A 72089-nucleotide genomic window follows, 5' to 3' on the forward strand; every position below is an offset into this window, starting at 1 on the left:
AATGAAAACCTTAGTAAGTCATTATCTCTGCATACTTCTTCACAGCCTAGTCTACTGCTGTTTACAGCTGCTTGAGGTCATTTAATCAAATATACTCTCTAGAACATTTTCTAGAACCCTTCTAGTTAATCTTGGCAGTGGTCTGGGGAGGGCAGCAGTGTTGAAAAGCAGCAGTTCCCAGCTATAGCTTTGACTTTCTAGAACCAAAAGGGTCATAAGAGAGAGTGAGCAGAAAGAAGCCTGCAAATGCGTGTCCTGCAGGGCTTCTACAACACTCCCCCTCCTTGTCCTCAGGTGGGTCTACAGAGCAGGGATTATTTGAGGGCTGCTACAGGGTAGGCTCATTGCTTGGTTCTGGAGATCCACTGTTAAGTCAGATATACACTGTGATCTGGTGCAGGCGGAGCTTAAAGTCAAGTCAGTAGAGGTGAAAGGAAAAGGAAAGGGACCTAGAATGGTTTCCAGTTACTGTCATACCTCCCCATACCCCCTGCTTTGGGCTTGGGGGTGGAGGAAGGGAAAGAGGGAAGAGGAAAAGAAGAGACCTTTCAAGGAGAAAGGTTGGAAAGAACAGAGATGCGAAAAATGAAATAAACACACCTCAGAAATACTAATGGCTAACGCATTTTGAGAACTTACATTGCCACCATGGCCAATTTCAAGCTACCAATCTGATGTCACTGAACGTAGGGCTTGGGCAGAAATTCAAAGTAGTTCACCATTATATGCTATTTGCACCATATAGATTCAACAGATGTAAATAATCTCAGAACCATAGATAATAGTAAAATGTAGTCAAATAATTAGGAAGTGATGAGTTTTGATTATTTATTACCTGATTTAATATAACCTATTATTAAATTATATAATTTAATTTTTAATAGGGGCTATATTTAACAATGATGTGCAAAATTCCTGAAAATTTAACAGTTGGCTTTTGCAGATACAAACCCTCACACCACTGCTTATGAAGCAAGTACTCTTATTATCCCCATTTTACGTTAATAGGAAAATGAGGAAAAGAGAAGTTTAGTAATTTGACCAAGTTTCCATAATTTGTGAATGCCTGAGCTGAGGTAACAAACTGAGGCTCCAAAGTTTTTCTGCTTCTCTTCTGGGGAAGTGTAGACAAAACAGCCCCCAGTGACCCCAAATTCATCTCTATCTACATGCTAATTACTGGCTGTGGGAAAAACTATTTTGTAGGTCTCTAGTGGGGAGAGTAGCTTTAGGAAGGGATAGATGACTCTAGCCTGGATGGCTGAAGGCTGGTGAGAGGGAATCCCCACCAAGCTAAAAAGACTGCTGCTTCCTCCCTCTGCCCCCAGAAGGAGGCTGCATCTGAACTCAAGCTAATATGCAGAATCTTGTTGAATGTTCTTTGAGGACAATATCAGAACTTTTCTTCTTAAATTAACATAAACATGAGATGTCATTTCTGGCTAAGATGAATGAATTTATAGAATTATAACAGCCATTTGGGCTAAATCCATATTCTCTCCAGAATCCTCGCAGAGATTTCTGAGAGGGTCGTAACTCTCAGTGAGAAAGACACAATTATTTAGGGGTGAGGGAGGAAATGTTACCATTCAAGCAAAGAGTTTGTTATGAGAGTTAGGTAAATACTGCTGGTCATAACCATTACTAACACTAAACTGACAGCAGCAAATTACTTTCGCTCATGACTTTTGGTAATTCCAATTTTATGCATATATTTTGAAATAATAATTATTATTCCAAAATTTAGAACAGAAAATATATATCCTATAGAATACTAGATACTTTAGAATAGAGTATTAATGTTAAGCTTGATATTATGTATAAGATTTTCTTTTCATTATAATTGTGCATTTTAATGATCTGTAGTTGATAAAAGCAATTTATATCATTAAACTGCTTTTTTGCTATGGCATTTTGTGATGAACTAATTAATAACTTAGACTCATAAAGTGGGTATCTCAGTGAATTAATTTTATATTCATAACCTATGATCCTAGACTGCATATTTATGAAACTCAAGAAAGTAAAAAAAATCCATATTCATTTTTGACATAAATGTAAATCACTTCAAACATTATTTGAAGTGAATAAATGTATACAAACATTCATTACTTGGAGGCTAATTCATCTGCATTATGAATTTATGAAGATTGTGCCTCTTGTGGTCTCCATGGTAACAAAAATAAAACAAGTTAATGGGAAGAGGTTTCTCTTAATCTCTATAAAAGGGGTTAAGGCCCTTTTATGACATATTCAAATTTAAACCATCAAATCAAATTTACATTCAGTCAGCTTCAAAGATTAAAAAGGTGATCAATACACTTGAATGTCATTTTCAATAACCAACAACCCAATTACCAAATTCAGTGCTGGGCACAAGTGTCCTTCATAGCATAAGGATAAAAACAACATTGTAATCTAGTTCAGATATCACTAAACTATTCACTAATACATTTGCTTAATGAGCCCATAGCCTCATTAATTTTCTTATTCAGGTTTTCAGTTTTCATTCTACTAATGAATATTGGCCACATTGATTGATTATGAGTTCTCTGGCTGACAGAGGTGGAGGCCAGGTCATGCTAAAGGCAATGGAAAGTGAATTCAAAGGAGAGCTGGAAAGATGGCAGTAGACCTCTCATTGTGGCATCTGGGAAGTGCCCTCAGAGGACACAGGTAAATCTGAGTCTGGCTTCAGCTGCTGCATGTCCATTTTTCCTCTTTCATGCCCATCCATAACCACTGTCTGCTTTCAAGCCTTCCAGAGCCATGTAACATTTGAGACTTCTCAGTAACAGAATTCACTAGCTAGGCAAGGACCACTACATGTTCAACAAAAGCTTTTCCTTTACCTCCTGGTCACACGGCTAAATCACAGTTCCCTGACTCCCTTGCACATGAGTGAGTTATGGTCAACGAAACAAGGGCAAACCATATTGACCATTTCCAGGCCTGTCATGCAAACTTCCTATGTGATTCTCTGTATCTTTTCAGTCCCTATTTGCCAGTTGGAGGCAGAGGATCCAACAGAGAAGTCTGAGATCCTAGCAAAATTAGAGCCATATGGGGGAAGGAGACCCTGAATGACCACACTGAAAGCTGTCCTCCAGCCCTGAACACCCTCATCAGACTTGACAGGAGAGCAAAAATAAACTTTTATTGTGTTAAGCCACTGACATTTTGAGATTTGACTGTCACAGCAGCTAGCCTTATTTACTCTAGTACAATGGGGTAGGGGAGGCAGTTTTATACAATATGAAATTGTTTCTCCTTGATGCCTTTGTCAAGGCTGCCCCCTTTTTGTTAAAACTACACTACCATTTTCAGTGGAGTGATGACCCTTGATGCTTAGATACCAAAAAGTAGCTATTTTTAGTAGGAAAACAAAAAGTGTTACAAAGGCTCAGGGAAGGGGAGAAAGGTACAAATATATAAAACATCTGACTTTTAGTGGTTTTATTACATGACAATACATATACAAATCATGCAAAACATAAAAATACAGGCAGTAATCTCTTCTTAAACAATGAACGGATAAATAGAATATTACCCAACAGCTAGAAGAAATAAGTAGGCTAAAATAATATTATACAGGATAATCACATTCTAAATGTACAGCATTTTAAATTGTAAAGTTATAAGAGAGATCTCTTTTGACAAGAAGTCTCTCAAAATTGTTATAGGTAAATATAACTTCTTTACAAAACAACAGAAAAAAAGGAGCTAGTAAACCATTTACGAAAAAATCAATTAATTATTAAAGTGACACTTAACAGCTTTAAATTGCTAATCCCTAACATACTTTGTTTATTTCTTTAGCCTAAGGAAATAATAATATTAAAAACTGCTTGTCAGTAAAATTTACGATCAGTGTGATAGCAACTGTTACTCCCAAATTTTTAAGAAATTGGATTCTTGAAAGTTTTACCTATTTTGTTTTTAGAAAAGTTTTAAATTATATACATGCACAACTTATTGGCACATTAAAAATGTACGGCCATACAAAAACAGACATAGTGGTCAGTGGAACAGAACAGAGAGCCCAGAAATAAACCCACACACCTATGGACAATTAATCTTCAACAAAGAAGGCAAGAATATACAATGGGGAAAAGACAGTCTCTTCAGCAAGTGGTGTTGGGAAAGCTGGATGGCCATATGTTAATCAGTGAAGTTAGAACACACCCTCAAACCATACACAAAAATAAACTCAAAATGACTTAAAGACTTAACTATAAGACAAGGCACCATAAAACTCCTAGAAGAGAACACAGGCAAAACATTCTCAGACATAAACTGTACCAGTGTTTTCTAAGGTCAGTCTCCCAAGGCAATAGAAATAAAAGCAAAAATAAACAAATGGGACCTAAGCCAAACTTATAAACTTTTGCACAGCAAAGGAAACCATAAACAAAATGAAAAGACAACCTACAGACTGGGAGAAAATATTTGCAAATGATGCAACTAACAAGGGCTTTATTTCCAAAATATACAAACAGCGAATAAAACTCAACAACAACAAAACAAACAAATCAATCAGAAAAAGGGCAGAAGACCTAAACAGACATTTCTCCGAAGAAGACATACAGATGGCCAAGAGGCACATGAAAAAATGCTCAATGTTGCTAATTATTAGAGAAATGCAAATCAAAATTACAATGAGGTACCACCTCACACCAGTCAGAACGGCCATCATCAAAAAGTCTACAGATAGCAAATGCTGGAGAGGGTGTGGAGAAAAGGGGACCCTCCTACACAGTTGGTGGGAATGTAAACTGGTGCAGCCACTATGGAAAACAGTATGGAGATTCCTCAAAAAGATAAAAAGAGAGGGACTTCACTGGTGGTACAGTGTTTAAGACTCTGCGCTCACAATGCAGGTGGCCCAGGTTCGATCCCTGGTCAGGGAACTAGATCCCACATGCCACAACTAAGAGCCCACATGCCACAACTAAAGGAGCCCACATGTGGGCAACAAAGATCTCTCCTCCTGAAACTAAGACCCAGCGCAGCCAAATAAATAAATATTAAAAAAACCCCAAAACTAAAAATAGAGTTGCTATATGATCCAGCAATTCCATTCCTGGGTATATACCCAGACAAAACTATAATTTGAAAAGATACATGCACCCCTATGTTCATAGCAGCGCTATTTACAATAGCCAAGACATGGAAACAAGCTAAATGTCCATCGACATATGAATGGATAAAGAAGATGTGGCACATATATACAATGGAATATTACTCAGCCATAAAAAAGAGTGAAATAATGCCATTTGCAGCACCATGGATGGACTCAGAGACTATCATACTAAGCGAAGTAAGTCAGAAAGAGAAAGACAAATACCATATGAAATCATTTATATGTGGAATCTAAAATATGACATAAATGAACTGATCTAAGAAATAGAAACAGGGCTTCCCTGCTGGCGCAGTGGTTGGGAGTCCGCCTGCCTATGCAGGGGACGTGGGTTCGTGCCCCGGTCCGAGAGGATCCCACATGCCATGGAGCCATGGCCGCTGAGCCTGAGCGTCCGGAGCCTGTGCTCCGCAACGGGAGAGGCTGCAACAGTGAGAGGCCCACATACCGCAAAAAAAAAAAAAAAAGAAAAGAAAAAGAAACAGATTCACAGACATAGAGAACAGACTTGTGGTTGCCAAGGAGGGGAGGGTAGAGGAGGGAGTTTGGGATTGGGAGTTTGGGATTAGCAGAGGCAAATTATTATGTATAGGATCGATAAACAACAAGGTCCTACTGTACATCACAGGGAACTATATTCAATATCCTGTGACAGGGCTTCCCTGGTGGTGCAGTGGTTAAGAATCCGCCTGCCAATGCAGGGGACACGGGTTCAAGCCCTGGTCCAGGAAGATCCCACATGCATGGAGCAACTAAGCCCATGTGCCACAACTACTGAGCCTGTGCTCTAGAGTCCGCAAGCCACAACTACTGAGCCCACATGCCTAGAGCCTGTGCTCCACAGCAAGAGAAGCCACCACAATGAGAAGCCTGCACACCACAACGAAGAGTAGCCCCTGCTCGCCACAACTAGAGAAAGCTCACACGCAGCAACAAAGACCCAACTCAGCCAAAAATAAATAAATAAATTTATATGTTAAAAAAATATATCCTGTGACAAACCATAATGGAAAAGAATATGAAAAAGAATATATATATATGTATAACTGAGTCCCTATGCTGTACAGCAGAAATTAACACAACATTGTAAATCAACCATACTTCAATAATATTTTAAAAAATTAAAAAAGAAAAAAGAAAACTAAAAAAAAAACCTGCTGGAAAAAAAATGTACAGCCATATTAGACATTTAAGTTTGACCAAAATAAAGACTGAATATTTAAAAGGAAACCAAATAAAGGAGTATTTTTTAAAAATTTTGCCTACTATCATTTGATCTTCAAAACAAAAATAAAAACACTACAATCTAGTTTAAATAATAATACAAATAAGCATCACATTTAACATCCAACAAACTATCAACATCTAATGAACTACCCATCGCCATTCTAATCTGTGCACTTCTCTCCTCTCTTTATTTCAAAGGATAAGCTGATGTTTTTGAAAGCACCTTCTCAACTATAAAGCATAATATGAAGTTAGTGTAAGGTATCATTCAATCTAGATGATTTGAGGACAATGTCATAACAAGTAAAGACATGAGATTTAAGCTTCCTTCTATTAGCCTACACTCCCACCTTCACATCCAGGAACATGAACATTTGGAGACACTCTCTTATTCAATTAACATCTATGCAAGTATAGGTTATCACCTCACTCCCTCCACCCCTTTGCCTTATTTTTTTTCCCCAAAGTAAAAAAATAGAAAGGAAACACAAGTATAAAGACACTAAGGAAAACTTTATCAATTAGAAGAAGGACCAGCCCTATGAATCACGTAGCCCTGTGATATTTCTAAGTGATCGCTGCCCCATTTCAGATTTATAAAATAGTCACACACTGCCACAAAGCTTAACATTAACCAGTATTGTCTCCATAATCTCTCACTTTTCCCATTATACCTTTAAGGCTGTTATTCAGTGCTTTTAGGAAATAAAGAAAAATGCTTCTTTGCTATAATGGATGTCTTCTGTTACTTTGAGGCTTTAGAACATGGTATCATTTTCTGAAGATGAGCACACTGGATTGCAAAACCTAATTTTTTAATGATGTTTGATTTCACTTTACTATCTACATGTGTATATTGACACCATTATAATATTATTCTTGTCAATTACACCGTTGCAAGGAACTTAAAATTTTTTTGACTAGAGAAAGATCTTCAAAATACTGGGGAAAATTTGGCTTTCATTCATAAATTGCCTTTTTTTTGACATACAGGCACAATGGAAAGATTTTGAGGGAACGGATTAAACATGATGATTTGGAATTGGGTTCAAATGGTCACTAAATGGGGAAAGAGATAAGAGGTTGGGCCCACATACCTGATAAGGCCTTAATAAACTCTTTATCTGATAAGGCCTTTAAGGACTAAGCTCACAGATATTAACATGACTTCCAAAACATGATATCATACAGTGGTTAATCCTTCCAAAAACAATTAAATGTTCTCCCAGCTCTGAGAGTCTGTGAAGTTGTTAATCCCCCAGAGGCTCTAAAATCTGACAGACCTGGTTTGAATCTGGCTTCTGCTGCTTATCAATGTCCTGGGCATATTGTTTCTTCTCTTTTCAAGACTGATTTCTCATCTGCAAAAAGGTGATTAACAGCTTTTGCTTCCTCCGGATGCTGTGAAAATTAAACAGCATCATATCTGGACACCTCTTCATCTGGTGCCTCATACATAGTTATTGTACAATAAATACTGTGGTCTTGATATTATTATTGTTGTTATTGTTACTACGATATAGGCAATAGGCCAAAATTGCTAACTGCAGGGCCATGGGATACTAGTGCAACACGTTAACCTATGAAGTGATGCTTTTTTTTAAAAATAAATTTATTTTTTTAAATTTATTTATTATTTTTGGCTGTGTTGGGTCTTCGTTGCTGTGCACGGGCTTTCTCTAATTGTGGCGAGCAGACGCTATTCTGCTGTGGTGCGCAGGTGTTGCGGTGCGTGGACTTCTCATTGCAGTGGCTTCTCTTGTTGTGGAGCACAGGCTCTAGGCGCGCGGGCTCAGTAGTTGTGGCTCGCGGGCCCTAGAGCGCAGGCTCAGTAGTTGTGGCGCACAGGCTTAGGTGCTCTGCAGCACGTGGGATCTTCCCCGACTAGGGCTCTAACCCGTGTCCCCTGCATTGGCAAGCGGATTCTTAACCACTGCGCCACCAGGGAAGCCCTGAAGTGATGCTTTTTATGTTTTCCAAAACCTGTTTCCAGCTGAAAATATTTTCATGTTTTCTCACTGTAATCTAAAGACGTGTCCTCTGCCACCTAGTGGCTCCTTATGACCAGTCAAGGAAAACATAAAAAGACACCCTCAAATCCCCCCCAAAAGCCACCATATTTAACAAAGGAATCATGCTGTAGATTTTAAAAAGAAGTTATACATGGTAGCAAAAAACTGCTTAAATTTAACATATTATTTTTTCTTCATAATATTCTATTAATCAAATTGTATTTCAATATTTAATTGCTAACAGCATCTCTGCAGAGTGACTGGGAGGGAGCCTTTACGGCTTTTAGGCCACAAGTGAGTTCCCTGGTGTCTTCATGGTAGAGGTGGTACATAAACATAAGGATTTCATCTTCTCTGCTTTTAAAATACAAGTATCACAAGTGCTGATTTTTTTTAAAGTGTGGAGTGCTCAGGTGCCTTCTATTTCTATTTCTTAAACTGGGGGTAAGAACATGTTTATTTTTTATTATTCTTTAAACTAAATGTATCTGTTTTACACAAGAATGAAAGTTCACTGGCAAAAGAAGCAAGAAGGGTCATCTAGACAGAGGGGACCTTGGAAGAAGGCAGGGTATGTGTGACGGCAGGCTCTGTAACCTGTAAGTAGTTCCATGTGTTTGGGCTGTAAGGTTCATGGTGAAAGTAGAGTGTAGAAAGGTAGGTGTGGCCAGATTCCCAAAGGCCTGGAATGGGATGTATCTGGACTTTCACCTGTGGGATATTAGAAGCCATCACAGATATTTACAATGGAAATTAGGTGATTGATAAGGACAAAAGCTACCAGTGAATAATTATCTCCTGTGTACCAGACCCCTTTCGTTCTAAATATTATCTCAATCCTTACAGTGACCCTTGAAACTTTCCCCCCCTCATTTTACTTAGTGGAAAACTGAGGCTCGTGGAAGTTAAGTAACTTACTTGAGGTCACACAACCAATAAGTGAGGGAGCTTGAATTGAAAGATGATCTATCTCTAAAGCATGAGTCCATGCCGGTAAACCAGAATATGCCATGTTTCCTGATATGGTCACATTTGTTTTAGGACAGTAGTGTTCTCTTAGTTTGATTCACTTTTTGAGAATTAGGGAACATACTTTGAAGGTGGGGGTTATCTCTTTAAATGTGTTTGTCCACCACTGTGCACAGGAAGTGTTCAAATGCTTGCTGAATGACTCAACGCAATGCCAGTCTCTGACTCCAGAAAGGTTGAGTGGAAGGCATCAAAATGAAGCATTCTTAGATGTTACTATATTTTCATCCAGCTGCTCAAAAATGCACAAGGATGCACTATTTGAACAATGCTCCTAGGTTTTCTGGGCCACTCTATATCAATAAATAATGTGTATTGAGCATGCATTACATATATTAACTCACATGAGCCTCACAACAGCCCGAGACTGAGGCACAGAGAGATTGTATAACTTGCCTAAGTTCTCAGATCACTAATTGGTAGAGGCAGGATTCAAGGCCAGGAATCTGACTTTAGAACCCTGACTCTTAAGCACCTTGCTATACAGTCCCCACTGGACTAGACTCAGCCAAGACTTGTTCTACTCAGTAGGATTCAGCAGGATAGTCATCTCCTAGGATGACAGCGGAGATGGGCGGCCTGTGGGCAGCACAAAGGAAGCAGAGACTTCCACTGCCTGCCACTGTGCTCCAGGGCCTCCAGCCAAGGGGTAAGTGAGGCTCAAATTCACTGTCTGTAGACAGTGCCCTGTGCCCCAGCCGCTATCTCTGCCAAGTCAAGTCCCCTGCAGGAGGAAAGCTTTCCTTTCCTTAATTTATGTGAAGGCACCAGACTGGCAAGCAGGCCAGCTTGTGGAAGAAATGACTAACCTTCCAGGAGAATTCCAAAAGTTGAAAAGTCATAAGACATGATCCTCTGCTTCAGAGTTTGGCCTAGAAAGATCCAGGGCACTGCTCAACCATTAAAGACTCTTTTAAGAGTCAAGTCTTAAATGAACTTAAAATGACCAGTTTATAATACATTGATCTGTCCTCAGGAAAGCCTGCTCATTTGGTGGGAAAAGATCAATTTTCAGGCAGGGCCATTTGACAAAAAAAACCTGTTTATAGGAGACAAATCCTCCCCCTGCACTTTCCAGTTTCATTACTTGTCAGAGCATTTCAATTATAGCTACACAATTACAGCTTTGCTTTAAAGTATTACTACCTATTCTCTATAAACGACAAAAGAATTTGAGAACTGTAAAGCACCATATACATTTGAGATATTAGGGTGGTTGGGGAAGATGGGAAGGATGTAGATGACGATGAGGTTGAAGTCAGCTAAGATTTACTGAACGCCTCCTGATGCTGTGGGTCAAGCAATGCGCTGAGTAATTTGCATGCATTCTTTAATTTTCAAACAAATATTTATGAAACGTGTACTATAAGCCAGGCATACTTCTAAGCACTAAGGATAAGGTGGTGAAGGAGACATAGTATTCACGGAACTCACACACTAATAAAGGAGAGCCACAAAAATCAAAATAGGCAAACAAATATATAATAAAATGCCAAGTAGTGATAAGAGCGATAAACAGAAAAACAAAGAGGGTTAAAGGGATGAAAGGAATGGCCAGGGAAGGTCTCTGAGGAGGTAACATTCAGGCAGAGACCTGAATGAAGTGGGCAAATGATCCATGAAAACATACAGGGAAAGGATGTTCCAGGTACAGGGAACAGCAAGTGTAAAGGCTCTGAGGTAGGAGGGAACTTAGTATGGTTGAACAGAAAAGAGGCCAGTGGATAGAGTGGAGTGAGGAAGGGAGACAGTGAGGAGAAACCATATCAGAGCTGGTTAGGTAGTGGTGCTGGTTGTGGGGGTGGTAGTAGTAGTAGTAGTAGTGATAGTGGTAGCAGTAGCAGTAGTGTCTAAGTCAGTGAGTAGCTAGGTCTGGATCTGTCAGACCAGTTGAATTCTAAGTCTGATGGGAAGCAACTGGAGGCCTTTAAGTTACGAAATGACATGATCTCACAGAAAGGATTATTCTGTGTCCATTAACTCATTTAATGCTTACAGCAAACCTGTGAGATGGAGCTACCATTTCCATACAACAGATGAGGAAACAGAGGATTAGAAAGAGTAAGTAGGTAGTGCAATTAAAACTGGAATACTTGTCTACCTAACACCAGAACCAGGTTCTTGGCCACCAGACCTAAGCCATCATGACCATTAAAATGGAGCTACTAGGTATGGTAGCCAGACTCCACAATGGCCCCCAGTGATCCTTGTCTATGTGTATCACACTCTTGTATGATCCTCTACCACAATGAACAGGTCTGACCTTTAAGACCAGTAGGATATTGCAGAAGTGACTCATGGCGAGTGGCCTCTGAGACTAGGTCATAAAAGGCATCACTGCTTCTGGCTTGCTTTCTTGGAGTCATGAAGACCTCAAGCAGTCTATGGAGAGACGTACGTGGAAAGGTGCTGGAGTATCCCACCAGTCAGCACCAACTTGCCAGCACATGACAGACAGCCACTTGATAAGTGGATCCTCCAGTACCAGTTAAACCTTCAGATGACTGCACCATGATTAATGGTGCACCATTGATCAATAACCATTATCAATGGTTATTGAAGGTTACCTCCTGCACCATTATCAATAATCTCATGAAAGACTGAGCCAGAATCACCAGGAATTTAGCCACTTCTGAATTCCTGATACACAGAAACTGTGAGAGATCATGTTTATTGTTTTTAAGTTACTGAACTTGAAGTAATTTGAGGAAGCAATAGATAACTAATATATTAGGCTTTTGTAAAAACAGATACTCCTATGCTATTGGGTCCAAATATTATTTAGAATGGAAATATTAAAAAACAAAAGCAGGGACTTCCCTGGTGGTACAGTGGTTAAGAATCCGCCTGACAATGCAGGGGACACAGGTTCGAGCCCTGGTCTGGGAAGATCCCACATGCCGCGGAGCAACTAAGCCCGTGCGCCACAACTACTGAGCCTGTGCTCTAGAGGCCGCGAGCCACAGCTACTAAAGCCTGTGTGCCTAGAGCTCGTGCTCCGCAACAAGAAAAGCCACTGCAATGAGAACTGCAATGAAGAGTAGCCTCTGCTCACCGCAACTAGAGAAAGTCCACGTGCAGCAACGAAGACCCAACGCAGCCAAAAATAAATAAATTAATTAATTAAAACAAAAAAACAAAAAAACAAAGGCATACTGACTTGCTGCCTTTAATTTTTTTTAAATGACAGTCCTTGTCTGTTCAGGCTGCTGTAACAAAACACCACAGACTTAGTGGTTTAAATAATAGACATTTATTTCTCACAGTTCCAGAGGTTGGGAAGTCTAAGATCAAGGTGCCAGCAGTTTGGGTTCTTGGTGACGGTCCTCTTCCTGGTTTGCAGATGACTGCCTTCTTGCTGTTATCCTCACATGGCAGAGAAAAGAAGCTCTGGTCTCTCTTCCTCTTCTTATAAGGGTACTAATTCCATCAAGGGGGTTCCATCCCCATGACCTCATTTAAACCAAATTATTTCACAAAGGCCCCACCTCTTAATACCACTGCATGGAACAGGGAGGGGGTAGTGGTGCTTAGTGCTTTAACACGTGAACTTTGGGGAGACACACTCGGTCCATAACAACAATTAAGGGGTCATTTTCCATAATTATTGAATTTCAGAGACATATTTACATATAAGTATGGTATATCTGTTCATATATAAAATTTGATATTTAACCTACTATAATTAATATAATAGGTAAAAATAAGTTAAGATGCAATGTTGCTCTGTATTAACTGCCAACTCTCATGGGCAGGGAAACTGTGAGACCCATGGTGTGCTCAGATAACCATCTCTGTCCTGGTTCAGTTCAAGCATTTCTTGTTGTCCTGACTCTGCATCATTTATGATCTCTTCTATGCCTTGAGCCATCTGTGTGGGAAGAGCTGCTACTTGTGTCAGAGATTTTAATGCTAAGTGAACACACTTCTTCCTCCTCCTAAAATTGGCCAGACTTCCGAATTTAACTCTGGTGTCTATAGCTTTAGCTTTGCTTGTGCCTTTTGGACAACTGCAATAACATATATTAAGCTAACCTTGAGCTATAAATACTTTGCAACTTGCCAAGTAATTATGTCAGTGATTAGTAACCCTTCAGATGGCCAAATCTTCATTTATTAACTCTAATTTAGGGTTTCACATGATAGTATCCCTTTGAAAAGCTACATTTTTCTCTAGCTGGGTTTAAATATTTTATGCATGAACATTATAAAATATTTAATAAGCGTCTTTAAAGTTAAATTTTAAAGCCAACCTCATACATTTAGAATGATCCTTACTTTTGCCTTGCTGTATCCAAATAGGAGAGGAGAATAATTAATCTTCCTAATCTTGGCTTAAAGAGCTGTGAGACCATCTGAGGATGTTATCTTACTGTTACTGTAGTTCTCGGAGAGTTTAGCTAAGTTACTCTATAATATTGCTGCCTCAGCATACGTTTTGTGTGACCCAGCAGCCTGCAGGGGCGTTGAACTAACTCTAGCCCGTCCTGTGAGTGTATGCCCTAGGTAACAGCCCCGAGGGTCACAAGTAAATGTAGGTTACTGATATGACTCCCCCAGTGGCCCTTGTGATAAACTGTCCCCCTCATCCTCTCAGGGGCTTCACTCTGTGCACCCCTTAGATAAGACCCCTGAGAAGCTTACTAAAACCCTGCTCTTTTTGGTTTGAATTGCCCAGGAACCCCAAAGCACTCCACCCACTGACCCTAAGAGAGGCATGTGCCCCAAGTCCTGCTTCTCTCTGCCTGCACCCTGCCTCACCCTCCCTGTGTGGGCCCTCAAGGCATGCTGTATACTTCCTTCAGGACTTGTGAGTAATAAACTTCTCTATTCAATTTCCCTGGTGGTCTTTTGCCAGAAGGCAGCTATCCATCTGACACCCCAGGGCTCTAATAACAAGTGTTAATTCAATAAAATCAGAGCAAGTGGCTCTACTAATATCTGACAAAATAGACTGTAAAACAAAGAATGTTGCTAGATATAAAGAGGGAAGTTTTATAAGAGTCAATCCATCAGAAATATACAACAATTATTAAGATATATAAAACAGAGCCCCAAAATACATGAAATACAAACTATCAGAATTGAAGAGACAATAGTTGGAGACTTCTATACCCCACTTTCAATAATACAACACTTAGGCAGAAGGTCAGCAAGGAATTAAAAGACTTGAACAACATTATACACCACCTAGACCTAATAGACATCTATAGAGCACTCTGCCCAACAACAGAAAAATGCAAATTCTTCTCAAGGGTTGGAACATTCTCTGGAATAGACCATATGCTAGGCCATAAACCAAGTGTCAATAAATTAGAAAGAACTGAAATCACAGAAAGTGTGCTCTTTGATCACAATAGAGTGAAATTAGAAATTAATAACAAAGAAATTTGGGAAATTCACAAATATATGGAAATAAAGAACACACGTTATTTCTAAATAACCGACAAAGAGGATATCAAAAGAGAAATTAGTAAATACTATGACATGAATGAAATGAGGGCCACAACATAACAAACATAACAGAAGTTATGGGATGCAGCTGAAGAAGTGTTTAGAGGAAACTCAGCGGTTCAAAATCTACATTAAGAAAATCAATAACCTAGTCTTCTACTTTAAAATACTTTAGGGGGAGAGGGAAAGCACACTAAATCCAAATCATGCAAAAAGAAAAAGATAATGAAAGAGAGAATAAAAAAACAATAGAGAAAACCAACAAAAGTAAAAGTCTGTTCTTTGAAAAGATCAACAAAATTGACAAACCTTTAGCTAAACTGACCAAGAAAAAAGAGAGAAGACTCACATTGCTAAAATTAGGAATGAAAGAAGAGACATTAGGGCTTCCCTGGTGGCGCAGTGGTTGAGAGTCCACCTGCCGATGGAGGGGGCGTGGGTTCGTGCCCCGGTCTGGGAAGATCCCACATGCCGCGGAGTGGCTGGGCCCGTGAGCCATGGCCGCTGAGCCTGTGCATCCGGAGCCTGTGCTCCGCAACGGGAGAGGCCACAACAGTGAGAGGCCCACGTATCGCAAAAAAAAAAAAAAAAAAGAGACATTAATATTGACCTTACAAATATAAAAAGGATTATAAGGGAATACTATGACCACTTGTAGGCCAACAAATTAGATAACTTAGATAAAATAGACACATTCCTAGAAAGACACAAACTACCAAAACGGATTCAAGAAGAAATGGAAAATCTGAATAAATCTACAAGAGATTGGATATCCACAAAGAAAAGCCCAGCTCCAGATGACTGTACTGCAGAATTCTACCAAACATTTAAAGAAGACGACAAAAGAAATTCTTCACGAATACTTCCAATAATAGAAAAGGAGGGAACATTGCTCAACTCATTCTATGAAACTAGTATTATCCTGATAACAAAATGAGATAAAGACATCACAAGAAAACTATAGACCAGTATCTCTTATGAATACAGATATAAAAATCCTCAACAAAATACTAGCAAACTGAATCTAGCAATATACAAAAAAAACTAAACACCATAACTGTACTAGGCAATAACAGATCTGACTCCATATTGGGTCTGTTCCTTTTACTTTAACCTTCGTATTGTATTGCTTTTGCTATAATACAAGTTAATCACTAAAGGGATGTTGCCTATAGCTTAAAGTATACATAATGGCCCATTTCCAAGTACCCTGCCGCCCATGCCTGAACGTCAAGCAAAAATACCTTTGTTTAAGCTCACAGGAAACATCCTGACCAGGCTCACCTGTGAATTGCTGCAGGGAAGAAGAAATTACCGCATCTCCTCCAGAGTCTAGCTGTAACCAGGAAATATTGCAACAACTTATTGTGCATTACCTTTTTTACTTTACTTCCTCATCTCCCCCTCTTTGTTTATAAAAGAAACTAGCATCCAAACCCAGGCAAGATGGTTCTTTGGGGCACTAGTCCACCGTCTTCTCAGTCTGCTGGCTTTCCAAATAAAGTCACTATTCTGTGCCCCAACAATTCATCTCTAGGTTTACTGGCCTGTCATGTGGTGAGCAGTATGTAAGGTTGGTTTAACATTCAAAAGTCAATTAATAAATGATATCAATAGAATAAAGGACAGAGACTACTTGATCATCTTAATAAATGCAGAAAAAGCATGTGATAAAATTAAACATTCTTTCAGGATACACAACCACCTAGGAACAGAAGGAAACTTCCTCAACCTTATAAAGGGCATCTATGAAAAACCCACACTCACATCATACTAATAATAAAAGACTAAATGCTTCCCCCCTAAGAACAGCAACAAGACAAGGATATCTACTCTTGCCACTTCTATTCAACATTGGACTGGAGGTCTAGCCAGGGAAATTAGGTGAGAGAATTAAATAGAAGGCATCCAAATTGGAAACAAAGAAGTAAAACTATCTCTACTTGTAGATCAGATAATCTTGTATACAAAAAATCCTCAGGAATCCACTAAAAATTATCTAGTAATTTTTAGAACTAATAAACACATTCAGCAAAGCTGCAGGATACAGATAAATACCAAATTCGACTGTAATTCTATACAGCAGAAATGAACAAAACAAAAATGATATTAAGAAAACAATTCCAGGGCTTCCCTGGTGGCGCAGTGGTTGGGAGTCCGCCTGCCGATGCAGGAGACACGGGTTCGTGCCCCGATCCGGGAAGATCCCACATGCCGTGGAGCGGCTGGGCCCGTGAGCCATGATCGTTGAGCCTGCGTGCCCGGAGCCTGTGCTCCGCAACGGGAGAGGCCACAACAACAGTGAGAGGCCCGCGTACCGCAAAAAAAAAAAAAAAAAGAAAACAATTCCATTCACATTAGCATCAAAAAGAATAAATACTTAAGAATAAATTTAATAAAAGAGGTGCAAAACTTAGCCTTTGAAAACTATAAAACATTGCTGAAAAAAATTAAGAAGACCCAAATAAATGACAAGACTTCCCATGTTCATGGGCTGGAAGGCTTAATATTGTTAAAAGGGCAATACTCCCCAATTTGTTCTACAGATTTAACGCATTCTCTTGCAAAATCCCCACATACTTTTTAATAGAAATTGACAAGCTGATTTTAAAATTTATATGGAAAATCAAGGGTCCCGGAATAGGTAAAATAATCTTGAAACAGAACATAGTTGGAAGACTCATACTTCCCAATTTCAAAACTAAAGTAACAAAGAGAGTGTGCTATTGGTATCAAGAGAGACACACAGATCAATGGAATAGAACTGAAAAGTCAGGGGAAAAATAACCCCCCTCGAACATCTATGGCCAACTGATTTTTGACAAGGGTGCCAAGACCATTCAATGGTGAAAGAATAGTCTTTTCAACAAATGGTGTTGGGACAACTGGCTATCCACATGCTATGGAATGAAGTTGGACCCCCTATCCCACACCGTACATAAAAATTAATTCAAAATGGATCAAAGACACAAATGTATGAGATAAAACTCTTAGATAAAAAACATCGGTTACCCTGGATTGGGCAATAGTCAGTTTCTTAGATACTACACCACAAGCATTTCCATTTCAAGGTGTGTACCCAGGGGAAATGAGAACATTATGTTCCTGCAAAAACTTGTGAATGTTGATAGTAGCATTACTCATAAACAGCCAAAGAGCAGAACAAATGTCCATCAACTGATGAATGGATAAACAGATATATTCATAAAATGGAATGTGACTCAGCAATAAACAGAAATGAAGTACTGATACATGCTACAACATGTACAATCTTTGAATACATTATGCTAAATAAAAGAAGTTAGTCACAAAGGACCATGTATTAAAATATTCCATTTAAAATGGTCATGAAGAACCTAGGGGCAAGATGGGAATAAAGACACAGACCTACTAGAGAATGGACTTGAGGATATGGGGAGGGGGAAGGGTAAGCTGTGCTAAAGCAAGAGAGTGGCATGGACATATATACACTACCAAACGTAAAATAGATAGCTAGTGGGAAGCAGCCACATAGCACAGGGAGATCAGCTCGGTGCTTTGTGACCACCTAGAGGGGTGGGATAGGGAGGGTGGGAGGGAGGGAGACGCAAGAGGGAAGAGATATGGGAACATATGTATATGTATAACTGGTTCACTTTGTTATAAAGGAGAAAGTAACACAGTATTGTAAAGCAATTATACTCCAATAAAGATGTTAAAAAAATAATAATAAAGTACTGATGGTCTAGTGATATTAGAAAAAAAAATAAAGGAGTGATGTGAAGACTGGTGGGGAAGTAGTGTAGGCAGAGGGAACAGCTAATGCAAATTCTCTAGTGTGAGAATGAATTTGATTTATTCAGGGACCCCCTGGAGTGTAGCAGGGTAGGGAGGAGGAGAGCCAGTACTACACGAGGTAGCAGTTAGGCAGATGTCAGATCATGTAGGACTTTTTAAGCCATAGTAATGAGTTTAAGGAGTTTGGTTTTAATGTTTAGTGCAGTGGGAACTTCTTGGAGGGTTTTAAGGAGAAATTGCTAGATCTTATTTAGAGAAGCAAGAGAGAGGACACAGGGTTATCAGTTAGGAATCTACTATTGTCGAGGCAAGAGATGATAGAAACTTGGACTAGGGTATTGGCTGTGGAGATGGAAATTAGAGAAGGTAGAGTTCATGGGACTTGCTGATGGAGTACATGAAGAGGGGGTGAAAAGAGAGAACAATAATGAAGAATTAAAATGTAAATTTTTGTCTTGAGCAACCAGATGGACCTTGGGGCTCTTAACTAAGATGGAAAACCAGGAGAGGGAGAATCAAGAATTTTATTTTTTGATGCTGTTATGTTTAAGCTACCTATTAGATATCCAAGAGTTGTCCAGCCACGGGTTGAATATTGTTAAAAAAGAAATAACAGTCTTAAAATGGAGTAATTTGCCCCCCATGAGAGCAAATCCAGACTTAAAGAAGAGGCAATCTCATGATAAAACCCTTGCCAGTTCTCCTCTCCTAAAAAGGCCTAAAAAATAATTTTATTTTCTTTTGCTAATAACTCCCTTACCTCACCCTTCTTCCTATAAAAGCCTTCCATTCTGTATAACCTCTAGGAGAGCCCTTCTAGTTGCTAGATGGGATGCTGCCTGATTCATGAATCACCAAATAAAGACAATGAGATCTTTTTTTTAAGATTGTTTTTGATGTTGACCATTTTTAAAGTCTTTATTGAATTTGTTACAATATTGCTTCTGTTTTTTGTTTTGATATTTTCGCCACAAGCATGTGGGATCTTAGCTCCCCAACCAGGGATTGAACTTGCACCCCCTGCATTGGAAGGCGAAGTCTTAACCACTGGACCGCCATGGAAGTCCCAAGACAATCAGATCTTTAAATTTACTTGGTTGACTTTTGTTTTTAAACCACATACATGTCTGAAGTTCCCAGAAAGGTCAGGGCTGGAACGACAGGCATATTGATAGCTTTTAAAGCCAGAATTGAGGTTATCTGGAGGAGCATGTGGATATGAAGAGGAGGGGGGCCAGTACAGCATCCTGGGGAAAGCCAATGTCTGGAAGTCAAGTACGGGAGGACGGCCAAGAATTTCAGAAGGAGCAGCTAGTGAGGAGAAAAAAAAGCAAGTGAGGCACTACACTGTGCCTTTCAAGAAGGGTGTGGTGACAGAATGCTGCTGGCAGTCAAGTAAAAATAATGTTAACACGCAGATTACTAGTGTCCTAGAAAGGGCATTTCAGCGAAGGGGTGGGGAAATCAGCCAACTGGATTGAGTTTAGGAGAGAATGTGAAGTGAGGAGGTGTAATGGCAACTATTTTCATTTGACTGATTAATACTTTCTAAAGACTGCACATTTTGATTTGCATTTGTATTTACAAATGCTTGAGGAAAAAACCCCTTAAATATTCGTTACAAGCCTGCGTCTTGTTCCATTTTGAATTTCTGATTTAGCATCTCTGTAACTACTGCATTACAAAAAACTGAGGCATCATATACATCCTAAAGTGCATAATACACATCCTAAGTGCACTAAACACGTACAGCTCAATGCTTTTGTGTGTGTTATTTGATTAAATTAATTTTTATTGGAGTATAGTTGCTTTACAATGTTGTGTTAGTTTCTGCTGTACAGCAAAGTGAATCAGCTATAAGTATACATATATCCCCTCTTTTTTTGGATTTCCTTCCCATTTAAGTCACCACAGAGCACTGAGTTCCCTGAGCTATACAGTCTCAATGGTTTTTTAGGTATGACCTGTGTAAGCATTGTTCAGACCAAGATACAGAATACAAAGTGAACCCGTAAGGTTCTCTTGTACCCCTTTACAGTCTGTAATCCCCCAGAAGTAAACCAATATTCGGACTCATAAACATCCATTAGCTTCCCAACAAAAATTTTCAAAGGAAACAAAAGAAAACTCTGACGGGCATTTAACTGGAAACTGCTTTAGTGTAAACTTACCCACTGCCTTCGTTAAGTATAAATGCCAATCATTCGGCGCCAAAATCCTGAGGCAAATTTTTAAGCCGTTCCTCTCCGAAGTCCCGCCCCCCTTTCTATACCACGCCCTCCGTTCACTCTTCCTCCAAAATGGTTTAGAGCGTAGCAGAAGACAGGACGAGAGACCCCTTTTCTGTCATGCGCACTAGGGAACAGGAGCGCTCCCTTTTTTTCTGCTCCACCAACCCACTAGGACCTGGCTTCGTCATGCGCATTGAGAGTTCTTAAGGCGCGCGCGCGCGCGCGCGAGCGCCGCCGCGCTCATGCGCACGAGCCGATCAGCCCGCGCGGGCGGAAGTGCGGAGCAGCTTCGCGAAGTGAGGGCTGCCGCGCTCGTTGTGGGTGGGCGAGCGGCCGACATGGCGCCCTCCGGGAGTCTCAGGATCCCCGTGGCAGTGCTGCTGCTGTTGCTTTGGGGGGCTCCCTGGACCCACGGGCGGCGGAGCGACGTGCGGATCATCACGGACGAGAACTGGAGAGAGTTGCTGGAAGGAGAGTGGATGATAGAATTGTGAGTGCGGGGCGGTGGTCTCGGGGCCCCCTCGGTGGGCCGGGGTCCTAGTTCCAATTCTGGATCCCCGATTTCATCCCCGTTCGTCTCATGCGAGTCCCAGACTACCCGGGACTGCGACTCTGAGGCGCGGGGCGGGAGCCCCCGACTCCTCGCGATCCCCTAACTCCTCTTGGGATCCTCCGCAGCCGTGGTCCCACCCCCTCCTCGTTTCTGACCAGGGGATACTCTGTTAAGTTTCTTCTAAAGTGTGCACCCTAGTTCGGTTGCTAGGACTGAGGTGCGCCTGTGAGGTTACTTTCAGCTTTGAATTCTTTTGCTTCATGGCTTTGGGGTTGAGGGTGGTTGGTCTGTCTAGTTCCTATACAATTATTCATTTTGGAATGAGTCTTCACAGACTTAACAGACTTATTTCACCAAACTCTACAAAGGAGGAAACTGAGTGAACCTCTCCTCTCTTTTTGTCTCATTATCCTTAAAAAGTAGTCCACTTACAGTGTTAGAATTTGAGACTCTTTTAGTTTATTTTAAATGTTATTTTATGGATTAGGCATATTTTTATTGTAAATTCCAAGTAAATTCAAGTTGCGTTATTTAAACATCTGCGTTCCCTTTATCATTTGTTGTTTTTTCTTTGCCCACGTTTCATTTTTCTTTTGGGTGTGTGTTTTTGCAAAGTACTGAATGTTTTGGGTTATTACTCTTATGCCTCTCTAAATGGTATTGCATTAAAAAAATTAATGTATGAGTGTGATTATAAACTCTTAAAAGAGCGTCAGTTCGTCACTTATTGTTCAGATAAAACCATGTGTCTGTGGTGATTCCGTTATAATAACGTCCCTTCTGCATCGGTAGATAATAAACTGTCTGCCTTTGCTTTAGTCACTAAATTGGTGGTGGTGGTGACCGTGGTGGCAGTATTATTAGTGGTACTAGTCATTATTCATTAGTAAAAAACACCATTACTGACTGTTAACTGTACTAAACACTTCTAAGCTCTTTACATATGTTATCATATTTAATTCTTTACAAATTCTATAAGATAGGTATTATTTCCCGCATTTTACAGATGAGAGACATATCTAAAAGCTTTAATTAATATATCCAGGTATTGCCATAGTGGCTTTCTTTTTGTCTCCAGAAACTAACACAGAGTAGACATGTAGATGTTGTTAGAATAACTCCCTTCCTTAACAGGGTTCAGGCGGGTGTTTTTCTGGGTGGTTGGGTTGCCAGTTAAGGAGGGAGGTGGAGGTGGACATCCCCAAGGGAGAACCCACAAGGTCACATCAGTAACTCCTGAGTCATAAAGTCAAACAAGGCATAGAACATCTATTTGCAGGATACAATAGGGGAAATGTTTATATAGTATGCATATAATCTGTAACTCAGTGAAATGAATTTTCAGGCACCATTGAAGGTGCAGGGGAGAGGACATATAACCAGGGACAGCATTTGGGTTTCATTGTCCTCAGTACCTTGTTTTAGATAGTGCCCATAAAATATTCAAAGTTTCATAAATAATGTGTTGAACAATTGTGATTATGAACTTTTATGCAAATTAAATCAAGTATTACTCAAGGAGATTTTTATTAACTCATTTGATCAAACTATATCAATACAGCAGTCAGAAGTGAAGTATTTGGGGATTTGAATTAGAGCATCTGTATGAAATTAAGAGCATACCGTAGTATTTTTTCCCCTAGCCTACTGAATATGAAGTTGTCTCTAAAAAGCACCGAAGAAACAAAAGAAACTTGAAAAAGGATCTAGTATTTCTAATGATAGTCAGCTCTTACTACAAGTTAGTTATCTGCATTAAATCTGCCCTGATCAGGAGTTATGTTACAGAGATATTTTCATTGTAATTCAATTTATTGTTATGGACTTTGGCTTTTGTGTATGGTACTAGTCTTGTTCCACAATGCATATTACTTTTAGGAATTTTATTTTCATAAAATAAGTCAAGAAAATAGAATGAAGTACAGAAACTGTACTCTTGTGTTTAACAGGTATAGGCTTTATTCTTCCTGGTTCCATTAAAAAAAACTGAGGTAAATTATGAGATAATATACAATAAAATGGGAAAAATCAAATCCTAGGAAAGATTCAGGGCCGTTTAAGAATGAATACCAGAAGAGTAATTAAAATGCTAATATGCTTGGCCACAGATTTATAAACCCGAGATTGACCAAGGTCTGGGCAGAGAATTTCATTTGGCCTGCCTAGTGTTTGTGTCTGGGTTAAGTTTTGAGGTAGCATTTTTACATAAAAATGCAGATTTTCAGCTCTTTTTAAATTGGAATAGCCTGCTGCACTGGGCCAGCAGTCCTGGACCTGTCAAGCTATGTAGTGTTTCCTTCCTTAAGATGAGGCACGTGTTTCCTGTTCACCACAGCCGTGGGTGCTTCCTCTTTTTTTACTAGCACCTTGGCACTTGTGACTCCTGCACATACCATTGTTAAAACTGATGAACTCCAAATTTGGCTTTGAGCTTTCTGCCCACCTTATAATAAGAGAAATCCAAAGATTTTTTTTTTTTTTTTTTTTTTTTGCTGTACGCGGGCCTCTCGCTGTTGTGGCCTCTCCCGTTGCAGAGCACAGGCTCCGGATGTGCAGGCTCAGCGGCCATGGCTCACGAGCCTAGCCGCTCCGCGGCATGTGGGATCTTCCCGGACTGGGGCACGAACCCGTGTCCCCTGAACCCATGTTCCTTGCATCGGCAGGCGGACTCTCAGCCACTGCGCCACCAGGGAAGCCCCCAAAGGTTTTTAAAGAGCTGTTTTGCACTTGAAAAAGGCCTTGTGTCTTAAAAACTTATTCTCAGAATTACTTTTCTGTGATTAGCATTATCAATTCATAGTTCTTGATTTCCAGAGTGTTCGACTCACACTTAAAACCTTTTCATCTTCACAAAATTAACCACTTTGCTATCTTGTTTTTAGTATAAAATATTCTTCACAAGTTACACATTTTAGAATTTTTATCCCAATATGATCATATTAGAGTGTTTAACTTTTTTAAAAACTATTTCTTAGTTATGCTCCATGGTGTCCTGCTTGTCAGAATCTTCAACCAGAATGGGAAAGTTTTGCCGAATGGGGAGAAGATCTTGAGGTTAATGTTGCAAAAGTAGATGTCACAGAGCAGCCAGGTACTGTAAGTCTTTGGTTAATTTTGTTTCGTTGCAGATTGGGATGATCTGTTGGTCTGTTTTCCACATTGCATGATCTTAACTCTACCTTTCACTAGTTTTTAAAAACAGAACTGTCTTCAGCTGGTTAGGCTGACTTACCCACCTCCCTGATGGGGGCTCAGTGTGAAGTGCCGCAGAAAGTGGATTCCCTGGTTGGGTATGGCAGCTTACTTCTTTTCTCTATTGCTCTAAGGGACCTTGGAGACATCTCCCTCCCCCCACTGTTCCCTCACATAACTGCCTGTGATCTTTTTTCCTTTGCATCTCAGGCCCCAGACTAGTATGTAAGACGTCTGTGAGAAGCCCTAGAACATTGTGGCTCAGGTGGACATTGGTTAACCCAGCATTTGCATCTGTACCAAGCTTCAGAATAAGGAGCATGTGGTTGAGGTTCTTTTGTAGAGTCAGGGTCACATTCCCTGTGTGAGTCGTCTAAATCTCTGCAATTGGATTTCAAATTTAATCCTTTAACTGTGATTTGAGAACATTGGCTGTTAATTACAAAGCCCTCATGGTTGTGGCCTCCTGACTTGGCCCGCTGGAGAAGTGTCAGGCCCTGCCCTTACAGATGCTGCTTCTTACCTGTTCTTGGTCACAGTAAACCTGGATTCTTGATTCTACCCCATCCCAAATGGTAATAATCGCTAATATTTGGTGAGCACTTACTGTAACAGGTACTGCTCCAAGTGTTTTGCATTTATTATGTAGTCCTTATACAACGTTGTGGGATAGATAGTATCCCCGTTTTACAGATCATAAAACTGAGTCATAGATTGGTTCTTAGTTATTTTAGTGTTTAACACATGGTTGATAATGTTAGCTGATGCTGTTATTGCCCACCTTTTGGAAGATTCATAATATTTTCCATTTTTAACAATACCTTAGAAACTCTGTGTTTGCTTTTTGATTATCAAATGCAGTTTCATTTGATTGTAGACCTAAGACCGCAGTTATATTGTGCTGTCCCATGACTCAGCTAGTAATCTTATAGTAGTATAATTGACCAAATGTTTATACATATATATTCACAAATGTCTTCAATATTCAGATTTTACATACTTTTAAATGGAGATAATGTATAGTAGAGTTTTTTTTCAGTTGCTTTAAGTACGTAATTGGAATTTCTTTCATTGTTTATATTACAGAGCTCAACTATTTTTAGGTATAATTTCATATTCTTTGCCTATTAGTATTCAAGTAATTCAGAGTAAGCTTTTAAGTGGTAAGTGATTGGCCCATATAAAACCTGCTGTGTGTTCTTTCTTGTATTTATTTCTAATCTTTCTTTATCATTTGTAGGACTAAGCGGACGATTTATCATAAGTGCTCTTCCTACAGTTTATCAGTAAGTATTTGAAGATTCTGTAGTTATGAAAGATGCATCATAGTGTAATCAGAATAGTAGACCTCCAGCCTAGATCATGTTTAAAGAGCATTATATTCAATAAGTTTACTAGAAGGCTTACTTTGCTTAGTGCTATTCTAGGTGCCTTTAGATAGATGAATGATGCATGAAACAATCTGTGATCCCAAAGATTTGTAATTGTTTTAGAAGATGATGTGCACGAGAAATGGTGTGATACCATTCAGCTAGTAAGTGATTATGAGCGCAGAGTTGTGGTAAGTACTGTAGGAAATTTGGTAAGGGAAAAAAATCGCTGCTTTGGACTGGTTCCTGGAGAATATGCGGTTTAAACTCAACTTTGGAGGTAGCATTTTCAAGAGTGCAGAGTAAGCATTCCATCCTGAGAACAGTCTCATAAACAGTTATAATTAGGATCATGGTATGTTCGAACATTAGCTATTAGAAAGTGCTGTAGCTCAGCCTTGGGGACAGTGGTAGGTGAAATGGTTGTTAAGTCAGAATAAACAAGATTATGTAGTGTTCAGTGTCAGGTTTTTTAGTTTGTCTTTATCTTCTGAACTGGCCATAAGAAATCTTAAATCTCTGTATCTGCCCTGAACCTTAATGTTCATCTAGCTGGTGGGTTGAATGCCAGGAGGCACTTCTCTCCTTCACTTAAAAGTTACACAAACAAGAAGTCGGCGGTTCTGTGTGTATCTTGATTTTACTTGTCTTTTTTTCATGTTTGTATCTGTTTCCCTGTACCTTTTTATTTGCCACGACTCCCTTTGTATATGTTTAAATGTCTCTTTGTCTCTGTAAGTGCTTCTCTCCGTTTTTACTCAGTCCTTTTCTCCACATGCCCCTTAACTGGCTAGTCAGTCTCCCCCTTGTCTTAACACCCCCTGAAATTTTCTGGAATTTCCTGCCTTTTTCTTTTAGTAACGTGGTTTATCATGCTCATTCCCCTAATTTCTGCCTGCTGAAATCCTACCTATCCTTCAAAAACAGCTCAAATGTCATTTTCTCCGCAAAACTTTGGGTTTTTGAGTGGGGACTTCCTGTTGTCTTTGGCTCTGGGTGGATAAAGGATCCTCTGATCTTACTGTAGGTAGTGGGGAGCTATGGAAAGTTTTTGCGCTTAAAGTGATAAAAATTGAAGTGTTAATTGAGCAGAGTTAGACTGGCAGTATTATTTAAGGTAATTTAGAAATGGTGAAGATGTGGGAACAGGGAGAGCACTTACGATCCTATGACAGAGCTCCATGCATTAGGAATGGGAAGGAGGAGGTGGGTGTCAGGAAGAACGCAAAGCCGAATGTCACTGCATCAGATGCCTCCAGCGACTTAAACCATGATGGCTGTGAAAGTTCTTTAACAATAGCTAATAAATAATAAATGTCAGACGTGATTCTAACTGCTTTTTCATGAAGTCATCTCTTTAATGTGTGTATTGTGGCTTAAAAGTGATTTTCTGAGATATATCTACGTACTGCATTTCTTTTTCTCCCCAGTTTTTTATTGAGACATAATTGACATATAATTACTTACTGTGTTTCATAGTTTTATTATTTGGAAGAGTAACAATAACAGTCTTAAGACTTACGATTGTTTAAAAGTATAACCTCAGTGTTTAATTAAATTTGGGGCTAAGATGTCAAGGGTAGGTAATTAGTGTAATTTGCTACTTCTGCATTGCTGATGATTTTGAAGATTAGGATTGATTGTAAAATGGGGTTATAGAAATAGCAAAACAAAGTTTATTTATTTGGTGCTGATTAATATTTACTTGTGATCTTTAGTTGTAAAAATGGTGAATTTAGGCGCTATCAGGGCCCAAGGACTAAGAAGGACTTCATAAACTTTATAAGTGAAAAAGAGTGGAAGAGTATTGAACCTGTTTCATCATGGGTTGGTCCAGGTTCTGTTTTGTAAGTATGAGGGGTTTTTCTCTTATTTATTTCAGGATTAATTGGGACATATATTTCATGTAAATAAAGCATATTTACTTAGTTTTAATTCTAGGACTCATATGTTCAGATTTACTATGTGATATTTTCAGTTTGACTTTATCTTCTAAGTCCAGTGGATACTGTGATCCTTGTTAATGTAGAAGGAGGCTTTCTATAGAATTAAGTCTTTTTAGGAATATTTTAGTTCTGTAAATATGGTCATTTGTATCATCAAAAACTAATAAATCCCCCTAAGAGTGTGAGCGATACAACAGGTAAAACTATCATTTGAGGGGTTTTTTGTTTGTTTTTGGTTTTGTTTTTTTAAATATTTATTTTTTTGGCTGTGCCAGGTCTTAGTTGCGGTGTGTGGCATCTTTAGTTGAGGCATATGGGCTCTTAGTTGTGGCACACGGGATCTAGTTCCCTGACCAGGGATCAAATCCAGGGCCCCTGCATTGGGAGTGTGGAGTTTTAACCACTGGACCACCAGGGAAGTCCCTATCATTTGAGCTTAGCATTTGGATGAGAAGCCTCAACCATATGCCTACTCATGCTACCTTTAGATTTAAGTTCTTGATTTAGTGTGATTGAATTATTCCACCTGTCTGATAGCTTTTTGTACGAATAGTATGGATGAACAATGAGCCTAATGACATGACTAACCACTGAGCTTTATATGTAGGTAGAGGGTACATTTCTCCAGAGCAGCTTGCTATGGAGCAGTAGGATTGGGCATAACTAGCACATTTTCTGAATCTTTCTTGGGGAGCAAGGCCTCACGGGTCCTTTGAGAGACCTCTGGGAATACTGAGTTTTGCTGAGGCCACCATGGGCTCATCCTGGTGTGGCTAAGCTGTCTCTTCCTGTCCTCTTACCACACTTGCCTTTGGAGGATGGAGAGTGTAAGCGATAATGCTCTGGATCTGGGAGTGGGGGCATGATCATCCCTAAGCAGTATTTTGAAAAAGAAAGTTCATCTTTAGGACCTTTTCCTTACACCTCTGAATTGAACTGTCAGAATTCCCCCACTGAGCCACCATGCCCAACCCAAATAAGGCACCTGCTCTTCCTGATAGAATCTAATCAGCACAGACTACAGTGAGACAACACAGTGATTCATGTTTCAGTTCCTTGTTCCTATTCCTATTTTGTGTTTTAAAGAACAGAAGCAACATGGTTAATGTACCTGTCTGTGTTGGACTGAAAATGTAACTGATTTTTGTTTGAAATCTCATGTCATAAATGATTCTTCCCCTCTCTGGTCGAGGAAGTGGGGGTCGCTTGTAAGTCTCCGCTGACTCCTCCGGACAGCAGTCCATACCTTTTTTATTGGTAGACTGAGTAAGAGGCGCTCCCAGGGTCAGCTTGGCAGGTTCATTCACCCAGCGATCAGTGATTGGATTAGGCCATCCTGCATGCAGGACCTCTGGCTTGTGTGTGAATTAGTTTATGTGTAAGTGGCCCCACTTCTGCTAGAGGGAACCCACAAAGCTAAGTTTTGGAGCAGGCCTCTTTTCTAACTGCCCATCAAAGCTACTTGGGTTTAATTATGTGAAAATTGTTCTTTTTACTTTTACCGTTTTACTTATATGGTAACTTAGCATTTATTTCTTGTGTGATTATTTTGTATATCATTAAACTATATCAAACTAATGCTGTTGTAAGTTTAATTTTAATACAAAAGGAGGGTAATTCTTAGGTGGGAAGGATCAACTCAGCAAGTGCTCCCAGTCTTCCTTCAGGCTCCCTTCTCTACTTCTTTGGAAGATTTTAAGGGTGAATAAGAGTTGCCATTTGCTTACAGTGTGCCTAACTTCAAACCAGTTTGTTCCATAGAGCTTGTAACCTGTACTCAAAGTATATTGGAGAAATCATCAGGTGAAAGGTTATAGTCAAAACAATAGGAGAAAAGGAAAAAAAAAATGATCAAGTGTTTTGTTTATGAGGATATCACATAGTGGCAAAAATTCAGAAACTGTTAATTTCCATTAATAAGCCTTCTTATTATGGGCTTGAAATCACTGATGTATCACTAATCTTGAGTAACATCAGCAATAAAATCTGTTGTGTTGGGGAAGTTATAGAGTGAAAAATAGAAGATATAGGTAACACACATGTATTCTACTTCAAAGCTGTGTATCTGATTCAGTTTTTCACTTGTCTCTTTATTTTAGGATGAGTAGTATGTCAGCACTCTTTCAGCTGTCTATGTGGATCAGGGTATGGGCTAAAATTTTATTTCTATTTTAAACATTTTGACACTGTCACTTTTTAAGAAATGACCATGTTTTTAGTTTATTTTTTTCTTTTGATTTTAGACTTACCATAACTATTTTATTGAAGACCTTGGATTACCGGTTTGGGGATCATATACAGTGTTTGCTTTAGCAACTCTGCTTTCGGGACTATTATTAGGACTTGTAAGCACTTCATTTTCAGAGTACTGGGAAGAAAAATATTTTAGAATTTCATAATTCAATATAGTTTCACTGGCTTTATATTGTACATTCATACTTCTTCTGTTTATTTTTGCAGTGCATGATATTTGTGGCAGATTGCCTTTGTCCTTCAAAAAGGTGCAGACCACAGCCATACCCTTCCAGTAAGTATATTTTTAAATGTTTATTTTTATTCACTATAATCCCATTGATTTCTGTAATAAACACAATCACACATAAAACAGGTTGCCTTTCTAGCTTAGGTTTCTAAATATGGAGTGGTGGGGGAAGAGGGATGTATATTTCATGTAAGAATGACAGCCCATTGGATTTAGAAACATAGTTTGTTTTTTGGTTTTTACAGTGTGGAGAATTTTAACACTGCATATAACTTATAGATATTTGATAACCATTGACCTGATGTCAATTTGTTTGAAAATTCCATGATATTCATGGATCCATTTGAATATACTTGGGTCAAAAAAAGTTGAATATATTCCACTCTTGAAGTCTTTTCATTGGTATAGTGACCACATTTGAAGCTTTTTCTTTGTATGCTGGTCAAGTCTGAGTTTTTCTGTTAGGTTATTGGGAAAAGCAAATCCTGTAGCTGCTTGAGGATTCTCATTGCCATTGTATTTTACTACACGATGGGTTTATAGAATTAGAATATTCACTTCTGTTTATCTTAATAGGATTACCTACCAATCATTTATTTTTAATCTTGAAAATCATACTGTTATGAAGGCCCTCTTATTTGCTGTTTGTAAAGAGCTTTCACTTTCTGTCGTCCCATTTGCTTTTCAGCAGCTCTTTAAGTAGACTGCATAAGTGATACTCTTCCCATTTTGTGGTTGAGGAAACTAAAGCTGAGAGAGATGAACTGTGTTTCCAAGTTCACACAGAAATGACAGAGCTGAGAGTAGAACCTAAACCAGACTTTTGGCCTGACATTTCTGTTGTATTTCGTGACTTAGGACTTAAACTGAGGTCAGAACTCCTGAAATGAAATCAGTGGAGATTGCATTTACAGTATTCCTTGTCTGTCGAACAACTGATAGGGTTTTTAAAAAATTTCTTAGATAGTTGCATTGATGCTAAGAAGAACACAGGTAGGGGAGGGAATAATTTTATCCACCAAGGGTCACTGACCTGTAGGAAAAAATATAATAAGCACAGATTACTTAAAAGACAATTAAGTCAGTGAATGTACCTTTTATATTTATTTTGCTTGAAAAACCTTAAACCTAATAACAGATTTGTCTCAAGTAATCTGTGACACAGCTGATACTAATCCATACTTTAATGTGATATTACCCCTTCTACAGAAGGCTACAGGATTTTTTTGAGTTGTTTTCCATTATGTGTGTTTGGCTTAGATTTTGAGTTGCTAGGAAAAGATCCAACTGAGTCTAACTTTAAGCAAAATCAGAATTTATTGGTTCACATAGTCAGGAAGCCTGAGGGCAGAGTTGATTGGATCCTGGGGCTCAAATGTTTTTATGTTTCTGAATTGCTCAGTTCTCTAAAACTTTGCTTGCTCCATTTTGGGCTCTTTTTAGTCCTGAGAATAGAATGACTATAGAAAGCTATAGCTCATAATCCCAGAGTAAGAAGGAAATATACTTCTCCCTGTACTCACCTATCTTTTGGAAAAATTCTGGTGTATTCCACTTGTATAGAGGGCTCACTTTTTGGAACAGTCACTGTAAACCAGGGTTTCTCAACCTTGACACTATTGGTCTTTTGGGCTGGATAATTCTTAATCGTGATGAACTGTCTTTTGTACATTATTGAATTTTCAGCAGCATCCCCCTGGTTGCCAGTAGCACCACCCCTCTCTGTTGTAGCAACCAAAAATATCTTCAGACATAGCCAAGTGTTCCCTAGGAGGCAGAATCACCCCTGATGGAGAACCACTGCTCTAAACTGTCGTTTGTGTCCACCACAGCCACCTGGGATGTAGCATAGGGAAGGGGTAACCCAACAGGAAAAGGGATGCTAGACAGACCAAACAACAGATTGTCCACTTTACGGTAATTCCTTCCCGTAATTTCTTCTACCTTGCACCCCCGTGTTCTTCCCGCTCCATTCCGGGTTGCCTAGGATTAGGGACGGTCTCGGATCACTGAACAGAGAAAAGCTTATTGGCCAAATTCTGTGTTCTGGATCTCTAAGTGTGTGTTCTAAGTTTAAGTTAACTAGCAACAGTCCCTATTAACAAAGGGAGGGGGGGTATATGTGTGTGTGTGTGTATATTAAAAAATTAATTGAGCTGTATACTTAAGATATGTATCTTATATTATTTGTAATTACACCTTAATAAAATTACATATGTGGAGAAGTGGAAGCATCTTTACGAAACCACTTGAAAAAAACATGGCTAGGAAAATAGCCTTCAACTTAAGTGTCTGATTACTGTTCTCCTGGGAGCTGAAACAAGGGTGGTATTGAAGTTTGTCTTAGTATACTTCTTAGCTAGAAGATTTAATAGCAAGTTAATATAAGATAGTTATATTTAATGCAGTCTGTTTTCTTACAACAATATGCACAGCATTAATTCTGGTTCATTAATTTCAGTTCAGTTTATGAATAGGTGGATAATAAGAATGAATTTGGTAAGTAAAATGGATCTTCCAAACCAGTTATTTTTACAGTATCACTTGTTCTTGAAGATAGCTTTTTCCTTTTGGAAATCCAAACATGATTGATAAATAAGTGCGAAAGCAATTTATGGGCATATGAATTGTGTCTTGATTGTACTCTTAACACAACTCTAATACATCAACAAAAGAACATTTCTGGTTTTTATCTTTAAGAAAAATTATTACTAGAATCTTCTCAACCTCTGAAAAAAGTGGAGGAAGAACAAGAGGCTGATGAAGAAGATGTTTCAGAAGAGGAACCTGAAAGCAAAGAAGGAATAAACACAGAGTTTGCACAAAATGCCATAAGACAACGTTCTGTGGCTCCTTCATTGGCCACAGATAAATCTAGTTAATTTGTACAAGTATATTCATATGATTTTGACAAAAACAGAAGATTGATCATTTCTTTTGGTTTGAAGTGAACTGTGACTTGCTTGTACATTGCAGGGTTCAGTCTAGATTGTCATTAGGTTGAACAGTCTACCTTCAGAAAATAAAAGTAGCATTATTTGAAAAATCAGGATTTGAGAACAGTATGGTGGTTCAAACAGTAGTTTAATTTTTGAAAAATCTGGTGCCAAGCAATAAGATTTCTGTATGTTTGTTTCATAATAACCTTTTCAAGTCTGAGTTGAAAAATTACATTTCCCAAGTATTGCATTATTGAGGTATTTAAGGAGATTACTTTAGAGAAAAAGATTTCTCATTTGATATAATTTTTCTCAGTTTCACTGTGTGAAAAAAAGAACATATTTCCCATAAATGGGAACTTTGCCCATTGTCTCAAGAAATGTGTATTTCAGTGACAACTGTGAGGTCCTTTTAGAGGTAAATTCCAAAATTTAGTCATAGCTTTAGAGTATGCAACAAATAAAAGCTACCTTACTCTAGTTACAGTTTTCTACATATGATAATACAGGATATGTTTAGGAAGATTTTATAAGCCCATGATGTTGTCTTGATTCCTATAAAAGGTTGGTTGCCTTTTTGTTCTCCTCTGTTCAGTGTATGATTTGTATTTTTCTTACCATGAGTTACATTTTTCATTTTCCAAATTGGATAATTTCCTGGAAATGTTTTTCATGTTTTAATAAATTGTTTCAAACTGAAGTTTACTGAGGAATCCTTAAAAGTGAAGAGCATCTACTGATAATTTAAAATCTTGGCTACTTGTTTCAGATTTTACATCATTCTTGTTGAACCTCTACTTGAACTTTTTTTGGATGTGAAGGTGAACATTCCTGATTTTTACTTGATTTTGTGGAAAAGCCTTGGTATTTTACATTTTGAAAATTCACAGAAGCTTAATTTGATATAAAGTTAGCATTCTACTCAGGAAAAAGCATCTTGTAGTGTATGTTTTCAATGTATATTTGTCCTCATACAGAAAGTTCTTAATTGATTTTACAAAGTCAATGTATGCCTGATGTCTTAAACTCATAAAAGGCTTATGTTTTTGAAAAGACAGACTCCGTATTCTACTGTACTTTCTGTTGTGTGTTATTTCACAGGTGGGTATCAGCAAGGTGGGACATTTAATATATTTTTACTCCTTGAAGAGTTGAAGAGTTTTCACCTTACAGCAAAAGAGGGGGTGGGCGGATGTGTGCGGCAGCAGTAGAAAACTGTGTTAGCTACAAGAAGGGGAAAAAGCATAAATATTTAGAATGGATCACCTCTCCATTATGGTAATAGACAATTTCTGTAATGTCCCCTTTCATCTAGGTTCTGCTGCTGTGTGAATCCATTAGACTTACAATATCATAATGTACAACAGTTTTCTTTAAAGGCCTCTCCTTCAGAATATTAAATATTCTACCATTGAAGAGTTTGGATGTGTAATTTTGTGATGCTTTAGAAAAATAATCTAAGCACAAAATAAACTTTTCTAAGCACTTCACTGAAGCTGAAGGCAAGTGTGATTTCTAGTTGCATATTTAACGATGCTTAATTAATTTGCATTTTACAGTGTTCAAGTGAATATTTGTGTCACTGTGTATATACTTGATATGTGTAATCAAAAGGCTAGAGTCATACACATCTGTTTCTGTCACTTGAGATGACAGAGAAATGCTTCTCGTTAATTAAGCGTTCTATTTGTCTAGTCTTGTAGTATACATGACAATATAGTTTTAAGTTTTTAAGTGATTAAAAACAATATATACAGAAGATTACAAGTAGGCTGAACATGTAGAGACTTGATATTTCAGAAAAGAGGTGATCTTGTGTGTCTTCAGGATTGTCACTGTAGACAACTGAATAATCAATTTTCTGTCACACCAGAGGCTTACAGAAACTATATTGGGATCATTTTACCTTTAACAGACCCCTTTTGTTTCTGCATTGGTTTAAAGGGGCTCCACATGGCAGCTTAGCAACAGATCATCTAGGAGGGAATAAGGTGCAATATCAGCATCCTGGAGAACGCTGCTCCCCAGGATGCCTCAGTCATTCAGCTCCAGCACTAAAGTATTGAAATCTGGTCACTCCACTAGAAAATGCAGTATTCTACCACGTATTGCCTAAATACTTAAATGAGCAAGACTGACAGTAGTTTGAATGAAGGTTCCATGGGGAACATTCTTCATTCATTGAGTATTGGAGCTGTGCTCTTTTCCTGTAATAATTCATTTAGTCTGACTACAGTATGTGATATCTGAGCATTACATGTGAACAGGCTCAGAGAGCTAGGGCAGAAATAGGTACAATCAGAAACCACAAGATTTCAAATCATGCTTTTTTTTTTTCAGCACGAGTACTGCAGATTTAACAATTTATATATGAAATTACAATATAAATTTAAAAATTTCACTCTTATCAGATATTGCAACAAATATATTCAGAAATACCAGAATTCAGTACTTGCAGTCTTGTGTTTTGGGTACTGCATAAAGAATCGAGGTTATTACCATAAATGATGCTTTTGAAAGCAGTTTTCTCTCTAGTCAGTTGTGTTCTTATTGAGCCCGATGCATAAAAAGGCATAGTACTGGACTTGTGATTAGATAAACATTTTTGAATGAACATTTTAACTCATTTTAAAGTTACCTAGGATATTCTGATTCATTGCATAATTTAAGTTAGAATTCTTTCGATAATTTTTTTTCCCAAGCTTTACTGAGGTATGATTGACAAATTACTTTTGATGTGGGTATTTTATTAATCATAATTGTTTTGGGTTGGAATTTAAATGAGTGGTCATACTGAGTATAATTGTGTAATTCTAAAAGTAAATTTTAAATTGAATATCCTACTTGTAGATTTAGATATGTTGGTATTTCATATCCAGCAACTTTTGCACCTGTTTTAGAGCCATTGAAATTAGAAAAACATAAGTTTAAATTGGAACTTTGATACTCTATAAGTAGTAAGATTCAGTTACATACTTGAACTAAACATCTAAAATGTTCCTTCTCCTTTAATGATTTTTTAGTTTTGATTCATTCATTACAAATGGTGATAATATCAGTACTGTATTGTGGCCATTAATGAAATCAGCTGTCCTTCCTTTTTACCCATGTGGCTATGTGTGACACTACTTATAAGCCTGTTCCCATTGTAGTATCACAACTCAGACTGGTTGTATCCTGAAAATGAAAATATAAGAAGTCAGTTGAGCAAATAGAGGTTTGATTTATCTGAAACTTCTTTTAAATCTAAGCATAATTGAGAGAGTTATGTTTTAAATTCCTTGAAACTATCTGATACTTCACTTGGAAGAATAACTTAAGTAATTAAGTGTTTTTTTAAACTTCCTAAGCTTCAGTGCTTTACTAAAGCATGTAGTAGAAAGAAGGTTGCTAGTGGGTTAGAATGTATCAACTCAAGTAAGTACTTAGGAAGTTTCAACATATTGCTACCAAGGCATTCCTAAGAAACCTTCTCTAAACTTTAGTCTTTCTGTTTCCACAGAATCAAGTGTATACTTGGTTGGAAATTGTAAATGCTCTTAACCCTATCTTTCCAGCCCCAACCCAACTAGTGTTCCTGAAACTACTTTAACAAATGAACTGTTGTTCTCTGAGCCTGCCTCATTCCATCTGTTGCTTCAAGAGTCAGCTCAAATCCTGTGAGTCCTTTCTGGCCCACAGTCATTTATTTCAGAAAGAAACTATTTTGTGGGTTTTTACCATTCTCTGGCAGTTAAATCATATACTATCTTGTAATATTTCTTCTCGCATTTATTATACCAATTAACGGACATGGAGCAACCACAATACATCTCTAGGCCTCGATTTGTGAGTAAAGTGATTTCTGAGGTTCTCTACCTTCAACAAGATAAACATTGCTCTCATCTGTTGTCTCGAAAAGCTGACTGTCAACTCTTTGGGGCCTGGAACTTATTGTTAGTTTGATACGAAGTGTAGTGTTGGGGGGAGACTTCTGGGCAGAGGTCAAGGGACCTGGCTTCAAATCTTGTCTCCACCCCTGACCAGGAATGCAACTGCCGCCTCTCTGGACACTGATTTTCATATTTATGAAATGAGGGAAAGTTGAGTAGTCTAGTGTTCAGATAAATGACTGGGGAAATTCTTGAACATTAAAGTTATTTGTAACTTCAGCTTCCTGGGCAAGTTTCCTAGAATATTAATTCCTTGTGAAGGAAGACAGTCAAATAGTAAAGCTATTAATGTTGACAGTAAGCTGTGTGAGTGTCACTAGGAACTCACTTGGGTCCTCAATCTACTGAGATGGGGGAGCAGGAAAAGAAAAACTCTTCTGCCTTTACTCTCATGGTAAGCACTGATGTCATCATTCACACCAGAACCCAGATTTTAAGTTCTGCATTTCTTTGCAGCCCTGTGCTTCAGGGGAAGCTTGACTCCATCCTCGCTTACTAGGGGCAAGTTTAAATCCTATTTTATGTGGATTTTGTGTTTAGTATGCAAAATCTTACATGTCCTTTTGACAGTAACTTGAGTCTTCTCCTGAGAACGGGAGCAGTGTAAATTTGAAGGTGGTAAGGAAGAATTATTTTGCCATTTTGTCCCCTTTGAGGAGGAAGTAAAGGCTGAGGTATGTTTATGTCTTCTGAAATATGTGGGATTTTTTTTTTAGTTTATTTTTTGTTTATTGTCAAGATTAAATGAGATAATGTATGTGAAAATGCCAGTTATAACTTAGCACGTGCAAACAGCTCAATATGGAATGTTGCTTAATCTAATGTTTATGAAAGGGGATTTCAGTTGAATAGCCCTACTGCTTAATAGACTATGTAACTTGCATTGTAATTTGAGCTATTTTTGAAGGGTTTTTTTGCAGACATGCAAAGAGTATGATTACATTTTTTTTTTACATCTTTATTGGAGTATAATTGCTTTACAATGGTGTGTTAGTTTCTGCTTTATAACAAAGTGAATCAGTTATACATATACATATGTTCCCATATCTCTTCCCTCTTGCATCTCCCTCCCTCCCACCCTCCCTATCCCACCTCTCCAGGCAGTCACAAAGCACCGAGCTGATCTCCCTGTGCTATGCGGCTGCTTCCCACTAGCTATCTACCTTACATTTGTTAGTGTATATATGTCCATGCCACTCTCTCGCTTTGTCACAGCTTACCCTTCCCCCTCCCCATATCCTCAAATCCATTCTCTAGTAGGTCTGTGTCTTTATTCCTGTCTTACCCCTAGGTTCTTCATGACATTTTTTTTTCTTAAATTCCATATATATGTGTTAGCATACGGTATTTGTCTTTCTCTTTCTGACTTACTTCACTCTGTATGACAGATTCTAGGTCTATCCACCTCATTACAAATAGCTCAATTTCGTTTCTTTTTATGGGTGAGTAATATTCCATTGTATATATGTGCCACATCTTCTTTATCCATTCATCCGATGATGGACACTTAGGTTGTTTCCATCTCCGGGCTATTGTAAATAGAGCTGCAATGAACATTTTGGTGCATGACTCTTTGAATTATGGTTTTCTCAGGGTATATGCCCAGTAGTGGGATTGCTGGGTCATATGGTAGTTCTATTTGTAGTTTTTTAAGGAACCTCCATACTGTTCTCCACAGTGGCTGTATCAATTTACATTCCCACCAACAGTGCAAGAGGGTTCCCTTTTCTCCACACCCTCTCCAGCATTTATTGTTTCTAGATTTTTTGATGATGGCCATTCTGACTGGTGTGAGATGATATCTCATTGTAGTTTGGATTTGCATTTCTCTAATGATTAATGATGCTGAGCATTCTTTCATGTGTTTGTTGGCAGTCTGTATATCTTCTTTGGAGAAATGTCTATTTAGGTCTCCTGCCCATTTTTGGATTGGGTCGTTTGTTTTTTTGTTATTGAGCTTCATGAGCTGCTTATAAATTTTGGAGAATAATCCTTTGTCAGTTGCTTCATTTGCAGATATTTTCTCCCATTCTGAGGTTGTCTTTTGGTCTTGTTTATGGTTTCCTTTGCTGTGCAAAAGCTTTTAAGTTTCATTAGGTCCCATTTGTTTATTTTTGTTTTTATTTCCATTTCTCTAGGAGGTGGGTCAAAAAGGATCTTGCTGTGATTTATGTCATAGAGTGTTCTGCGTATGTTTTCCTCTAAGAGTTTGATAGTTTCTGGCCTTACATTTAGGTCTTTAATCCATTTTGAGCTTATTTTTGTGTATGGTGTTAGGGAGTGATCTAATCTCATACTTTTATATGTACCTGTCCAGTTTTCCCAGCACCACTTACTGAAGAGGCTGTCCTTTCTCCACTGTACATTCCTGCCTCCTTTATCAAAGATAAGGTGACCATATGTGCGTGGGTTTATCTCTGGGCTTTCTATGCTGTTCCATTGATCTATCTTTCTGCTTTTGTGCCAGTACCATACTGTCTTGATTACTGTAGCTTTGTAGTATAGTCTGAAGTCAGGGAGCCTGATTCCTTCAGCTCCATTTTTCGTTCTCAAGATTGCTTTGGCTCTTCGGGGTCTTTTGTGTTTCCATGCAAATTGTGAAATTTTTTGTTCTAATTCTGTGAAAAATGCCAGTGGTAGCTTGATAGGGATTGCATTGAATCTGTAGATTGCTTTGGGTAGTAGAGTCATTTTCACAATGTTGATTCTTCCAATCCAAGAACATGGTATATCTCTCCATCTATTTGTATCATCTTTAATTTCTTTCATCAGTGTCATAATTTTCTGCATACAGGTCTTTTGTCTCCTTAGGTAGGTTTATTCCTAGATATTTTATTCTTTTTGTTGCAATGGTAAATGGGAGTGTTTTCTTGATTTCACTTTCAGATTTTTCATCATTAGTGTATAGGAATGCCAGAGATTTCTGTGCATTAATTTTGTATCCTGCTACTTTACCAAATTCATTGATTAGCTCTAGTAGTTTTCTGGTAGCATCTTTAGGATTCTCTATGTATAGCATCATGTCATCTGCAAACAGTGACAGCTTTACTTCTTCTTTTCTGATTTGGATTCCTTTTATTTCTTTTTCTTCTCTGATTGCTGTGGCTAAAACTTCCAAAACTATGTTGAATAAGAGTGGTGAGAGTGGGCAACCTTGTCTTGTTCCTGCTCTTAGTGGAAATGCTTTCAGTTTTTCACCATTGAGGACGATGTTGGCTGTGGGTTTGTCATATATGACCTTTATTATGTTGAGGAAAGTTCCCTCTATGCCTACTTTCTGCAGGGTTTTTATCATAAATGGTGTTGAATATTGTCAAAAGCTTTCTCTGCATCTATTGAGATGATCATATGGTTTTTCTCCTTCAATTTGTTAATATGGTGTAACACATTGATTGATTTGCGTATATTGAAGAATCCTTGCATTATTGGAATAAACCCCACTTGATCATGGTATATGATCTGTTTAATGTGCTGTTGGATTCTGTTTGCTAGTATTTTGTTGAGGATTTTTGCTCTATGTTCATCAGTGATACTGGCCTGTAGTTTTCTTTCTTTGTGACATCCTTGTCTGGTTTTGGTATCAGGGTGATGGTGGGCTCGTAGAGAGACTTTGGGAGTGTTCCTCCCTCTGCTATATCTTGGAAGAGTTTCAGAAGGATAGGTGTTAGCTCATCTCTAAATGTTTGATAGAATTCGCCTGTGAAGCCATGTGTTCCTGGGCTTTTGTTTGTTGGAAGATTTTAAATCACAGTTTCAATTTCAGTGCTTGTGATTGGTCTGTTCATATTTTCTATTTCTTCCTGATTCAGTCTTGGCAGGTTGTGCATTTCTAAGAATTTGTCCATTTCTTCCAGGTTGTCCATTTTATTGGCATATAGTTGCTTGTAGTAATCTCTCATGACCTTTTGTATTTCTGCAGTGTCAGTTGTTACTTCTCCTTTTTCATTTCTAATTCTGTTGATTTGAGTCTTCTCCCTTTTTTTCTTGATGAGTCTGGCTAATGGTTTATCAATTTTGTTTATCTTCTCAAAGAACCAGCTTTTAGTTTTATTGATCTTTGCTCTCGTTTCCTTCATTTCTTTTTCATTTATTTCTGATCTGATCTTTATGATTTCTTTCCTTCTGCTAACTTTGGGGTTTTCTTGTTCTTCTTTCTCTAATTGCTTTAGGTGCAAGGTTAGGTTGTTTATTTGATATGTTTCCTGTTTCTTAAAGTAGGATTGTATTGCTGTAAACCTCCCTCTTAGAACTGCTTTTGCTGCATCCCATAGATTTTGGGTCGTCGTGTCTCCATTGTCATTTGTTTCTAGGTATTTTTTAATTTCCTCTTTGATTTCTTCAGTGATCACTTCGTTATTAAGTAGTGTATTGTATTGTTTAGCCTCCATGTGTTTGTATTTTTTACAGATCTTTTCCTGTAATTGATATCTAGTCTCATAGCATTGTGATCGGAAAAGATACTTGATACGATTTCTATTTTCTCACATTTACTGAGGCTTGATTTGTGACACAACATGTGATCTATCCTGGAGAATGTTCCATGAGCACTTGAGAAAAATGTGTATTCTGTTGTTTTTGGATGGAATGTCCTATAAATATCAATTAAGTCCATCTTTTTAAATGTATCATTTAAAGCTTGTGTTTCCTTATTTATTTTCATTTTGGATGATCTGTCCGTTGGTGAAATGGGGTGTTAAAGTCCCCTACTATGAATGTGTTACTGTCGATTTCCCCTTTTATGGCTGTTAGTATTTGCCTTATGTATTGAGGTGCTCCTATGTTGGGTGCATAAATATTTACAATTGTTATATATTCTTGGATCGATCCCTTGATCATTATGTAGTGTCCTTCTTTGTCTCTTCTAATAGTCTATTTAAAAGTCTATTTTGTCTGATATGAGAATTGCTACTCCAGCATTCTTTTGGTTTCCATTTGCATGAAATATCTTTTTCCATCCCCTTACTTTCAGTCTGTATGTGTCTCTAGGTCTGAAGTGGGTCTCTTGTAGACAGCAAATATATGGGTCTTGTTTTTGTATCCATTCAGCCAATCTGTGTCTTTTGGTGGGAGCATTTAGTCCATTTACATTTAAGGTAGTTATTGATATGTCTGTTCCTATTCCCATTTTCTTAATTATTTTGGGTTCGTTATTGTAGGTCTTTTCCTTCTCTTGTGTTTGTTGCCTAGAGAAGTTACTTTAGCAGTTGTTGTAAAGCTGGTTTGGTGGTGCTGAACTCTCTCAGCTTTTGCTTGTCTGTAAAGGCTTTAATTTCTCCATCAAATCTGATTGAGATCCTTGCTGGTTAGAGTAATCTTGGTTGCAGGTTTTTCTCCTTCATCACTTTAAATATGTCCTGCCACTCCCTTCTGGCTTGCAGAGTTTCTGCTGAAAGATCAGCTGTTAACTTTATGGGGATTCCCTTGTGTGTTATTTGTTGTTTTTCCCTTGCTGCTTTTAATGTTTTCTTTGTATTTAATTTTTGACAGTTTGATTAATATGTGTCTTGGCATATTTCTCCTTGGATTTATCCTGTATGGGACTCTCTGTGCTTCCTGGACTTGATTAATTATCTCCTTTCCCATATTAGGGAAGTTTTCAACTATAATCTCTTCAAAAACTTTCTCAGTCCCTTTCTTTTTCTCTTCTTCTTCTTGAACTCCTATAATTCGAATGTTGGTGCGTTTAATGTTGTCCCAGAGGTCTCTGAGACTGTCCTCAGTTCTTTTCATTCTTTATTCTTTATTCTGCTCTGCAGTAGTTATTTCCACTGTTTTATCTTCCAGGTCACTTATCCGTTCTTCTGCCTCAGTTATTCTGCTATTGATCCCATCTAGAGTATTTTTCATTTCATTTATTGTGTTGTTCATCATTGCTTGTTTCATCTTTAGTTCTTCTATGTCCTTGTTAAATGTTTCTTGCATTTTGTCTATTCTATTTCCAAGATTTTGGATCATCTTTACTATCATTATTCTGAATTCTTTTTCAGGTAGACTACCTATTTCCTCTTCATTTGTTAGGTCTGGTGCATTTTTATCTTGCTCCTTCATCTGCTGTGTGTTTTTCTGTCTTCTCATTTTGCTTATCTTACTGTGTTTGGGGTCTCCTGTTTGCAGGCTGCAGGTTCGTAGTTCCCGCTGTTTTTGATGTCTGTCCCCAGTGGCTATGGTTGGTTCAGTGGGTTGTGTAGGCTTCCTGGTGGAGGGGACTAGTGCCTGTGTTCTGGTGGATGAGGCTGGATCTTGTCTTTCTGGTGGGCAGGTACACATCTGGTGGTGTGTTTTGGGGTGCCTGTGGACTTATTATGATTTTAGGCAGCCTCTCTGCTAATGGGTGGGGTTGTGTTCCTATCTTGCTAGTTGTTTGGCATAGGATGTCCAGCACTGTAGCTTGCTGGTCATTGAGTGAAGCTGGGTGCTGGTGTTGAGATGGAGATCTCTGGGAGATTTTTGCCATTTGGTATTATGTGGAGTTGGGAGGTCTCTTGTGGACCAGTGTCCTGAAGTTGGCTCTCCCACCTCAGAGGCACAGCACTGACTCCTGGCTGGAGCACCAAGAGCCTTTCATCCACAGGGCTCAGAATAAAAGGGAGAAAAAGTAGAAAGAAAGAATTAGTAGAAGTAGAAAGAAAGAAAGGAGGGAGGGCGGGAGGGAGCAAGGAAGGAAGGAGGGAAGGAAGGAAAAAAAGAAAGAAGATAAAAGAAAGATAAAATATAATAAAGTGATTAAAATAAAAAAATAATTATTAAGAGAGAAAAAAAGAAACAAAAAAAAAAACGGCCGTATAGAACCCTAGGACAAATGGTGGAAGCAAAGCTATAGAGACAAAATCTCACACAGAAGCATACACAGACACACTCACAAAAAGAGGAAAAGGGGAAAAAATAAATCTTGCTCCCGAAGTCCACCTCCTTAATTTGGGATGATTCGTTGTCTATTCATGTATTCCACAGATGCAGGGTACATCAAGTTGATTGTGGAGCTTTAATCTGCTGCTTCTGAGGCTGCTGGGAGAGATTTCCTTTTCTCTTCTTTGTTCTCACAGCTCCCAGGGCCTCAGGTTTGGATTTGGCCTCGCTCAGACAGGATGGGGTTAAAGGAGCCGCTGATTCGCGGGCTCTGGCTCACTCAGGCGGGAGGGGGGGGCGGGGGGAGGGGGGGCGGGGGGAGGGGGGGGGCGGGGGGAGGGGGGGGCGGGGGGAGGGAGGGGCTTGGAGTGCGGGGGCGGGCCTGCGGCGGCCGAGGCCAGCGTGACGTTGCACCAGCCTGAGGCGCGCCGTGCGTTCTCCCGGGGGAGTTGTCCCTGGATCCCGGGACCCTGGCAGGGGCAGGCAGCACAGGCTCCCCGGAAGAGGGGGTGTGGATAGTGACCTGTGCTCGCACACAGGCTTCTTGGTGGCGGCAGCAGCAGCATTAGCGTCTCATGCCCGTCTCTGGGGTCCGCGCTTTTAGCCGCGGCTCGCGCCCATCTCTGGAGCGCCTTTAAGCAGCGCTCTTAATCCCCTCTCCTCGCGCACCAGGAAACAAAGAGGTAAGAAAAAGTCTCTTGCCTCTTCGGCAGGTCCAGACTTTTCCCCGGACTCCCTCCTCGCTAGCCGTGGCGCACTAACCCTCTGCAGGCTGTGTTCAGGCCGACAACCCCTGTCCTCTCCGGCGCTCCGACCGAAGCCCGAGCCTCAACTCCCAGCCCCGCCCGCCCTGGCGGGTGAGCAGTCAAGCCTCTCGGGCTGGTGAGTGCCGGTCGGCCCTGATCTTCTGTGCGGGAATCTCTCCGCTTTGCCCTCCGCACCCCTGTTGCTGTGGTCTCCGCCGCGGCTCCGAAGTTTTCCCCCTCCGCCACCCGCAGTCTCCGCCCGCGAAGGGGCTTCTAGTGTGTGGAAATTTTACCTCCACAGCTCCCTCGCACTGGTGCAGGTCCCGTCCCTATTCTTTTGTCTCTGTTTTTTCTTTTTTCTTTTGCCCTACCCAGGTACGTGGGGGGGGGGGCGGTTCTTGCCTTTTGGGAGGTCTGAAGTCTTCTGCCAGCGTTCAGTAGGTGTTCTGTAGGAGTCGTTCCACGTGTAGACGTATTTCTGGTGTATCTGTGGGGAGGAAAATGATCTCCGCGTCTCACTCTTCCTCCATCTTCCCGGAAGCCCTGATTACTTTTTTTGATATGATTTTTTTTCTTTTTTTTTTTTGCGGTACGCGGGCCTCTCACTGTTGTGGCCTCTCGCATTGCGGAGCACAGGCTCCGGACGCGCAGGCTCAGCGGCCATGGCTCACGGGCCTAGCCGCTCCGCGGCATGTAGTATCCTCCCGCACCGGGGCACGAACCCGCGTACCCTGCATCGGCAGGCGGACTCTCAACCACTGCGCCACCAGGGAAGCCCTTGATATGGTTTTTGAGCTCCTTGTCAATGGATGCTTTGACACATCATTGCTGGAGAAGCCAAACGACTCGATAACTTGCAATTAGATACAGCATGTAAAAATTCTTTTGTTATGTTCGGTGTTTATGTATGAGTTCAGATTGTGCAATGGCCGCAAGCTTTAATCCAAGGATACACAAATTGTACAGAACGATGTTACTTATTCTCCCTCTTGCATATGAGCTTATAGAGAAATTATAGTACACAAGGACAGGACAATGTGGTATGTTTTTTCATTAAATTAAAGGACCATCTTTTATTCTGATATATTCTTCTACTTCTTAATGTTTTTAAAATTAAAAATGCTAAATTAAAAAAAACCCAAAGTTTAGAGTTGACAATCTCTTGTGAGTATCCTAAATTTGGAGAATTTTATTGGGACACAAAATTTTGAACTCTGAGAACAACTCATCTAGTCTGAGATGAGTAAACTGAAGTTTCTTCACTAGACAGCTCATAAAAGGCAGTAGAAAGTGAGGATTCAGGTGTCCTTACATTAACTCATTTCTTTCTACTTCACGAAGTTTTCTCTGAGTGGGGTTAGTGGAAGCCATGCCATGTTATACCACTGCAAACTAAAATGCGCTGTTCGTGTTGTTAAATGGAACCCAAATCTTTTATCAAAAAGGGCTGTTGGCTTATAGATCTATCAGGTGACTATTACTGTACCATTTAGGCCTGTAGTCTCATTTCTCTCTGTGTCTGTGTTGGAAAGACAGAATCAGCAAGGTGAATGATTATCTTTCAAATTTAGTTGCATTAATAACATTTCTGCCTCTTCATATAGGGAGATGAGATTGAATCTGATGCTTGGTACTAAGGAACAGAAAGACCAGTTAGGTACACTGAGGTTCTGTAGCCCTTTTTTTTTTTTTTTTTTTTTTTTTACGTGAAGCATCATTATAAAACTTATAGTAAGAAGAGAAGTGCCCAAGTTAAGTTCATGTGGATCACATTCATGTCTTTGCACTATGACAGCTTACTGTTTGCTGAATGTATTCATTCTGCAGTGTTTACCACTGACCTTGAGGCAGACCACCAAAGAAAGCTCCAATGGTGCCAGTTATCAGACTTTGTGCAATACAAATTTTATTACAATAGTTTCTATACTCTGTCTCATGATCCCCATTGATTTACTTTATCTCTAACGAGAGGTATTGTTAAAAACACTTTACTTGTGTGTATTGCTTTAGAGTTTACCAAGGGCTTTCACAAGCTTTATTTCATTTGGCTCTCATAGAAACCTTGATTTTGGGGTAGGTATTATTATTATTATTATTATTTTTACAGATAAGAAAATTGAAACTCTGAGAGGCCAAGAGACCCGCTTGAGATTACACAACTAGTAAGTGCTGCAATTAAGACTCGAACCTAGGATTGCTGACTTTAGTATAGAGTTAAATGTTTCTCAGATTATCTTCTGTAGAACATTAGTCTCACAAAATGTTTCATGAAGAAGATCTTCATGGTGAAATGAGTTTGGGAAAGCCTGTGTATGTTGTTCCTTCTGGATGCTCGTAATACATCAGTCCCTGTACCAACAAGACCTTTGTTCAACCTGATATTTCCCAGATTTATCTGAATATAGAAGCCCTTTTAAAACTAACACACTCTAAACACCCCAAGGCATTAGTATTCCTTAAAATACACTTTTGGGGGAATATTAGTGTAGTAACTTTTCCTATACCGTACTACCCTAATCTTGTATGGAACTTTTTGTATGGTACCTTATAATTTAAGCTTTCTGTTCTTGTCGAATGCTAGCTTCCTGAAAATACACCAAAATCATCCTATTGATAAACTAAAGCTGAGTTTATTGCTTACTATATATGGTAAGGACAGTCACTACATTGACAGTCTTAGTAGTGTCTTGGATAGAGGCAGGTTATTGAGTTCTTTTGGGATCTGGTTTAAGATGATTGTTTGATTTGAGGGCTTGTTTATGATGGGACATATTAAGGACTAGGGTTTTAAAGCAAATTTTGAAAAGTAAACAGTCATTCAATGCCATCTATTATTCTGAGAAGGGAGTATAAACTTGGCTGAAGGTCAATTGAATAGTCTAGCATTCAGATAAATGACATTGAAGAAGTTCTTGAACAATGAAGCTATTTGCAACTTCAGCTTCCTGGGCAAGTTTCCTAGAATATAAATGCCATGTGAATGAAGACAGTCGAATAATAAAGTTGTTAATAGTAAGCTGTGTGGGTGCAGATGGCTTCAGTTATCAGTATGGCCCCCTTATTGCCATTCTTTGGCCTGAGCTGAAGGATTCACAACTGGGGATGTGCTCTCACGATCTTGACTGCAGAGCTTCACTGCTCTTTGTAGCATCATTATCATGTATCCGGTTTCCTAGATGGTTGTTTCAACATCCATAAGTGTTAGATTTTTCTGTTCTTTTACTGGATCATTTTTTTAATCATGTGGTGGGATGACAGTTGCATGGTGGCTATAAAACTTGTAGTCACCCATCTGAGCCCCTGTATAACAAATAGCAAGGGAAGGGTTATGACCAAAGTGTATAGAGTTCTAATGCATGAGCCACGAGTGCCCAAATTAAACTGGATGAACAGATTTCATTTCCAGTGTAATGAGCCTGCAGTACCAAATATGGGATTATTAGCCAAATTATCCAATTTTGTAATTCCTTTGTTAGTTTACCAGATCTCTTTAGTAGTAATAAAGATGTCATAGAAGTTTGGAAGGATATAGGCTCACCATTTCCCCCTACCTGCCTAAAACAGCACGTGATCCCCCTCAAGACACCAATATTATATCTAATGGGCTCTTATTCCATTTAATTTCCTGAACCTCTTGGATGAGGAGTTCCTTGGTGAAACTTTATAGCCTTGGTGGCTTTGTCTAGCTCCCCTTTGTCTGCGTTTCTCTGAATCATAGCGTGTCAGACTATCCTGAGGGCAGGTATCCCTCTTTCAAGGTAACTACCCCCTGTCCATTTTGCAGGTAGTAGATGGTGGGCTTTTGTGTTTAAGATATAGGGGACTTCCCTGGCAGTCCAGTGGTGAAGAGTCCGTGCTTCCACTGCCGGGGGCACAGGTTCGATCCCTGGTCAGGGAACTAAGATCCTGCATGCTGCGAGGGGCAGTCAAAAAAAAAAAAAAAAGATGTAGTTGTGTTACATATTCAATTTTGTGTTACAAATCTGGTCATTGGTGCCACCCAGTCATCTATTTTTGGTCAAAATACCCCTATGGGTTGTCAAATAGTTTTTTATGATTTGGGGGCCACTTAAGAGTAGTCTGGCTCCAGGTGATGAAGTGTCAAGACCATTAATTAGGCAGATCTAAAGTGAAAGAAATAGTGTGTTTTACCTCTAAAACTGGATAAAGTGAGACAGCTTCCAAACATGCACCATCTATTCCCTAGTTCTCTCCCAAGCTCTGTATCTGTGAAAGCTAGCTCCCACAGAAGGTCCCAAGTATTAGTTTTGGTGGAAAGAAGAGTATTTGTTTTTCACCTAGATGATCATCATCTAGATCTATGATGACAGGGGATGTTAGATTTCTGGCTATACTTGTGTTTGCCATCCAAAAAGTCACCTAATAAAACAGTTGTCAGTTACCCAGAAAATCATCTGATATCATTATAAGGAAGTAGAACCAAGGAAAGCCGGGTGCTCCTCCCAAAGGAAAATGTGTACAATTCCAGCAGTTAGTTCGATTGCATGCTTTAACCAGTTCATGAGTAAATTGTCTGTCCCTGAAGACTAAATCTTTGGTTTTAGGTTGTGCAAGGTTTAGGAGGATTTTGAGGAAAGGCTGCTCATACCTGTTGATGACAAGGCTGGGTGTATTGCATGAGCTCCTTGCAATATTTAGTCATGTCTACTTGCTAGTAGTGTGTGGAGTCTAGGATCCGATGAAATATTCCTAGATGTCTGGACAGGCGTGTTACTTAATCATAAGCCAAGAGCTGATGAAGCCCAGAGGAGTCATTAAAGCCAATGAGAAGATCTTAGACCATAGAACTTTGAGAGACTGAGAGCTTTGCTAAACTGAGTTTCAGAATTCCATTTGCTCTTTCTACTTTTCCTAGAAATTGGAGGCGATATGGATACAGGCATACCCCATTTTACGGTGCTTTGTTTTATTGCTCTTTGCAAATACTATATTTTTTACAAATTGAAGATTTGTGGCAGCCCTGTGTCGAGCAGGTAAATCGGCACCATTTTTGCAACAACATTTGCTCACTTTGTGTCTGAGTCACATTTTGGTAATTCTTGCAATGTTTCAAAGTTTTTCATTATTATATTTGTTATGGTGATCAGTGATCTTTGATATTACTATTGTAATTGTTTTGGGGTGCCACAAACTGTGCCCCGATAAGATTGCAACCTTAATTGATAAATTGTGTGTGTTCTGACTGCTCCATTGACCAGCTGTTCACCCCCATCTCCTTCTCCTTGGGCCTCCCTATCTCCTTAGAAACAGCAATATTGAAATTAGGCCAATTAATAACCCTGCAATGGCTTCTAAGTGTTTCAGTGAGAGAAAGAGTTGCATGTCTCTCACTTCAAATCAAAAGCTAGAAATGAGTAAGCTTAGTGAGGAAGACATGTCGAAGGCCAAGACAGGCTGAAAGCTAAGCCTCTTGTGTCAGTTAGCCAAGTTGTGAAGGAAAAGGAAAAGTTCTTAAAGGAAATTAAAAGTGCTACATGAATGTTAAGAAAGCAAAACAGCCTTATTTGCTGATATGGAGAAAGTTTGAGTGGTCTGGATTGAAAATCAAAACAGCCACAACATTCCCTTAAGCCAAAGCCTAATCCAGAGCAAGGCCCTAACTCTCTTCCATTCTGTGAAGGCTGAGAGAGGTGAGGAAGCTGCAGAAGAAAGTTTGAAGCTATCAGAGGTTGGTCCATAAGGTTTAAGGAAAGAAGCCGTCTCCATAACATAAAAGTTCAAGGAGAAGCAGCAAGTGCTAATGTAGAAGCTGCAGCGAGTTTATCCAGAAGATCTAGCTAAGACCATTAATACAGATGGCTACACTAAACAACAGATCTTCAATGTAGACTAAACAGGCTTATATTAGCAGATGCCATCTAGGATTTTCATAGCTAGAGAGGAAAAGTCATGCCTGGTTTCAAAGCTTCAAAGGACAGGCTGATTCTTGTTAGGGGCTAATGCAACTGGGGACTTTAAGTTGAAGCCAGTGCTCATTTGCCATTCCAAAAACCTGAGGCCCCTTAAGAATTATGCTAAGTTGACTCTGCTTGTGCTCTGTAAGTGCAACAACAAAGCCTGGATGACAGCACATCTGTTTACAACGTGGCTTACTGAATATTTTAAGCCTACTGCTGAGAACGACTATTAGGAAAAAAATTCCTTTCAAAATATCACTGCTTATTGACAATGCATCTGGTCACCTAGGAGCTCTGTTGGAATTATACAATAAGATTTATGTTGTTTTCATGCCTGGTAACATCCATTCTGTAGCCCATGGATCAAGGAGTCATTTCTACTTTCAAGTCTCACTATTTAAGAAATACATTTCTTAAGGCTAAAGCTACCATGGATAGTAATTTCTCTCATGGATCTGGACAAAGTAAATTGAAAATCTTCTGGAAAGGATTCATCATTCTAGATGCCATTAAGTGCATATGTGATTCACAGGAAGAGGTCAAAATATCAACCCTCATGGATGAATTTGAGGGGTTCAAGACTTCAGTGGAGGAAGTGACTGCAGATGTGGTGGAAATTGCAAGAGGACTAGAATTAGAAGTGGAGCCTGAAGGTGTGACTGAATTGCTGCAATCTCATGATAAAACTTGAATGGATAAGGAGTTGCTTATGGATGAGCAAAGAAAGTGGTTCCGTGAGAGGGAGTTACTTCTCTTGAAGATGCTGTGAAGATTGTTGAAATGACAACAAAGGATTTAGAATAGTACATGAACTTAATTGATAAAGCAGTGGCAGGGTTTGAGAGGATTAACTCCAATTTTGAAAAAAGTTCTACTGTGGGTAAAATGGTTATATCAACAGCTTTACATGCTATAGAGAACTCGTTCGTGAAAGGAAGAGTCAGTCGATGTGGCAAACTTCATCTCTGTCTTATTTTAAGAAAAAGCACAGCCACCCCAGTCTTCAGTAACCACCACCCTGATCAGTCAGCAGCCATCTACATGGAGGCCAGACCCTTCACCAGCAGAAAGATTATGACTCACTGAAGGCTCAGATGATGGTTATCATTTTTTAGCAATAAAACATATTTTTTAAAATAAATATATTTATTTATTTATTGGCTGCGTTGGGTCTTCGTTGCTGCGTGCGGGCTTTCCTTAGTTGCAGACAGCAGGGGCTACCCTTCATTGCAGTGCGCAGGCTTGTCATTGTGGTGGCTTCTCTTGTTGTGGAGCGTGGGCTCTAGAGCGCAGGCTCGGTAGTTGTGGCGCATGGCTTTAGTTGCTCTGCAGCACGTGGGATCTTCCCAGACCAGGGCTCGAACCGTGTCCCCTGCATTGGCAGGCGGACTCTTAACCACTGCACCACTAGGGAAGTCCCCAATATTTTTAAATTAAGGAATGTCCACGGTTTTTCTTTAGATATAATACTGTTGCATATTTACTAGACTAAAATATAATGTAACTATAACTTTTGTATGCACTGGGAAACTGAAAATTTTGTGTGACTCGCTTTATTGCAATATTCATTATTGCAGTGGTCTGGAACTGAACCTGATGTATCTCCAAGGTTTGCCTGTACAAACTTTCTGATTAAGTGGTAGGGCTTTACCTACCACTTGTTAAAGCTCTTTAATAACAGTTCCAGAAAAATTGCTGCCCCTGACACTAGAGAGCTAGATTTGAATTCCCCAGGTTGGGGCATGAAATATGGTAGTTTCTCTCCTACTGTAGAGCCAGAGCTTTCTGGCAAGGAAAGACCAGTCTATCCTGAGAATAAGCAGATAATGACCAGGGCATATTTAAAACCCATAGCAGTGTGTACTTGTATGAAATCCATTTGGACATGTTCAAAGAGGACCTGAATGGGGAGCTTCTGTCCATGTTCAACTTTACAGCTTTTCCAGGGTAATGCTGGTGACATGAAACATGCAGCAGCAAATTTAGCAAACTTTCCCTGCTGTGATGAGTAATTTTGTGTCAACCTGACTGAGCTAAGGGCTGCCCAGATCCTGGTAAACATTATTTTTGGGTGCATCTGTGAGGGTATTTCTGGAAGAGATTAGCATTTGAATCAGTAGACTGAATAAAGAAGATCCACCCTCACCAATGTGGATGGACAACATCAAATAAGTTGAGGGCCCACATAAGACAGAAAGGCTGAGAAAGGGTAGATTCACTCTCCTCTTACCCTTGGACACCAGAGCTTCTGGTTTTTGGGGCTTTGGACTCGGACTGAATTTTATCACTGGCTTTTCTGTTTGGCCAGCCTGCAGACAGCAGATTGCCGGCCTCTGTGGCCTTCATAACCATGTGAGCCAATTTCTGTAATAAATCTCTTCATATATATATATATATGTGTGTATACACACACACGCACACGCACACACACACACATATATTCTTTCTTTATGTGTATGCTTGATGTTGTCACAGAGTTCCCTTAAACTGTACTCTTTTTTTTTTTTTTTTGTGGTACGCGGGCCTCTCACTGTTGTGGCCTCTCCCGTTGCGGAGCACACGCGCAGGCTCAGCGGCCATGGCTCACGGGCCCAGTCGCTCCGGGGCATGTGGGATCTTCCCGGACCGGGGCACGAACCCGTGTCCCCTGCATCGGCAGGCGGACTCTCAACCGCTGTGCCACCAGGGAAGCCCAACTGTACTCATTTTTAAAATTCGGTTTTCGTTTTGCTGTTCTGACTAGGTGATTTCCATTATTCTATCTTCCAGATTGCTTATGCATTCTGTGTCACCTAATCTGCTGTTTATTCTCGCTAGTGTATTTTTCGTTTCAGTTATGGTGTTCTTTAGCTCTGTCTGGTTCTTTTTATATTTTCTAGTTCTTTGTTAAAATTCTCACTGTGTTCATCTGTTCTTTCCTCAAGTTCAGTTATCATTCTTATTATGATTGCTTTGAACTCTTTATTAGGGAAATTATGTCTGTTTCATTAGCATTTTCTTCCTTGTTCTTTTGCTTAAAACATGTTCCTCTGCCTTCTCATTTTGCCTAACTTTCTCTGTCTCTATAAAATTAGGTAGAACAGTTACATATCCCAGTCTTGATAGCATGTCCTTGTGTGGGAGCCTCCCTGTGTGGTTGGCATGTGCCCAGCAGCTTTGGTGGGAGAGCTGGATCTGAAGTGAACATGGGCTGCATCTCCCCCCAGGGTGTGCTGGCAACCACAGTCTTCATGAGGGGGTAGGGCTAGAGCCAGAGCCAGGTGCAAGCTGGGGTTTCTCCTAGGCTCGATGACCATCACCACCCAATGGGGGAAGGGGGGTGGATCAGAGCCTGAGGGTCTGGAGCCGGAACCCTGAGGGAGTTGGGTTTCTCCCAGGTGTGATAGCAGTTTCTGCCTTGGTTAGGGGCGTGACTGGTGCCTGAGGGCTTGGGAGTATAGTTCTCTGCTGGTTTCACATTTTCCCCCAGTGTGTGTGCCTTGGTTAGAGGCTGGATTGGGACTGTACAGGTTGGTACTACACTGCTTAGCTGGTTTCACTCCCTCCCAAGTGTGTGCACTGATGCACATGCTGGCAATGGCTGCCTCTGGTCAGGAGGGTCCCAGGCAGCTTCATTTCATTCAAGTGTACACACTCTCCTTAGCAGCCTCCACCTTAGTGGGAAGCAGCACTGGAGCAAGAAGGGCTGGAACAGGAGCTTGGTGTGGGCTGGAGGATACACCAGGGCAGTCCTGGGAAGCAGGCCAGAGCCCCAGGCAGTTTTTAGTCTGTTGCATCCAGTGTGACTATGAGTAAGCAAATCTGTGCACGTGTTCTTCAAAAGTGGAGTCTTGGTTTCTTACAGCCCTCCAGTAAGCCCCAGTCATTTTCAAACTAAATAAGGGGGCTTGTCTTCCTGGTGTCGGACTCCACAGCTGGGGTACCTAATATGTGGCTTGAATCTCTCACCCCCCAGGGAGGATCCCTGAGCCTGTGATCCCTCTTCTTCTGTGTCTCCTACTAGGAGTGTAGGTCCCAACCTGACCACTTCTCCCTTCCTACCAGATGCCATGTGGATCTTTCTTTACAACCTTGGTTGTAGAAACTGTAGCTAGTCCCCAGGTTGATTTCAGCAAGAGTCAGTCTATATGTAGTTGTAGTTTGGAGGTGTTCATGAGGGGAGGTGAGCCCAGCATCCTCCTACTCTGCCTTCTTGATCTCTCTCCTATAACCATACGTCTTCTATTGATTGTTTCCTTGGAGAACCCTAATACGTGAACCAATGTTGATTCAGTACAGTGGCCAATTTTTCCTTACTGTGGTGAGTAATTTCATGTAAACTCTACAACATTCCATGCTGAGAATGCCAGAAGTGATCTTTATAAGATTTGCATCTAGATTTCTCCCAGCACCTCTTTTTGACTCTGGATCTAATTGCTGGCATTCTGTAATAGCCTTTTTGAGTCTCTTTAAAAATTTGGTCTTTTGGGATTTCATGGATGCTAGGATCTTAGCAAGAGATGCCTGTCTCATACACTGATCAGCCAGGATATTTTGTTGAGGGTTAGCCCTTTTGGGGGTGAGTTCTGACCTTTTTAATAACTAGCACCTTAGGAAGTATTAGAGCACTTAAAAAAATGCTTTATTTTGCTAACTGATCTTAATTGGATTTCCTGCTGAAACTAAGAATTCTTATTGTATCCAAAGCATTCTAAAATCATGGTCTACCCCCAAAGCATATCTGCTATCAGTTTATATATCAATGCTCTTATCTTTAAGTAAGCAGCAAGCCTTGGTGAGTGTAATGAGTTCTGCCATCTAGGCAAATTTTGCCTCTTCCAAGGGGTCATATTCTAGAGGTGAAGTGAGACCTGTTATGGTGTATCTCTCCTAATATTTTTCTGTGTAGGTCTTAAGATATGATCCATCAACAGAGAAGTTTAAGTCTGGATTTTCTAATGAATTAATTTGGAGTATAGGTCGTACACACATAGAGGTTAAACAGTCGGGGGTTTCTCGTTCTCCAGGTAATAGAAGAGTAGCAGCATTTAAAATTTTGTATCAACGAACGAAATATGTGGAAGAGAAAATAATATGATTTCGATTTCATAGGGGGTAAGCCCACTTGCTCAGAAATGTGTATTTTCAGCAAGCAACAAAGATTGTACAGCATAAGATGCATCAAGTTTAAAGGGGACCCTAAAACAAAATCTGCAGAAGCCTTCACTAAGTTAGATGCTGTAGCTGTTGCCCTTACCAGGGCAGTAGGTTTTGCCACTAGGTCAAGAAGAAGATTGTAGTAAGCCTTTGGCCCCCAGTGATGCCCATGAAATTAAGTCAGAACATTAAAAGCTTGTACAGATTACTCCCATACAAATAGGCAAAGAGATATATAGTAACTAGGAATACCTAGAGTGAGACTTTGTTGAAGAGCTCAACTTTGCTGTTGTAGCACAAAGACAGCTTTGGACACTCTGTAAATCAACAAATGGAACTACGTTCCAATAACATAATATTTACAAGACAGGTGGTGATATATGGATCTTTTCTTTTATTGAAGAATATAGTCCCTTAATATTTATTGTGGTTACTGATATATTTGGAGTTCTTTCTACCATCTTATTTTGTGCCTTGATTTTTATATACATATTGTCTCCTTTCTTTTAGATTGACAGAGATTTAACAATTTTTTAAAGAAATTCCATCTTTCTCCTTCATTGAAAATGATACTCTTTTAATTTTTTTGTGGTTCTAACAAGCATGTTTAACTTAACAAATTCAAAATGTAATCACTATTTTTGCCCATCCCTCAATATATATGCTATAATTTAAAATTTTAGTTCTCCATATTTAACCCCACAATTTAGATAGTACTATTTTGTTGCTGTCTTATACAATGTTAATTTCTATTTTCCCATATAGTTTCCATTTATTTTGCTCACCATTGGGTTTTGTGTCAGGTACCATGATTTGGGGCCCATTTTACTTCTTGCTGGAGTAGGTCTTCTGAATTTTAGAAGCCAGTTATTAGAATAATTTTTTAAAGGTGATGTCTTTTTTCCTCTGACTGCATATATGATCTGCCTTTTGTTGTTCTGTTGTGTCTAGGTGTGTATCTCTTTATTTAAGATTTTTAGGATTTATCTGAATTCTTGAATCTGAGGATTTGTGCATTTTATCATTTTTGGAAATTTTTCAGCTGTTATGTCTTTAAATATTGACTCATCCCTATATTATCTATTAGCTCCTTCTGACAGTCTTATTAGAGCTATGTTAAACATCCCTCTGTTCTCAATATCTATCAAATTCCCTTTTAAATTTTTTATCTCTTTATTATTCTTTCTTCCATTCTGAATAATTTTTTCAGAACTATCTCCAATAGTAATTCTTCCCTTATTCATGTCTAATCTTCTATTTCATCTCTTCATTGAGTTTCTAAATTCAATTATTATATATTTTAAATTCCTAGGCACTCTACTTATGAAATCTGCTTGTTATTTTAAATACTATCTTTTAAATATATTCAATATAGTTATTTTCAGTCATTGTGAGTCTGATGTAGTTGTTTGTATTCTGTTGAGTGTCAGTCATGTATGCTAATTTGTTTCCTTCTGTGCCTAAGAATTTTTGATCTTAAGGTCATATTTACTTTATCCGTAAATCCTTGGAGGCCTGGCTTTAAGGTATTTTCCTCTAGGGTTTTCATTTATTTCTGCGAGTCACTTGTGGTGTCTTAAAGTAAATTCTCACCATGGAGTTTTTCACACGTGAGGGTAGTACAGATTTTGTCTTTGTGTGCAGGGCCACCTTGTGGATAGAGACTCCCGGAGAAGACTTTTCCTTTCTCCCAGAGCTAAGGTAAAATAGGCACATTTTCTTACGATGTCTGTGTTTATCTTATGTCTGAAGGAGTTACTGGCACATTTCACCTCATCTGACCTGTCATCCTAGGCTTCTTCTCCGGTGCCCCTGTTTTTATAAAGACCAAAAAGCTGGAAATCGAATCTACCAATGGTGGGCAGAAGCTTCAGTGGTAGCTGTTGGGTCTTGCACTTAGCTGTCTCACTGGATTCAAGTTTTTGCTTCATGTTTGGCCTGTGGAGAGTTTCTCCTTAAATGCCCAGCCATATATTTAAAGAGACTTAAAAAAATATTTATCTAGACCTTTTAGGTGTCTGTCTTTGGAGTTTTTCTCGAGTTTTCTACTTCACTAAATTGTCTAAGACAGAAGTACTCTCCTATTCTTTTTTGTATTGTGGATTTACACTTAAAAAAAAATCTCCTTGCCATCACTTTAGCACTGTTTTGAGAAAATTAAAGATTAACAAAAATATTTTATTGTGGAAGATCATTTGACTACTACATTTGGGACCTTATTTATGCTGAAGCAGAGGGGTGACTTCACAAACACAGAATTGAGTTTAAATTTATAGGTGAGTCCTGAAATTAAGTGTGATGCTTTTGTTCCTCCCTTTTATCATCAAATATTGTTATTAAATCAGTTGGGTTTGACAGATGAATGTATGTATCTAAGGGTATGTTCCTGCATCATTTCACTCAGGCTGTGCTAACTGATAGCTTCAAATGATAAATTCTACTCATTTTAGTGAAACTTCAAAATGATACAAAGTAGATATCACAAAGTTATAAATATGACTTTTACTTCTGGATATACTTTCCATTATGTTAGTTCTTTATTAAATTTATAAAGGCCAGAGAATGACGTTTCATGAGGCAGAAGAGAAATTGTAGAGAAAATACTTGAGAGTTATTGTGTTAAGATCTTATTTAGATAAAAATCTGTGTTTTGTAGCAGAGGACAAAATAGTTAATTAACTTGGTAAAGATAAATTTTCTTTTTCCTTGAAGAAAGCTCATTTGTAGTTAGCTTTGTGCCTGAGGTTGGATTGAGTCAGGAACAAATTGTCAATCATTATTGTAAAATGCAAATCTCATTTATTTGGATAGAAATTAATAGAGCAGGGGGTTCTGAACTTGTGATCTGGGCTTCAGAAGGTTTGAGATCCCCTGAAATTATGTAGTTTTGCACATACATTTATATTCATGCATTTTCTTTGGGCCAACCAACCCCCTCCTTGACCCTCACATCCCCTTGGTACATTTGTGCAGTGCAAGCTGTATAACTGTGTGGGGTGGTTAGATTTCCTAAAAGCTTGCATCCCATAGTTTGAGAAATGGAAAAAGATGAATGAAAGCAACATGATTTGATATACTGAGGAAAACTTGTTTCATGGGGATGGGATTTAGAAACTTAAAAGTCATCCTCATCAGGTGTGTTAAATATGGAGCTAACAAGAGTGAACTCTCAAAGGTTAAGTCAAAGGTTATCATTTATTTTTAAAATTAAGGTATAGTTAATTTACAGTGTTGTGTTAGTTTCAAGTCTACAGCAAACTTCCCTGTGTTATACAGTGTGGGTCCTTGTTGTTTACCTATTTTATATATAGTAATGTATATATAAAATAGGTAAACTCCTAATTTTTTTTATTAGGATGCATAACTAATGTATAATACACATGATTTTTTATTCGTTTGTGTGTGTGTTTACCACACCTGGGAGAAGCCATTCATGCCAGGAGAAGTAGCTCTCTTGCAAATCTTCCAAAACCTTGCTGGATTGCTTGACCAGGTTTAAAATATACTATATTTAGTAGCTGACTATTTTCCAGCTGAAATTTCAGACTGGCAAGGAACATGGGTACTGGCTAACCAGAGTCTTAGTTCACAATTCCTATTTTTTCTTCTTAAAGGAAGTAGCTAATACATCTTTTAAAGAAAACAAACTCATGTATTACCATTAATAAAGGAAACACAAGGAGAAAAGAGCAACAAAAGTTTTGTATGCCAAACATAAAATAATGTGATTGTGGTTACCATAAATTGATATGTAGCTGTTTTGTTAAAAATTGTTTCAAGTATCGATAGCCCTGAATTTATTTTTTATTAAAAAGCTGAATGTAAATTTTGCTAAGTTACATTTCTTTTAGTCTCCTCTACCTTTTTTGTTCCTTGTATAAATAAACCAAATATTTCCTATCTGGTATTTCACAAAAGAAATCTCTCCCTTAAAAAAAAATGTAGGGGCTTCCCTGGTGGCGCAGTGGTTAAGAATTCACCTGCCAATGCAGGGGACACGGGTTCCATCCCTGGTCTGGGAAGATCCCACATGCCGCAGAGCAACTAAGCCCGTGCGCCACAACTACTGAAGCCTGTGTGCCACAACTACTGAAGCCCGGGCACCTAGAGCCCGTGCTCCACAACTAGAGAAGCCACTGCAATGAGAAGCCTGCGCACCACAATGAAGAGTAAGCCCTGCTCGCCGCAACTAGAGAAAGCCCACGTGCAGCAATGAAGACCCAACGCAGCCAAAAAAAAAAAAAAAAGTCGCTCTTACATTTCATGTAAACAAGCCAGAAATACATCTTTTTCCTTCCCAGGTCAAAATGTTCTCATTTTTCATATTTGCTGGCTAATAATGGACTTCTTTAAGAGCTCATGTACATAAGAAGTCGTTGAGCAGTGCTGATGAAGTCTTTTGACAGTCTTGTTTTCCATGTGGCAAGAAGAAAACCCATCTTGAGCTGGTTCCTCAGTTGTCTCTCCATGGATGAGGAATGCCCTCTGCTTATTCTGTCACTCTCTCAAAGAGTTATTACTCCTTCAGGGATTACTTCACAATCTACCTCCATCTGGAACAGGTTGTTCATTGCGCAGAATTCTCATTTGCGGACATCTTTATGGCTCTTTTATGTACTTGGTAATATACTCGCACTGATGGATATCTATTTCATATTTGTGTCTGCAACTTACACTTAAAGGCAAGCCTGTATCTTTTTCTTAGCTTGTGTCTCCGCCATCCCTTCCTTCACACTCCCTTCCCACCCTGCTCTCCCTGCCCCCCAAAAGCAGAGCCTAGGACAGAGACTGGTGAGCAAGTAATTTGTTTGGACGTGATCCCATTGAGCAAGGGTAAGGAATCAGGGGAATTGAACAGGGAGGGAGGGAAAACTAATACAGTGATACATTATTAAGTTGTCCGTTCCTATGGGTGACTGGTGCTCAGTATTGATGGGATAGTCTTTTAAACGTGTCTCAGAACTGTTTGCCTGGGGAACAAAAGGAGAGAGCATTTATCCATTGGTTTCTGCCTCCTGTTGGCTAAGGCTGGCCATGCAAGTGTAAACTCCAAAAGGTGGGCCCAAAGGATGTACATCGGTGCCTAAGAGGTGTCCGTTAAAATTTCACGAAACTAATAGGCCCCAGCTCAGTTCTGAGCACATGGTATGCGTCTAGTGACTACTTGGTTATATTTCTAAAAATATGGAAATAGCACACATAGCTCATTATTATTCTTATTTCCCCAAATCTGCTAAATGGCAAATAGGCTCTATTTTATTTTATGATGTTTTAAACAAAGTATGGTTCTGCTGATGTTTTCTCTAGTGTCCAACATTCTTCCTACAGAATTTACACACCAATAACTGCAGAGGGATTTAAGCTCAGTAATTATAAAAAGGTATTACACATTTAAAACCCTCAGAAATGTGTCACATTGACATGTTTTCACTTCACAGAAACACTTCTTAATCCTTTAAAAAGCTTTCTAATTTGAAGTAAGTGTAGACTTACAGAAAAGACGTGCAAAAATAATACAGAGAGTTCCCATATGCCCTTCATCAGCTTTCTCCCACGTGTATACTTATTCAACAGAAAAATCAGGAAATTAACATTGACACTCTACTATCAACCAATCTATAAACCTTATTCACATTCAAGAGTGTTCCCACTAACGTTGAAGAAATCCTTCTTGTCCCAGATTTAATCCAGGATCACGTATTGCATTTAGTTGTCATGTCTCTGTTATCTCTCTAATATTCTTTGTCTTTCATGACCTTGACACTTTTGGGGAGTACTGATCAGTTATTTTGTAGAATATCGCTTGTTTGGGTTTGTCTGATGATTTCTCATGATTAGACTGAGATGATGCATTTTTTGGTAAGAATACTGGAGAAGTTATGCTGTGCCCTTCTCAGTGCATCCCATCAGGGGTACGTGATGTCACCATGTCTTATTACTGGTGATGTTCACTTTGATCAGTTGATTAGGATGCTGTATGCCAGGTTTCTGTGCTGTAAGGTGACTATTTTTTCCCTTTGTAATCATTAAGTGTCTTGTAGGGAGATACTTTGAGACTATGCAAAAATCCTGTTTCTCATAATACTTTTGCCTGCTAATTTTACCATCCATGGATGGTTCTTCTATGCAACAGTTATTAGGTATGGTGTTTGCCTAACCCTGATTTTCTATTTCCATCATTCCTTCCACATTTATTAATTGGAATGCTGATTTATTTTATCAGTTTTGTACTCATGGGTATAACCCATCACTATCATTATATATATTGTTGCTCAGATATCAAAGTGTGTGTTGTTCCTGCCTTAGCTCCTTCCACTTGGCTCCTGTGTCCTTTCAGCATGCCCCTATCAGTTTTTGAGCACTTGCTTATTTTCTGGCACCAGAAGATGCCAGGTGCATCTTCTGTTTTTCCTGTCCCAGGCTTGGAACCTACCATTTCTCCAAGGAGCTTTGGTTCCATTTATTGGAGAATGGTATTTGGAAACCAAGATCTTGGAGCGAGGTGTGCTCATTGCTTCTAGGCCCTCTCAGAGGATAGAGCTAGGAAATATATGTATGTATATTAACCCATGCACACACACACGTTTAAATATATTTTTATAGCTGTCCATCTGTACAAATATTAAAAACTGAATTCATATTGACACCTCCAATTCCAGTCCAGTACTATAGGATGCATTCCAGCCCCTCACCCCCTCTTCCTTATTTGTAATGTCTTTCTTGGATAATGAGAAACCTGGCTCCCATAATCCATAATATATTTACTTGTTTGTTCACAACCAGTATTCACAAATTTACTAAGTAGAGTACAATATTTGTGCACATTTCTTTTTGTCTTTGCTTCTTTTTGTAGTAGATCGTCAAAATACTGCTTCTAAGGATAGCTCTTCCTTTTCCCACCTCTTTCATATGGGTATATTATTAATCTGTAATCCAGTTAAGTTCATTTGCTACTGTTTATTCCATTTTGGGTTCCCCCACCTCCTAGTTTATTGTAATTGTTTATTTATTTTTTGGGTATGTGAAACATTACATTGTTTTAAGTATCAGAGTTATTTAAAACAAAGTACACTCAGAATATTTCCACTCCCTCCCATCACTACCGTGTTTCTCTTTCCCCATTTTTTTCTGCCCTGTTCCCACTCACTGTAGGTAACCAATCTCATTAATTTAGGGTTTACCCTTTTGGCATTTCATTTGTACAAATGAATATTTGTACAATCATTTGTATACAAATGAATATATATAGAATATTATATATGTGAATATTCAATATATATATTCATATCCCCTTCTGCCTTATATGAAAGGTAGCATACTATAAATACTCTTTCATTTTGCTTTTTAAATTTAATGTGTCCTGGAAAAAAAAATCATTCGATATAATTTCACAGAGATCTTTATTCTTTCTTACAGCTGCTTAATACTCCATTGTGTGGATGTGTCATAGTTTATCCATAGGAGAATTTAGCCACTCTCCAATGTATGTCACTGAGATAAGTTGCTTCTAATATTTTGCAGTTACACTATTGCAGTGAATAACCTTGTAAATATTCATTTTGTATTGTTGGAGATTTATCTTCAGAGTAGATTCCTAAAAGTGGAATTGCTGGGGCAAAAGTTAAATATATCTGTAGTTTCTGTTAAGTATTGTCCAATTTCCTTCTAGAAGAGTTATACCAATCTTCATTCCCACCAGCAGCGAGTCTTGTCAACAGAATGTATTACCATACTTTATAATTTTTACCAGTCTGATAGATAAAAAATGGTATTTCAGTGTTGTTTTAATTTAATTTCTCTAACTTTTTTTCATACATTTAAGAGCTGTTTTATATTTTTTGGGTGAATTGTCCTTTTTTCCTTGATTTTTAAGAGTTCTTTACATATTAGGGGTATGTCTATTGCAAATATTTTCTCCCATTTTGTCAGTTGTCTTTCACTTGTGCATATGTTTTGTATTTATTTTTATGTGGTCAGATTATCTATCTTTTCTTTTATTGTCTCTATATTTTAGGTCTTTGTCTCTACACTGAGACTGAAGAGGAATTTACTCATTTTTTTCTAGTACTTGTATAGTTTTATGTTTTGCACTTAGATATCTGACACATTTAGAGTTTATAATTTTGTATGGGATGAAATACAGAGCTAACTTTACCGTTTTTTTTTTTTTCTCTAAATGGCTACCATTTTTCCTGACACCATTAATTAAAAAGCCCATCTTTGCCACAGTGCATTGAGATGTCACATTTATCGTATAATAAATTGCATGGAATCACCTTTAAATGTTCATTTTTGTTCTTTTTGTCCTTTGTCATGGTGTGGCTTGTCTTATGCTGTCTATTCATTGCCAGTGGCCACAAATAGTATTCCAGATTGGTGTTTGTACTTCTGAAAGTATAGTTAATTATTGCAACAATAATCATTGAAAGCTAGAGAAATGTACCCTCTGGCTTTGTATTTATAAAACACTGTTACCCAAATTGAACCCAAAGCTATGAGACATTGCTCCTTCTGTCCAAATGTTATCAGTATCTGTTATATTGTAAAATCATTAGGCTGAAATGAAGCTTTCTCAGATTACTCTCAGTGCTACTCTGGAGCCACTGTCTTGAACCTTGAAGAATGGCCTAATGAGCACTGGCTTTATTAAGGTTCGTTGTCTTTGGCTCCTTGACTTGTTTTCTTAATTCAGCTGCTGGTTCTAGGTAGACAAATTGTAATACTGCAATTACTGCCAGAGTACAGTCATTAGAATTACAAGGTCATTTAACTTTTGGGTGCACCTGCATCTGGAGTCCAGAGTTGCCTGGCAACAATGATATCCTTGTTCAAATACAGAAAACCTGGAACAAAGTCCAGACATTGTTCTTCCAGAATGACTTTAACACTGATGTGAGGAATAATGCCATCCTACAGATTCCTCCTGTTTTCAAAATAAACAATGAGCAGTTTGGAGAAATATATTAGTGAAGGCTGATGCAAAATTATATCTTTTCCCCATCTTCTAAGGCCCATCTTGTATATTTGATTGGTACTGTAGGTCTGGCTTTGCTTACAAAGCACCCCAAATTCTAGGGCTTCAAATTTCAGAGTATGTGGAAAGTGCCAGAAAGCCAGTGGAATTTTAATTTCTTGCATTTCTTTGTTTTGTCCTTTTATTTTTTATTTTTTTTTTTTTGCGGCACGCGGGCCTCTCACTGTTGCGGCCTCTCCCGTTGCGGATCACAGGCTCCGGACGCGCAGGCTCAGCGGCCATGGCTCACGGGCCCAGCCTATCCACGGCATGTGGGATCCTACCGGACCAGGGCACGAACCCGTGTCCCCTGCATCGGCAGGCGGACTCTCAACCACTGCGCCACCAGGGAAGCCCTGTCCTTTTATTTTAATACTGACTTATTTTAAAGTGAAGAAGAAAGGTGCAGTGAAAAATGAAGCCACAGCTTCTAGCAATACAATGATTTTTTTTTACAGACATGTTATTCATGACCTTGACCTCCAGAGGGAGCAAGAGGGTTATAGTTAAGTAGTAATAATTCCTGAAAAAGAGCTCTTCTGTCTCCTTTTCTCTCTCCTCCCCTCTTCTCCCTCCCCTCTCTTCCTCTCTTCTCTTCTGTCTTTCTCTTCCACCCTATATTTTGAAGAATCATGTCCTCTTCACCATTTTCTATTTTCCTGGTTCCTTTTTTGACATTCACCTAGGTTTCCCTAAACCCTTGTTAAGCGTATCTGTCTTCTAGTTGTCAGACTTCCATTCCCTGATGGTGGAGGAGATAGATCTCTTACTGTTTCAGAAGAGTGATTCTGTGGGAATCCAGATGGAAATGTGTTTCAGCAGGTGGGGCTATTTCTTTGGAAATAGTATTAGTCCTTTCACCCCCATCCTTCTACTCTGGCTCTTCTTATTTAGTTAGAAGGGCCTATGCATTCTTTCCCCCTCGTTCCTATCCAACGGATCCTCCCGGACCGGGGCACGAACCCGTGTCCCCCACATCGGCAGGCGGACTCTCAACCACTGTGCCACCAGGGAAGTCCCATAGGTCCTTCTGAATAGAGAGCTGAGCCTCTGGGTGGCTTCTGCATGAAAAGTTGTCCACCACCAGCTCCTTTTTGAGAAAAAAGTCCGGAAGGAGCTCTTCGTTTCTTGTTCATCTCCTGCTTGCCTAGGGCATTTGCTCCGTGATGATAGGCCCCAAATAAGTATGTGTTTCTTTCTCTGGGATATGAATCTGTACAAAATGGATGACCTAGTTCCAGTGTATACATGCTCTCTCTCCTCTGTGGTTATCGCTAAAATCGAATGGGTTTGTGTTGCCTGCATCTGCACCTTAAATGTTATGCTGCATCTGAGAGCTTGCCTTGAGGTAGGTTTGGACTGGGTCAGGATTTCTGCTTGTCCTGACATGGCATGGCCTATAGAAGCTTCCAGCCCTGGTATAGTCGTGCCTGGACCGAACCTTTCTTTATCCGAGTGTTGAGCTTTAGATGCCATCTGTATGTTGCTGACACCGAAATTTTTATCATCATCTCTGACCTCCCTTCTGAGTGGCCTTTTCCACATTATCACTTGGATGTCTAATTGGAATTTCAAATTTACTGGGTGCAAAACAGCATCCTTGACTTATCCCACCCCAAACCTGTTTCTTCCCCAGCATTCTCCATTCCAGAGAAATTGACCACCATCTGTCTGTTACTCACATAGGAGTCATTCTGGGTTTCCCATTTTCTTCACCCCTACCATCTAATCCATCAGCCAATTCTATTAGTTCTCCTGCTGAAATATTTTCTATACCTGCCTACTTTTCTCTCCCTTTCCTGCTCTCTACTCCACTTCCACCAGGTAGCAAGCTGTACTTATCTCTCAGCTAGACCATTAAGATAGTGTGCTTCCTAACAATGTAAGGTGTAATGATGGCGATAGTTTTGAAAAATTTAATGTGCTTTTCTCTTTTTCCTGATGATACCTGCTCAGAGAGGAGATAAAAGAATGCAAGCTGAAAGAAAGAGTTAAGATTTGGCTTCTGACATTTAAAAGTCGGGTTCTACGGAAAGACAATGGGCTTGAAAGCTAGGCTTTGCAGGGAGAGAAAGGATTTTATAAATGTTTCTAGTTCTCATTTACATAGCAGGGGTCAGGACGGCAAGATGAGATTATAAATTTCTCCCATAACATACAGAATGTTTACACTCTTCACCGTTAATGCTGAGTGATAAGGCTGGAGTTCAGAAGATGGGGCTATGATGATGAAGCTTGCGCTTCTACCCCCAAAAAAATGTTGGAGAAGGAAGACAGAAGGGAGACAGACAGAGGAAGCAGTTGGTCATTTAGGGATTCTGATCTTCCCTCAAGGCTGTAGCCCAGAGAGAGGAGGTCTGTTCAATAGCTGGGGGATACAGAGGACAGAGGGGCTCCTTCCTGGCTTCCAGTCCGGGACCCTGGGAAGAGTCACCTGGAGGGTCCGGGAGGGGCCTCCTTGACCAACCTGGAGAGTGACCACATGAAAATAAATCCAGAGATGTGGACAGGGAAGTGAGGGTGTAACTGGTTTCCCCAGTCCTTCCTCTGTTCTCCCAAGGCATGAATGCAGAGTTGAGAGTCAGCAGGGCCAACATGCGGACCTTGAGTCACTCAGAGGGGCCTGTAATGCCAGTGAGAGCTGAGGTGACATGAGTCAGTCAGACACCGAGCTGAGAGGGAGGTCAGACCAAGATGTACAGCGGCTGCAGCCTCAGCCATAGGCCCTAATGACCCCATTGCAGGCCATTGACAAGGGGGGACAAGGGACATTGCTGGGGAGCCAGAGGACCTTACATGCTTTTGAGGACTCTTCCCCCCAAATCCACAAGGTCATGGATTCTGGAGGGATTCTGTCCCACCATGCGCGGTCCTGAGGACAGGGCTGGTGCCTAAATCTACAGACTAAGCGTGTCCAACCAAAGAAGCTGAGTCCTATCTAAAAGGAAGTTTATTTATTGTTTTTTTCCTTTTTTAAAAATTGAAGTGTAGTTGATTTACAATGTCGTGCCAGTCTCTGTTGTACAGCAAAGTGACTCAGTTATACACATGTAGACATTCTTTTTTAATATTCTTTTCCATTATGGTTTATCCCAGGAGATTGGATGTAGTTCCCTGTGCTATACAGTAGGACCTTGTTGTTTATCCATTCTAAGTGTAATCGTTTGCATCCAAACTCCCAGTCCATCCCTCTCTCTCCCCTAAAAAGGGACTTCAAATGATTGTGTTGGTCTAAAGGTTATCCCCCGGCTCCTTTTGCTTTCCTGTCATGGGTAGGAACTGGTGAGCAAGACGAGATCTGCTCAAGACCAAGTGGAAGTCCAATTTCTGTGCACATTTGCGTTCTGGGGTTAGTTGGTTGCAGCCCTGCTATGCTGGTTGCTTCCTGTTCCTCTCCTCCTCCTCCCCCCACCACACACACACTGCTCCTGCAGTTCCTACCCCACACAGCAGGTAGAGCAGGCCTTCCAAGTGTGAGAATCGGATCCTAGCTCCCATCCAGACCATCCCAAGGCCTCCTGTTGGGCACAGAATGAAGTACCAGCACCTCAACATGGCGTACAAGGCCCTGCATGGTCTGCCTGGCTTCCTCCCTGCCCTCCTCCTCTACCTTGTCCACTATGCTCCAGCCCCATGGCCCTTCTGTTCCTTGAACAAGCTATACTCTTTCCCATCTCAAGCCTTTGCCCTTGCTCTTTGTGCTGATGCCTTCCACTTACCCTTCCACACCCAATTTCCACGCTTTCCAACCGTGTTCTGTGCCCCAGCAGGCTGACTGTGTGAACTGCATCAATGGACATTCTCACCTTCTGGTTTCCTATTGGAATTAGCCAATGGGAAATACTAGCAGAATATCAGAGAGAGAGAGGAAGGAGATTTTTTTTTTAGGGTATTTATTCCCCCTGCTTCTTCCTGGCTCGGTCCCTGGTGATTGGCTGTATATCTTTACCAAGGGCCATGACTCCTACGGGACCTTCTCTATCTTTTGGCAACCCCTCCTCCCTTTGCCCCTGCAGGCCTCGAGTACTCCTATCTCCCCCCACTTTTTTTTTTTTTTTTTTTTTTTTGCGGTACGTGGGCCTCTCACTGTTGTGGCCTCTCCCGTTGCGGAGCACAGGCTCTGGACGCACAGGCTCAGCGGCCATGGCTCACGGGCCAAGCCGCTCCGCGGCATGTGGGATCTTCCCGGACCGGGGCACGAACCCGTGTCCCTTGCATCGGCAGGTGGACTCTCAACCACTGTGCCACCAGGGAAGCCCCTCCCCCCACTTTTGGTAGCCCTGGGGTATTCCCTCTCTCTTGCTAGTTTCGTTAACGTTCGTTGTCTTCACTTTTGTAGAGTCACTTTTGGGTGTCTTCTGCTTCCTGACAGACCCCCGGCTGTCACACTGTTCCTTCTGCAGGCTCCCCTCTGGGCTCTCTGCATGCTGGTTTCTTCCTTCCCTTAAATCTCAGCTCAGATCTCACCACCTCAGGGAGGCCTTCCCTGACTACCCACTATCTCATTGTCCACCCCTGCATCCTGCCTCCTGCCTTTCACTCTTTATCACAACATATTTTTAATTTCTTGCATTACAGTGACTATAATCTGATGCTATCTTTTGTTTTGTTGTCTCATATTTGTCTCTTCTAACTAGTTTGTAAGCCAGGAACAGAAGGAACCTTGTCTGTTTCATGCCCCACTGTGTCCCCAGTGCCTAGAACAGAGCTTGTATGAAGTAGGCAGACAATAAACATTTTTTGAAGAAATGAATGAAAAGCTGATTTTTCTGGTTCCTGAAAAGCCTGGATCTCAGGATGGCATGTATGTCAGGGTGTCATGAGCAGGTCAGGAAGTTGTCTCATTTCCTTAAAATTTTATTGCATAAGGTGCCAACGGTGCTTCTCAGGTATTATTTGTTAACTAGCTCAACCACCAATAGAAGAAGTAGAAAGGAAGATACATAATAATTACATTTCAAATTTAGCCCTTTTAATGGAAACATGGAAGGGGATCCCTACCATCCTATCTCTCTCTCTCCTTTACCCTAGTTCAGATGTATCTAGTCTCAGCTGGGTAAGGAAGCTGCCTTGTAGTTCTTTCAAATCTTGAGGCCATGGAGTTGGGGGTAGTGCTAAATGAATATCAAAAACTTCTTTCATGCCAGAAAATGGAGAGTGTGCTCTGAGAGGGCTATGTTGGAATGTTCAGGCTGCATAAAAATACCAAGACAAGTGCCAGGCGGTGTAGTTCTTACCATTAGCTGATGGTGCCGAGTCACCGTGGAACTTACACAGCTCTCTGGGCTGCATCCCAGGCCCACTGAGTCATACATTCCAAGAGATGTGTTCAGGAATCTGTACTTTTTAAGTTCTGTAGATGCTTGTGGGACATAGCCAGGGTAAAAGCCACTTGACTGGCGTAAGAGGATGGGTTCTACTTAGTTCCATAAATTCAAGGAGCTAATTGTGTGGGTTTTTTTCTAGCCTCTAAGTTTTTTTTTTTAATTGGAGTATAGTTTATTTATAATGTTGTGTTAGTTTCAGGTGTACAGCAAAGTGAATCAGTTATACATATACATATATCCATTGTTTGTTAGATTCTTTTCCCATATAGGCCATTACAGAGTACTGAGTAGAGTTCCCTGTGCTATACAGTAGATCCTTATTAGTTATCTATTTTATATATAGTAGTGTGTATATGTCAATCCCAATCTCCCAATTTATCCCTCCCCGCCCCCATAGCCATAAGTTTGTTTTTACATCTGACTCTATTTCTGTTTTGTAAATAAGTTCATTTGTACCATATTTTTTAGATCCCACATATAAGTGATATATGATATTTGTCTTTCTCTGACTTACTTCACTCAGTATGATAATCTCTAGGTCCACCCATGTTGCTGCAAATGGCATTATTTCGTTCTTTTTATGGCTGAGTAATATTCCATTGTATATATGTACCACATCTTCTTTATCCATTCCTCTGTTGATGGACAGTTAGGTTGCTTCCATGTCCTGGCTATTGTAAATAGTGCTGCAAAGAACATTGAGGTGCATGTATCAAAACTACAATGAGGTATCACCTCACACCGGTCAGAATGTCCATCATCAAAAAATCTACAAACAATAAATGCTTGAGATGGTGTGGGGAAAAGGGAACCCTCCTACACTGTTGGTGGGCATGTAAATTGGTAGAGCCACCATGGAGAATAGTATGGAGGTTCCTTAAAAAACTAAAATTAGAGCTACCATATGATCCAGCTAATTGTGTTTTAAATTTCCTGAACAATTAACACAAGGCTGATGGGCCAAACACATTTTGTGTTTGAGTCAATAGATGTTTCCTTTCATGTCTTTGGAATTATTTCTCATAGCAATTGGGGTCTTGAGAACTTGGCGTTTGAAGGCTAATGTTATTTTTAGTTTATAAAGTAAGCAACTGAAAATTGGAGAGGTTAGCAAACTTATTTGATCACAGTGGCATTGAGACCATGTTCCTTCTACCTGTAAGCCTCATTATAACTCAATAGTCCATTGCGTAAAACTATTTTAAAATGAGACACCCATCAGGACCCTATAGAGTCTTCTTTGTTTCCTCTTGACCCTTCCACTATGCCTATACATATTTCCTTAAAAGGCAGGCTCATCAATGAGTTTGGCGTTGCTGGGTGGGCCCTGTCTTCAGATGTCCTCTTCAGTGCTGTCTTTTCTGTTTGTTGCTTATAAAGTAGCAGGCATCTGTGAACCAAACTGCTGTGTTCACTGGTCCATGTCAGCTTCTGGTCCTTATGTGTGCATTCAGGTTGTACAAATTTATAGTAATATCACATCTAGAATTCTATGATATATATCTTCTACTTATATCATGAATATTTAAAAAATCAACTTTATTCAGGTATAATTTACACATAATAAACTGTACCCATTTAAGTATAGGTAGTTGAGTTTTGACAGTATGCACCTTGTAACCACTACCACAATCAAGATACCAGATATTTCCTTTACTCCTAAAACACTCCCTCATACCCTACTACGGTCAATCTCTCCCTCCACTTTTGGCCACAGGCAACCGCTGATCTGCTTTCTGTCACAATAGATAAGTTTTCATTTTCTAGAGTTTCACACACATGTTATAATACATAGGTATGATTTTGTGTCTCATTTCTT

General features: G+C 39.5%; 1 protein-coding gene and 1 non-coding gene across 3 annotated transcripts; both read left to right on the forward strand.

Annotated features, from left to right (window-relative positions):
• Positions 1-21069: 21069 nt before the first annotated feature.
• Positions 21070-34842, forward strand: TMX1 (thioredoxin related transmembrane protein 1). Of its 2 annotated transcripts, XM_004285596.3 has the most exons (8): positions 21070-21360; positions 24399-24514; positions 25856-25901; positions 27704-27832; positions 30031-30076; positions 30175-30276; positions 30392-30458; positions 33114-34842. In XM_004285596.3, exons 1-8 carry the CDS (start codon positions 21113-21115, stop codon positions 33293-33295), a joined length of 936 nt encoding a protein of 311 aa, XP_004285644.1. In that variant the 5' UTR covers positions 21070-21112; the 3' UTR covers positions 33296-34842. The 2 variants fall into 2 exon arrangements, with proteins under 2 accessions (XP_004285644.1, XP_033272142.1); XM_033416251.2 differs by lacking the exon at positions 30175-30276 and having other exon boundaries at positions 21121-21360.
• Positions 24632-24766, forward strand: LOC117198699 (small nucleolar RNA SNORA70). The gene has a single exon (XR_004479918.1). It is a non-coding gene; the product is annotated as a small nucleolar RNA SNORA70 (small nucleolar RNA).
• Positions 34843-72089: the final 37247 nt, after the last annotated feature.

This window comes from Orcinus orca, chromosome 2 (genome assembly GCF_937001465.1).
Source record: "Orcinus orca chromosome 2, mOrcOrc1.1, whole genome shotgun sequence".
NCBI classification, from domain to species: domain Eukaryota; kingdom Metazoa; phylum Chordata; class Mammalia; order Artiodactyla; family Delphinidae; genus Orcinus; species Orcinus orca.

What these genes read in the sequence shown, in the direction of transcription:
- TMX1 (XM_004285596.3), top strand. Translation starts at nt 21,113, where the DNA reads ATGCGCACGAGCCGATCAGCCCGCGCGGGCGGAAGTGCGGAGCAGCTT. An exon ending in GCTCTTCCTACAGTTTATCA is followed by an intron (nt 25,902 to 27,703) that starts GTAAGTATTTGA and finishes TGTGATCTTTAG; the next exon opens with TTGTAAAAATGGTGAATTTA. An exon ending in ACCACAGCCATACCCTTCCA is followed by an intron (nt 30,459 to 33,113) that starts GTAAGTATATTT and finishes TTTATCTTTAAG; the next exon opens with AAAAATTATTACTAGAATCT.